Consider the following 61,090-nt stretch of genomic DNA (forward strand, 5'->3'; position numbering starts at 1 on the left):
ACTTCATGAAGAGGAAGTGTTGATACCAGGGATGAATTCTGAAAGCTTATGAGAAAGTCATTTTTTATGACTTGTACCACAACGAAAAATCTCGTGTTATTCACTGCTCCGATGAAAATAAAATGTCAAGATAAAATTTCAATCCCATATTTACACACTGTGAATTTTAAGTTTAATGTTCACTGATATTCCGTCATGTTGTCGTATTTGTTCTCGCCATGCACTGTGGCATGCTCTAAATGGCAAAACCACCTGGAAAAGGTCCTCTGACAAAACGAGTGATTTTTACAATGGAAGAACACACAATTTATCTTGCATCGACATTGTCTTCATGATGCTTTGCATGCATCATTGAAATTGGGTTGGTTCAAGTAAAAGAAAAAATTTGAATTTTAAAAGCAACTTAGAGTTATCCTGATTGAAATTTCCGAACATATAATCTTGCGATGTTAGGGTTCTCTCCCCCCGGCCCCCTTTTGACGAGACCCAGTGCGAAAGGTGGTACCATGAGCAGTGTCTTGAGAAGAATTTGCATGAATTGAGCGGCCGAAGACTGGTATTGCTGCTGTGAGTGCACATCACAATGTTGGAAGTCATGTAGACCTATATCTAATTTTGTGAGTGTTGTTCTGGAAAAAAATTAATTCTCACAAGAAAATGACAGACATGTCAGCTGCTCAACCCGTATTGTTTTGTGTTTTTTGTTATTGTAAAGTGTCCTTGGGTGTCTTGAAAGGCGCTTATCAATAAAATGTATTATTAGTATTATTATTATTATTAAGTTGCCTACACTGGTAAAGTTTTTTAAAATTTGAGTTTTTATTGCTTTAAATGCATTTTCAGCCCGAGTTGAGCACGTTTTGTGAGTTTGAATGTATCTTCATAGGAATGAGTTGTGTGGTCAAATTAATTCTCATATGGGCTTCAGGAGGTCATCCTGAACAAAATACATGTTGAAGTGTGTGCATAAGTCCTTTGGTTTAGGCCTTACACTCAATTTGAGTTTTGATTGCTTTAAATGCATTTTCAGCCCGAGCTGAGCACGTTTTGTGAGTTTGAATGTATCTTCATAGGAATGAGTTGTGTGGTCAAATTAATGCTCATTTAGGCTTCAGGTGGTCATCCTGAACAAAATACATGTTGAAGTGTGTGCATAAGTCCTTTGGTTTAGGCGTGACACTCAATTTGAGTTTTTATTGCTTTAAATGCATTTTCAGCCCGAGCTGAGCATGTTTTGTGAGTTTGAATGTATCTTCATAGGAATGAGTTGTGTGGTCAAATTAATGCTCATATAGGCTTCAGGAGGCCATCCTGAACAAAATACATGTTGAAGTGTGTGCATAATCCTTTGGTTTAGGTGTGACACTCAATTTGAGTTTTTATTGCTTTAAATGCATTTTCATTCCGAGCTGAGCGCGCTTTCTGACTTTGAATGTATCTTCATAGGAATGATTTGTTTAGTCAAATTAATGCTCTTTTAGGCTTCAGGAGGCCATCCTGAACAAAATACATGATGAAGTGTGTGCATAAGTCCTTTGGTTTAGGTGTGACACTCAATTTGAGTTTTTATTGCTTTAAATGCATTTTCAGCCCGAGCTGAGCACGTTTTGTGAGTTTGAATGCATCTTCATAGGCATGAATTGTGTGATCAAATTAATGCTCATTTAGGCTTCAGGTGGTCCTTCTGAACAAAATACATGTTAAAGTGTGTGCATAAATCCTTTGGTTTAGGCGTGACACTCAATTTGAGTTTTTATTGCTTTAAATGCATTTTCAGCCCGAGCTTGAGCGCGCTTTCTGACTTTGAATGTATCTTCATAGGAATGAGTTGTGTAGTCAAATTAATGCTCATTTAGGCTTCAGGAGGACATCCTGAACAAAATACATGTTGAAGTGTGTGCATAAATCCTCTGGTTTAGGCGTGACACTCAATTTGAGTTTTTATTGCTTTAAATGCATTTGTAGCCTGAGCTGAGCGCGCTTTCTGACTTTGAATGTATCTTCATAGGAATGAGTTGTGTGGTCAAATGAATGCTCATTTAGGCTTCAGGTGGTCATCCTGAACAAAATACATGTTGAAGTGTGTCCATAAGTCCTTTGGTTTAGGTGTGACACTCAATTTGAGTTTTTATTGCTTTAAATGCATTTTCAGCCCGAGCTGAGCACGTTTTGTGAGTTTGAATGTATCTTCATAGGCATGAGTTGTGTGATCAAATTAATGCTCATTTAGGCTTCAGGAGGTCATCCTGAACAAAATACAAGTTGAAGTGTGTGCATAAGTCCTTTGGTAATCAAACAGCACGAAGGTCCGGGACCGAACGGATGCCACCCGCTTGGCCCCGCCGGAGCAGAAGTAAGATCGGGCGGCCCGAGCCCGAGCCCGAGCCCTACCCCTACCCGAACCCGACCGCCCTAAAATGTCCCTCATTGCTTCGGGTTCGGGGCGCACGGCACCCGTACGGCGGAGAGTATCCAGGGTTACCAGTGAAGCGGAGGAACATCTCACGCCCACCCGCGCGAAATGTCGTACCGAGTTGTTTATGCCCACGGCACCGCCGATGCTGCACCGTTTCGGCGCGAGGGACGCTCCAAACGAGGAGTTTGGGTCGAATGTGAATTAAAGTGTTAGGTTTCGTGAGAGATCAATACAAGAACCACACACAGACACCAAAAACGAAGAGGGGTTTTATTGCCAGAAAGTTGGTCAGGTCGAGGTGTAAACAACTGAAAGCTAGTCAAAATGATCACGTTGAGGAGTGCAGAAATGCTGGAGCGTAACGGCGTGGCAGCAGCTAGCTCGGCAGGAAGGATCGCTGACGAACTGGCAACGGGTGGCTGTTCACGCTGTCTTTTATGGTGCAAGTGGCAGATGAGATGAAGACTCGCACGTGTGTAGGGGAGGCAGGTGCACTGATTCGAGAGGCGCCCAGCCCACACTGAAAAAGAGACAAAAAAAGGGAGGGGCGGCACCGTGGACACACAATGGTTTCGAACGCAAAGGGCAGAAAACGTCGGCTTCCAGCCGCGCGACGTTCCGCGAACGAATACTGAATCGTATTGAGACACGTTATCCGTGGCATCATAAACTCCGCGAATTTAAGTCAACATCTCTCTGCTCCCAAATAAAACAATCATCCCTATTCAGTCAACTGTAAACGAAGAAGTCAAGTCTGGGATTTTTTTTATGACCCTCTAAAAATAAGCAACAACATAAAATGTCCGCCCTGTGAACATGAGCTGAAATCGAATCTCAAACCAAATACATGTGAAAGCAAAAAAAATCGAAATATATCAATTTAGAATTCAAAGAACGTCGTGTCCCCATCACACTTTTTAATTGTCTTTTTTCTTTTTTCTTTTTTTTATGCATCGACACGCCTCAAAATCCTTCTGATGTGAGCGTTTTTAAAAAATCTTGGCTCTTTTGACTTTTTTGGGGGGTTCTTGGGACGGAAAAAATTGACGATGAATTGACAATATTTGCTGCTCAGAGCTGATGCCACGTTGTGTCACTCTTGTGCTTTCTGAAATGCGAGAGCCCTATTTGTCCATGCACGGCCAGCACTTTACGATAGCCTCTGCTGGTGAGAGTTGGCCATTGCAGCCTTCCATATGATTTCCTGTGACCCTCTAAAAATAATGAGATAAAATGTGCGTTGTGTGAACATGAGCTGCGCTTGAAACTACACCCAAATACAAGGAAAAGCAAAAAACAAAAATCTAAACGCACCAATTCAAAAGATAAATGAATGCCACGCCACCATCACACTTTTTCATGATTATTATTACAATTATTATTAATATCACTGCATAGGCAAGGCTCAAAATCCGCCTCATGTGAGCGTTTTTTCAAAAGATTTTCTTAATCTTGCTACTTCGGACTGGGCTTTTTTTTTTGGATATTGGGACAGAGAAACTTTATTATGTATTGACAGTGTTTGCTCTTCATCTCTTTTTCAACCTGGTGGACGCCCTCTCTTTGGCCGAGCATGACCTGATTTGTAGTCAGACGCCTCATGCATTGCGCCACGAACTCCACGAAATCAAACCACTATTTCTCTGTTCTCCTGTGGGGGAATTTGCCGCTCCCAAAAAGTTATTGTTACCTTTTTCAGTGTGGGATGGGCGCTTCTCTAATCAGTGCACCTGCCTCCCCGACACACCTGCGAGTCATTATCTCATCTGCCACTTGCAGCATAAAAGCCAGCCTGAAGAGCCACCCATTGTCACTTCGTCAGAGATCCTTCCTGCCGTGTCGACGACGCCGTACCGCTCCAGGATTCCTGCACTCCTCGAATTGATCATTTTGACTACCTTTCAGTTGTGACCACCTCGGCCTGTCTCGCTTACTGGCAATAAAACCCTTATGTGCTTTTTGTGTCTACGCGTGGTTCCTCTCTTCATCTCTCACGAAGCCGAACACTTTGCTTAACACCCGCGGTTCTCCCAGCGCTCCGCCCCAACATCCTCGTCGGAACAGCCTGAGCGCCGCAGCGGAGCAACTCCGGCTCGGCCGTGGGCAAAAACGGCTCTGTCCGAAATTTCTCACGGGCGGGCGTGAGCTGTTCCTCCGCTTCGCTTATCACACACACCACTCTCGGCCCTACCTGCCCCGCGCAACTCCGGCAGGGCCAAGCGGGTGGCATCGGTTCGGTCCCGGACCTTCGCGCGGTTTGATTCCCAAATTTTTCTTCCCTTTGATTGCACACCGCGCCCCCTGTCCCTCAAAGCGAGGTGCATCTCTGGCGGAGCCGAGCGGGCAGCAGCTTTGCTCCCGGCAGGTCGTGTTGGTGTGCGCGAGGTCTTCCACCTCTTCGCTTGCAACACTCGCCTTTGCCGGCCCGCCAGGCACGGCGCAGCTCTGGCGGGGCCAAGCGACAGCGTCGGTTAGGTCCCGGGCGCAAAATCAAAAGGGAGGGTCGACACTGTGGACAAACAATGGACCCTAACACAAAGGGCAGAAAACTTCGACGCACACCCGCGCGACATTCTGTGAAGGAAAATACGCCACCCGCCTGACCTCGCCGGAGTTCCGCCGCGCCCGTCGGTCCAACGTGGCCCGGGTTGCAAGCGAAGTGGGTGAAAAGCTCACGGCCATCCTCGCGAAATATCGTACAATGCCGCTGCAAAACACGGCCCGGGCGCGGCTGCTCCTAGCGGATCGCAATGCAGCTCTGATCAGGGGGATCTTGCGGGAAGCCGGGAGGGGCGCGGGTGTCAAGCAACGGGCTAATAAACCTCGTCGAATACGCCCGCGACGGGCCGGTATAGAAGCGATGCCGCCAGTTTGTCCCCGCCGGAGCTCCTCCAAGCCAGGCAGGCCGAAAGTGGCGCGGGTTGACAACACAGGGTCCAAAACTTCAACGCACAACCAAGCGATCGTCCAGCTTTATGCAGCCTTGTACAAATTGTGTTTTCAAATTGTTCGCCCGAAACAGTTTTGTCACTCCCACAAGACAAACAAGCTATTTTTTTTCAGATGGCAGTGGAACTGATGAAGGCCTTCCCCAGACATTCCGTGCATCAATTTTAGAACATTATGTGGCGATGGAAAATAAGAGAACAAGACAATCGTCAGAAATACTGACCACAGCAGGTTTATTGGATGATGATCACCCATGCAAAAAATGTTTAATTGTGGCATCCAGAAATGATGCCAAAGATATATTTTGTTTCAAACTACTTCATGAAGAGGAAGTGTTGATACCAGGGATGAATTCTGAAAGCTTATGAGAAAGTCATTTTTTATGACTTGTACCACAACGAAAAATCTCGTGTTATTCACTGCTCCGATGAAAATAAAATGTCAAGATAAAATTTCAATCCCATATTTACACACTGTGAATTTTAAGTTTAATGTTCACTGATATTCCGTCATGTTGTCGTATTTGTTCTCGCCATGCACTGTGGCATGCTCTAAATGGCAAAACCACCTGGAAAAGGTCCTCTGACAAAACGAGTGATTTTTACAATGGAAGAACACACAATTTATCTTGCATCGACATTGTCTTCATGATGCTTTGCATGCATCATTGAAATTGGGTTGGTTCAAGTAAAAGAAAAAATTTGAATTTTAAAAGCAACTTAGAGTTATCCTGATTGAAATTTCCGAACATATAATCTTGCGATGTTAGGGTTCTCTCCCCCCGGCCCCCTTTTGACGAGACCCAGTGCGAAAGGTGGTACCATGAGCAGTGTCTTGAGAAGAATTTGCATGAATTGAGCGGCCGAAGACTGGTATTGCTGCTGTGAGTGCACATCACAATGTTGGAAGTCATGTAGACCTATATCTAATTTTGTGAGTGTTGTTCTGGAAAAAAATTAATTCTCACAAGAAAATGACAGACATGTCAGCTGCTCAACCCGTATTGTTTTGTGTTTTTTGTTATTGTAAAGTGTCCTTGGGTGTCTTGAAAGGCGCTTATCAATAAAATGTATTATTAGTATTATTATTATTATTAAGTTGCCTACACTGGTAAAGTTTTTTAAAATTTGAGTTTTTATTGCTTTAAATGCATTTTCAGCCCGAGTTGAGCACGTTTTGTGAGTTTGAATGTATCTTCATAGGAATGAGTTGTGTGGTCAAATTAATTCTCATATGGGCTTCAGGAGGTCATCCTGAACAAAATACATGTTGAAGTGTGTGCATAAGTCCTTTGGTTTAGGCCTTACACTCAATTTGAGTTTTGATTGCTTTAAATGCATTTTCAGCCCGAGCTGAGCACGTTTTGTGAGTTTGAATGTATCTTCATAGGAATGAGTTGTGTGGTCAAATTAATGCTCATTTAGGCTTCAGGTGGTCATCCTGAACTAAATAAATATTGAAGTGTGTGCATAAGTTCTTTGGTTTGGGCGTGACACTCAATTTGAGTTTTTATTGCTTTAAATGCATTTTCAGCCCGAGCTGAGCATGTTTTGTGAGTTTGAATGTATCTTCATAAGAATGAGTTGTGTGGTCAAATTAATGCTCATTTCGGCTTCAGGTGGTCATCCTGAACTAAATACATGTTGAAGTGTGTGCATAAGTCCTTTGGTTTAGGCGTGACACTCCATTTGAGTTTTTATTGCTTTAAATGCATTTTCAGTCCGAGCTGAGCGCGCTTTCTGACTTTGAATGTATCTTCATAGGAATGAGTTGTGTGGTCAAATTATTGCTCATTTAGGCTTCAGGAGGTCATCCTGAACAAAATACATCTTGAAGTGTGTGCATAAGTCCTTCGGTTTAGGCGTGACACTCAATTTGAGTTTTTATTGCTTTAAATGCATTTTCAGCCCGAGCTGAGCGCGCTTTCTGACTTTGAATGTATCTTCATAGGAATGATTTGTTTAGTCAAATTAATGCTCTTTTAGGCTTCAGGAGGCCATCCTGAACAAAATACATGATGAAGTGTGTGCATAAGTCCTTTGGTTTAGGTGTGACACTCAATTTGAGTTTTTATTGCTTTAAATGCATTTTCAGCCCGAGCTGAGCACGTTTTGTGAGTTTGAATGCATCTTCATAGGCATGAATTGTGTGATCAAATTAATGCTCATTTAGGCTTCAGGTGGTCCTTCTGAACAAAATACATGTTAAAGTGTGTGCATAAATCCTTTGGTTTAGGCGTGACACTCAATTTGAGTTTTTATTGCTTTAAATGCATTTTCAGCCCGAGCTTGAGCGCGCTTTCTGACTTTGAATGTATCTTCATAGGAATGAGTTGTGTAGTCAAATTAATGCTCATTTAGGCTTCAGGAGGACATCCTGAACAAAATACATGTTGAAGTGTGTGCATAAATCCTCTGGTTTAGGCGTGACACTCAATTTGAGTTTTTATTGCTTTAAATGCATTTGTAGCCTGAGCTGAGCGCGCTTTCTGACTTTGAATGTATCTTCATAGGAATGAGTTGTGTGGTCAAATGAATGCTCATTTAGGCTTCAGGTGGTCATCCTGAACAAAATACATGTTGAAGTGTGTCCATAAGTCCTTTGGTTTAGGTGTGACACTCAATTTGAGTTTTTATTGCTTTAAATGCATTTTCAGCCCGAGCTGAGCACGTTTTGTGAGTTTGAATGTATCTTCATAGGCATGAGTTGTGTGATCAAATTAATGCTCATTTAGGCTTCAGGAGGTCATCCTGAACAAAATACAAGTTGAAGTGTGTGCATAAGTCCTTTGGTAATCAAACAGCACGAAGGTCCGGGACCGAACGGATGCCACCCGCTTGGCCCCGCCGGAGCAGAAGTAAGATCGGGCGGCCCGAGCCCGAGCCCGAGCCCTACCCCTACCCGAACCCGACCGCCCTAAAATGTCCCTCATTGCTTCGGGTTCGGGGCGCACGGCACCCGTACGGCGGAGAGTATCCAGGGTTACCAGTGAAGCGGAGGAACATCTCACGCCCACCCGCGCGAAATGTCGTACCGAGTTGTTTATGCCCACGGCACCGCCGATGCTGCACCGTTTCGGCGCGAGGGACGCTCCAAACGAGGAGTTTGGGTCGAATGTGAATTAAAGTGTTAGGTTTCGTGAGAGATCAATACAAGAACCACACACAGACACCAAAAACGAAGAGGGGTTTTATTGCCAGAAAGTTGGTCAGGTCGAGGTGTAAACAACTGAAAGCTAGTCAAAATGATCACGTTGAGGAGTGCAGAAATGCTGGAGCGTAACGGCGTGGCAGCAGCTAGCTCGGCAGGAAGGATCGCTGACGAACTGGCAACGGGTGGCTGTTCACGCTGTCTTTTATGGTGCAAGTGGCAGATGAGATGAAGACTCGCACGTGTGTAGGGGAGGCAGGTGCACTGATTCGAGAGGCGCCCAGCCCACACTGAAAAAGAGACAAAAAAAGGGAGGGGCGGCACCGTGGACACACAATGGTTTCGAACGCAAAGGGCAGAAAACGTCGGCTTCCAGCCGCGCGACGTTCCGCGAACGAATACTGAATCGTATTGAGACACGTTATCCGTGGCATCATAAACTCCGCGAATTTAAGTCAACATCTCTCTGCTCCCAAATAAAACAATCATCCCTATTCAGTCAACTGTAAACGAAGAAGTCAAGTCTGGGATTTTTTTTATGACCCTCTAAAAATAAGCAACAACATAAAATGTCCGCCCTGTGAACATGAGCTGAAATCGAATCTCAAACCAAATACATGTGAAAGCAAAAAAAATCGAAATATATCAATTTAGAATTCAAAGAACGTCGTGTCCCCATCACACTTTTTAATTGTCTTTTTTCTTTTTTCTTTTTTTTTTGCATCGACGCGCCTCAAAATCCTTCTGATGTGAGCGTTTTTAAAAAATCTTGGCTCTTTTGACTTTTTTGGGGGGTTCTTGGGACGGAAAAAATTGACGATGAATTGACAATATTTGCTGCTCAGAGCTGATGCCACGTTGTGTCACTCTTGTGCTTTCTGAAATGCGAGAGCCCTATTTGTCCATGCACGGCCAGCACTTTACGATAGCCTCTGCTGGTGAGAGTTGGCCATTGCAGCCTTCCATATGATTTCCTGTGACCCTCTAAAAATAATGAGATAAAATGTGCGTTGTGTGAACATGAGCTGCGCTTGAAACTACACCCAAATACAAGGAAAAGCAAAAAACAAAAATCTAAACGCACCAATTCAAAAGATAAATGAATGCCACGCCACCATCACACTTTTTCATGATTATTATTACAATTATTATTAATATCACTGCATAGGCAAGGCTCAAAATCCGCCTCATGTGAGCGTTTTTTCAAAAGATTTTCTTAATCTTGCTACTTCGGACTGGGCTTTTTTTTTTGGATATTGGGACAGAGAAACTTTATTATGTATTGACAGTGTTTGCTCTTCATCTCTTTTTCAACCTGGTGGACGCCCTCTCTTTGGCCGAGCATGACCTGATTTGTAGTCAGACGCCTCATGCATTGCGCCACGAACTCCACGAAATCAAACCACTATTTCTCTGTTCTCCTGTGGGGGAATTTGCCGCTCCCAAAAAGTTATTGTTACCTTTTTCAGTGTGGGATGGGCGCTTCTCTAATCAGTGCACCTGCCTCCCCGACACACCTGCGAGTCATTATCTCATCTGCCACTTGCAGCATAAAAGCCAGCCTGAAGAGCCACCCATTGTCACTTCGTCAGAGATCCTTCCTGCCGTGTCGACGACGCCGTACCGCTCCAGGATTCCTGCACTCCTCGAATTGATCATTTTGACTACCTTTCAGTTGTGACCACCTCGGCCTGTCTCGCTTACTGGCAATAAAACCCTTCTGTGCTTTTTGTGTCTGCGCGTGGTTCCTCTCTTCATCTCTCACGAAGCCGAACACTTTGCTTAACACCCGCGGTTCTCCCAGCGCTCCGCCCCAACATCCTCGTCGGAACAGCCTGAGCGCCGCAGCGGAGCAACTCCGGCTCGGCCGTGGGCAAAAACGGCTCTGTCCGAAATTTCTCACGGGCGGGCGTGAGCTGTTCCTCCGCTTCGCTTATCACACACACCACTCTCGGCCCTACCTGCCCCGCGCAACTCCGGCAGGGCCAAGCGGGTGGCATCGGTTCGGTCCCGGACCTTCGCGCGGTTTGATTCCCAAATTTTTCTTCCCTTTGATTGCACACCGCGCCCCCTGTCCCTCAAAGCGAGGTGCATCTCTGGCGGAGCCGAGCGGGCAGCAGCTTTGCTCCCGGCAGGTCGTGTTGGTGTGCGCGAGGTCTTCCACCTCTTCGCTTGCAACACTCGCCTTTGCCGGCCCGCCAGGCACGGCGCAGCTCTGGCGGGGCCAAGCGACAGCGTCGGTTAGGTCCCGGGCGCAAAATCAAAAGGGAGGGTCGACACTGTGGACAAACAATGGACCCTAACACAAAGGGCAGAAAACTTCGACGCACACCCGCGCGACATTCTGTGAAGGAAAATACGCCACCCGCCTGACCTCGCCGGAGTTCCGCCGCGCCCGTCGGTCCAACGTGGCCCGGGTTGCAAGCGAAGTGGGTGAAAAGCTCACGGCCATCCTCGCGAAATATCGTACAATGCCGCTGCAAAACACGGCCCGGGCGCGGCTGCTCCTAGCGGATCGCAATGCAGCTCTGATCAGGGGGATCTTGCGGGAAGCCGGGAGGGGCGCGGGTGTCAAGCAACGGGCTAATAAACCTCGTCGAATACGCCCGCGACGGGCCGGTATAGAAGCGATGCCGCCAGTTTGTCCCCGCCGGAGCTCCTCCAAGCCAGGCAGGCCGAAAGTGGCGCGGGTTGACAACACAGGGTCCAAAACTTCAACGCACAACCAAGCGATCGTCCAGCTTTATGCAGCCTTGTACAAATTGTGTTTTCAAATTGTTCGCCCGAAACAGTTTTGTCACTCCCACAAGACAAACAAGCTATTTTTTTTCAGATGGCAGTGGAACTGATGAAGGCCTTCCCCAGACATTCCGTGCATCAATTTTAGAACATTATGTGGCGATGGAAAATAAGAGAACAAGACAATCGTCAGAAATACTGACCACAGCAGGTTTATTGGATGATGATCACCCATGCAAAAAATGTTTAATTGTGGCATCCAGAAATGATGCCAAAGATATATTTTGTTTCAAACTACTTCATGAAGAGGAAGTGTTGATACCAGGGATGAATTCTGAAAGCTTATGAGAAAGTCATTTTTTATGACTTGTACCACAACGAAAAATCTCGTGTTATTCACTGCTCCGATGAAAATAAAATGTCAAGATAAAATTTCAATCCCATATTTACACACTGTGAATTTTAAGTTTAATGTTCACTGATATTCCGTCATGTTGTCGTATTTGTTCTCGCCATGCACTGTGGCATGCTCTAAATGGCAAAACCACCTGGAAAAGGTCCTCTGACAAAACGAGTGATTTTTACAATGGAAGAACACACAATTTATCTTGCATCGACATTGTCTTCATGATGCTTTGCATGCATCATTGAAATTGGGTTGGTTCAAGTAAAAGAAAAAATTTGAATTTTAAAAGCAACTTAGAGTTATCCTGATTGAAATTTCCGAACATATAATCTTGCGATGTTAGGGTTCTCTCCCCCCGGCCCCCTTTTGACGAGACCCAGTGCGAAAGGTGGTACCATGAGCAGTGTCTTGAGAAGAATTTGCATGAATTGAGCGGCCGAAGACTGGTATTGCTGCTGTGAGTGCACATCACAATGTTGGAAGTCATGTAGACCTATATCTAATTTTGTGAGTGTTGTTCTGGAAAAAAATTAATTCTCACAAGAAAATGACAGACATGTCAGCTGCTCAACCCGTATTGTTTTGTGTTTTTTGTTATTGTAAAGTGTCCTTGGGTGTCTTGAAAGGCGCTTATCAATAAAATGTATTATTAGTATTATTAGTATTATTAAGTTGCCTACACTGGTAAAGTTTTTTAAAATTTGAGTTTTTATTGCTTTAAATGCATTTTCAGCCCGAGTTGAGCACGTTTTGTGAGTTTGAATGTATCTTCATAGGAATGAGTTGTGTGGTCAAATTAATGCTCATTTAGGCTTCAGGTGGTCATCCTGAACTAAATAAATATTGAAGTGTGTGCATAAGTTCTTTGGTTTGGGCGTGACACTCAATTTGAGTTTTTATTGCTTTAAATGCATTTTCAGCCCGAGCTGAGCATGTTTTGTGAGTTTGAATGTATCTTCATAAGAATGAGTTGTGTGGTCAAATTAATGCTCATTTCGGCTTCAGGTGGTCATCCTGAACTAAATACATGTTGAAGTGTGTGCATAAGTCCTTTGGTTTAGGCGTGACACTCCATTTGAGTTTTTATTGCTTTAAATGCATTTTCAGTCCGAGCTGAGCGCGCTTTCTGACTTTGAATGTATCTTCATAGGAATGAGTTGTGTGGTCAAATTATTGCTCATTTAGGCTTCAGGAGGTCATCCTGAACAAAATACATCTTGAAGTGTGTGCATAAGTCCTTCGGTTTAGGCGTGACACTCAATTTGAGTTTTTATTGCTTTAAATGCATTTTCAGCCCGAGCTGAGCGCGCTTTCTGACTTTGAATGTATCTTCATAGGAATGATTTGTTTAGTCAAATTAATGCTCTTTTAGGCTTCAGGAGGCCATCCTGAACAAAATACATGATGAAGTGTGTGCATAAGTCCTTTGGTTTAGGTGTGACACTCAATTTGAGTTTTTATTGCTTTAAATGCATTTTCAGCCCGAGCTGAGCACGTTTTGTGAGTTTGAATGCATCTTCATAGGCATGAATTGTGTGATCAAATTAATGCTCATTTAGGCTTCAGGTGGTCCTTCTGAACAAAATACATGTTAAAGTGTGTGCATAAATCCTTTGGTTTAGGCGTGACACTCAATTTGAGTTTTTATTGCTTTAAATGCATTTTCAGCCCGAGCTTGAGCGCGCTTTCTGACTTTGAATGTATCTTCATAGGAATGAGTTGTGTAGTCAAATTAATGCTCATTTAGGCTTCAGGAGGACATCCTGAACAAAATACATGTTGAAGTGTGTGCATAAATCCTCTGGTTTAGGCGTGACACTCAATTTGAGTTTTTATTGCTTTAAATGCATTTGTAGCCTGAGCTGAGCGCGCTTTCTGACTTTGAATGTATCTTCATAGGAATGAGTTGTGTGGTCAAATGAATGCTCATTTAGGCTTCAGGTGGTCATCCTGAACAAAATACATGTTGAAGTGTGTCCATAAGTCCTTTGGTTTAGGTGTGACACTCAATTTGAGTTTTTATTGCTTTAAATGCATTTTCAGCCCGAGCTGAGCACGTTTTGTGAGTTTGAATGTATCTTCATAGGCATGAGTTGTGTGATCAAATTAATGCTCATTTAGGCTTCAGGAGGTCATCCTGAACAAAATACAAGTTGAAGTGTGTGCATAAGTCCTTTGGTAATCAAACAGCACGAAGGTCCGGGACCGAACGGATGCCACCCGCTTGGCCCCGCCGGAGCAGAAGTAAGATCGGGCGGCCCGAGCCCGAGCCCGAGCCCTACCCCTACCCGAACCCGACCGCCCTAAAATGTCCCTCATTGCTTCGGGTTCGGGGCGCACGGCACCCGTACGGCGGAGAGTATCCAGGGTTACCAGTGAAGCGGAGGAACATCTCACGCCCACCCGCGCGAAATGTCGTACCGAGTTGTTTATGCCCACGGCACCGCCGATGCTGCACCGTTTCGGCGCGAGGGACGCTCCAAACGAGGAGTTTGGGTCGAATGTGAATTAAAGTGTTAGGTTTCGTGAGAGATCAATACAAGAACCACACACAGACACCAAAAACGAAGAGGGGTTTTATTGCCAGAAAGTTGGTCAGGTCGAGGTGTAAACAACTGAAAGCTAGTCAAAATGATCACGTTGAGGAGTGCAGAAATGCTGGAGCGTAACGGCGTGGCAGCAGCAGCTAGCTCGGCAGGAAGGATCGCTGACGAACTGGCAACGGGTGGCTGTTCACGCTGTCTTTTATGGTGCAAGTGGCAGATGAGATGAAGACTCGCACGTGTGTAGGGGAGGCAGGTGCACTGATTCGAGAGGCGCCCAGCCCACACTGAAAAAGAGACAAAAAAAGGGAGGGGCGGCACCGTGGACACACAATGGTTTCGAACGCAAAGGGCAGAAAACGTCGGCTTCCAGCCGCGCGACGTTCCGCGAACGAATACTGAATCGTATTGAGACACGTTATCCGTGGCATCATAAACTCCGCGAATTTAAGTCAACATCTCTCTGCTCCCAAATAAAACAATCATCCCTATTCAGTCAACTGTAAACGAAGAAGTCAAGTCTGGGATTTTTTTTATGACCCTCTAAAAATAAGCAACAACATAAAATGTCCGCCCTGTGAACATGAGCTGAAATCGAATCTCAAACCAAATACATGTGAAAGCAAAAAAAATCGAAATATATCAATTTAGAATTCAAAGAACGTCGTGTCCCCATCACACTTTTTAATTGTCTTTTTTCTTTTTTCTTTTTTTTTTGCATCGACACGCCTCAAAATCCTTCTGATGTGAGCGTTTTTAAAAAATCTTGGCTCTTTTGACTTTTTTGGGGGGTTCTTGGGACGGAAAAAATTGACGATGAATTGACAATATTTGCTGCTCAGAGCTGATGCCACGTTGTGTCACTCTTGTGCTTTCTGAAATGCGAGAGCCCTATTTGTCCATGCACGGCCAGCACTTTACGATAGCCTCTGCTGGTGAGAGTTGGCCATTGCAGCCTTCCATATGATTTCCTGTGACCCTCTAAAAATAATGAGATAAAATGTGCGTTGTGTGAACATGAGCTGCGCTTGAAACTACACCCAAATACAAGGAAAAGCAAAAAACAAAAATCTAAACGCACCAATTCAAAAGATAAATGAATGCCACGCCACCATCACACTTTTTCATGATTATTATTACAATTATTATTAATATCACTGCATAGGCAAGGCTCAAAATCCGCCTCATGTGAGCGTTTTTTCAAAAGATTTTCTTAATCTTGCTACTTCGGACTGGGCTTTTTTTTTTGGATATTGGGACAGAGAAACTTTATTATGTATTGACAGTGTTTGCTCTTCATCTCTTTTTCAACCTGGTGGACGCCCTCTCTTTGGCCGAGCATGACCTGATTTGTAGTCAGACGCCTCATGCATTGCGCCACGAACTCCACGAAATCAAACCACTATTTCTCTGTTCTCCTGTGGGGGAATTTGCCGCTCCCAAAAAGTTATTGTTACCTTTTTCAGTGTGGGATGGGCGCTTCTCTAATCAGTGCACCTGCCTCCCCGACACACCTGCGAGTCATTATCTCATCTGCCACTTGCAGCATAAAAGCCAGCCTGAAGAGCCACCCATTGTCACTTCGTCAGAGATCCTTCCTGCCGTGTCGACGACGCCGTACCGCTCCAGGATTCCTGCACTCCTCGAATTGATCATTTTGACTACCTTTCAGTTGTGACCACCTCGGCCTGTCTCGCTTACTGGCAATAAAACCCTTCTGTGCTTTTTGTGTCTGCGCGTGGTTCCTCTCTTCATCTCTCACGAAGCCGAACACTTTGCTTAACACCCGCGGTTCTCCCAGCGCTCCGCCCCAACATCCTCGTCGGAACAGCCTGAGCGCCGCAGCGGAGCAACTCCGGCTCGGCCGTGGGCAAAAACGGCTCTGTCCGAAATTTCTCACGGGCGGGCGTGAGCTGTTCCTCCGCTTCGCTTATCACACACACCACTCTCGGCCCTACCTGCCCCGCGCAACTCCGGCAGGGCCAAGCGGGTGGCATCGGTTCGGTCCCGGACCTTCGCGCGGTTTGATTCCCAAATTTTTCTTCCCTTTGATTGCACACCGCGCCCCCTGTCCCTCAAAGCGAGGTGCATCTCTGGCGGAGCCGAGCGGGCAGCAGCTTTGCTCCCGGCAGGTCGTGTTGGTGTGCGCGAGGTCTTCCACCTCTTCGCTTGCAACACTCGCCTTTGCCGGCCCGCCAGGCACGGCGCAGCTCTGGCGGGGCCAAGCGACAGCGTCGGTTAGGTCCCGGGCGCAAAATCAAAAGGGAGGGTCGACACTGTGGACAAACAATGGACCCTAACACAAAGGGCAGAAAACTTCGACGCACACCCGCGCGACATTCTGTGAAGGAAAATACGCCACCCGCCTGACCTCGCCGGAGTTCCGCCGCGCCCGTCGGTCCAACGTGGCCCGGGTTGCAAGCGAAGTGGGTGAAAAGCTCACGGCCATCCTCGCGAAATATCGTACAATGCCGCTGCAAAACACGGCCCGGGCGCGGCTGCTCCTAGCGGATCGCAATGCAGCTCTGATCAGGGGGATCTTGCGGGAAGCCGGGAGGGGCGCGGGTGTCAAGCAACGGGCTAATAAACCTCGTCGAATACGCCCGCGACGGGCCGGTATAGAAGCGATGCCGCCAGTTTGTCCCCGCCGGAGCTCCTCCAAGCCAGGCAGGCCGAAAGTGGCGCGGGTTGACAACACAGGGTCCAAAACTTCAACGCACAACCAAGCGATCGTCCAGCTTTATGCAGCCTTGTACAAATTGTGTTTTCAAATTGTTCGCCCGAAACAGTTTTGTCACTCCCACAAGACAAACAAGCTATTTTTTTTCAGATGGCAGTGGAACTGATGAAGGCCTTCCCCAGACATTCCGTGCATCAATTTTAGAACATTATGTGGCGATGGAAAATAAGAGAACAAGACAATCGTCAGAAATACTGACCACAGCAGGTTTATTGGATGATGATCACCCATGCAAAAAATGTTTAATTGTGGCATCCAGAAATGATGCCAAAGATATATTTTGTTTCAAACTACTTCATGAAGAGGAAGTGTTGATACCAGGGATGAATTCTGAAAGCTTATGAGAAAGTCATTTTTTATGACTTGTACCACAACGAAAAATCTCGTGTTATTCACTGCTCCGATGAAAATAAAATGTCAAGATAAAATTTCAATCCCATATTTACACACTGTGAATTTTAAGTTTAATGTTCACTGATATTCCGTCATGTTGTCGTATTTGTTCTCGCCATGCACTGTGGCATGCTCTAAATGGCAAAACCACCTGGAAAAGGTCCTCTGACAAAACGAGTGATTTTTACAATGGAAGAACACACAATTTATCTTGCATCGACATTGTCTTCATGATGCTTTGCATGCATCATTGAAATTGGGTTGGTTCAAGTAAAAGAAAAAATTTGAATTTTAAAAGCAACTTAGAGTTATCCTGATTGAAATTTCCGAACATATAATCTTGCGATGTTAGGGTTCTCTCCCCCCGGCCCCCTTTTGACGAGACCCAGTGCGAAAGGTGGTACCATGAGCAGTGTCTTGAGAAGAATTTGCATGAATTGAGCGGCCGAAGACTGGTATTGCTGCTGTGAGTGCACATCACAATGTTGGAAGTCATGTAGACCTATATCTAATTTTGTGAGTGTTGTTCTGGAAAAAAATTAATTCTCACAAGAAAATGACAGACATGTCAGCTGCTCAACCCGTATTGTTTTGTGTTTTTTGTTATTGTAAAGTGTCCTTGGGTGTCTTGAAAGGCGCTTATCAATAAAATGTATTATTAGTATTATTAGTATTATTAAGTTGCCTACACTGGTAAAGTTTTTTAAAATTTGAGTTTTTATTGCTTTAAATGCATTTTCAGCCCGAGTTGAGCACGTTTTGTGAGTTTGAATGTATCTTCATAGGAATGAGTTGTGTGGTCAAATTAATGCTCATTTAGGCTTCAGGTGGTCATCCTGAACTAAATAAATATTGAAGTGTGTGCATAAGTTCTTTGGTTTGGGCGTGACACTCAATTTGAGTTTTTATTGCTTTAAATGCATTTTCAGCCCGAGCTGAGCATGTTTTGTGAGTTTGAATGTATCTTCATAAGAATGAGTTGTGTGGTCAAATTAATGCTCATTTCGGCTTCAGGTGGTCATCCTGAACTAAATACATGTTGAAGTGTGTGCATAAGTCCTTTGGTTTAGGCGTGACACTCCATTTGAGTTTTTATTGCTTTAAATGCATTTTCAGTCCGAGCTGAGCGCGCTTTCTGACTTTGAATGTATCTTCATAGGAATGAGTTGTGTGGTCAAATTATTGCTCATTTAGGCTTCAGGAGGTCATCCTGAACAAAATACATCTTGAAGTGTGTGCATAAGTCCTTCGGTTTAGGCGTGACACTCAATTTGAGTTTTTATTGCTTTAAATGCATTTTCAGCCCGAGCTGAGCGCGCTTTCTGACTTTGAATGTATCTTCATAGGAATGATTTGTTTAGTCAAATTAATGCTCTTTTAGGCTTCAGGAGGCCATCCTGAACAAAATACATGATGAAGTGTGTGCATAAGTCCTTTGGTTTAGGTGTGACACTCAATTTGAGTTTTTATTGCTTTAAATGCATTTTCAGCCCGAGCTGAGCACGTTTTGTGAGTTTGAATGCATCTTCATAGGCATGAATTGTGTGATCAAATTAATGCTCATTTAGGCTTCAGGTGGTCCTTCTGAACAAAATACATGTTAAAGTGTGTGCATAAATCCTTTGGTTTAGGCGTGACACTCAATTTGAGTTTTTATTGCTTTAAATGCATTTTCAGCCCGAGCTTGAGCGCGCTTTCTGACTTTGAATGTATCTTCATAGGAATGAGTTGTGTAGTCAAATTAATGCTCATTTAGGCTTCAGGAGGACATCCTGAACAAAATACATGTTGAAGTGTGTGCATAAATCCTCTGGTTTAGGCGTGACACTCAATTTGAGTTTTTATTGCTTTAAATGCATTTGTAGCCTGAGCTGAGCGCGCTTTCTGACTTTGAATGTATCTTCATAGGAATGAGTTGTGTGGTCAAATGAATGCTCATTTAGGCTTCAGGTGGTCATCCTGAACAAAATACATGTTGAAGTGTGTCCATAAGTCCTTTGGTTTAGGTGTGACACTCAATTTGAGTTTTTATTGCTTTAAATGCATTTTCAGCCCGAGCTGAGCACGTTTTGTGAGTTTGAATGTATCTTCATAGGCATGAGTTGTGTGATCAAATTAATGCTCATTTAGGCTTCAGGAGGTCATCCTGAACAAAATACAAGTTGAAGTGTGTGCATAAGTCCTTTGGTAATCAAACAGCACGAAGGTCCGGGACCGAACGGATGCCACCCGCTTGGCCCCGCCGGAGCAGAAGTAAGATCGGGCGGCCCGAGCCCGAGCCCGAGCCCTACCCCTACCCGAACCCGACCGCCCTAAAATGTCCCTCATTGCTTCGGGTTCGGGGCGCACGGCACCCGTACGGCGGAGAGTATCCAGGGTTACCAGTGAAGCGGAGGAACATCTCACGCCCACCCGCGCGAAATGTCGTACCGAGTTGTTTATGCCCACGGCACCGCCGATGCTGCACCGTTTCGGCGCGAGGGACGCTCCAAACGAGGAGTTTGGGTCGAATGTGAATTAAAGTGTTAGGTTTCGTGAGAGATCAATACAAGAACCACACACAGACACCAAAAACGAAGAGGGGTTTTATTGCCAGAAAGTTGGTCAGGTCGAGGTGTAAACAACTGAAAGCTAGTCAAAATGATCACGTTGAGGAGTGCAGAAATGCTGGAGCGTAACGGCGTGGCAGCAGCAGCTAGCTCGGCAGGAAGGATCGCTGACGAACTGGCAACGGGTGGCTGTTCACGCTGTCTTTTATGGTGCAAGTGGCAGATGAGATGAAGACTCGCACGTGTGTAGGGGAGGCAGGTGCACTGATTCGAGAGGCGCCCAGCCCACACTGAAAAAGAGACAAAAAAAGGGAGGGGCGGCACCGTGGACACACAATGGTTTCGAACGCAAAGGGCAGAAAACGTCGGCTTCCAGCCGCGCGACGTTCCGCGAACGAATACTGAATCGTATTGAGACACGTTATCCGTGGCATCATAAACTCCGCGAATTTAAGTCAACATCTCTCTGCTCCCAAATAAAACAATCATCCCTATTCAGTCAACTGTAAACGAAGAAGTCAAGTCTGGGATTTTTTTTATGACCCTCTAAAAATAAGCAACAACATAAAATGTCCGCCCTGTGAACATGAGCTGAAATCGAATCTCAAACCAAATACATGTGAAAGCAAAAAAAATCGAAATATATCAATTTAGAATTCAAAGAACGTCGTGTCCCCATCACACTTTTTAATTGTCTTTTTTCTTTTTTCTTTTTTTTTTGCATCGACACGCCTCAAAATCCTTCTGATGTGAGCGTTTTTAAAAAATCTTGGCTCTTTTGACTTTTTTGGGGGGTTCTTGGGACGGAAAAAATTGACGATGAATTGACAATATTTGCTGCTCAGAGCTGATGCCACGTTGTGTCACTCTTGTGCTTTCTGAAATGCGAGAGCCCTATTTGTCCATGCACGGCCAGCACTTTACGATAGCCTCTGCTGGTGAGAGTTGGCCATTGCAGCCTTCCATATGATTTCCTGTGACCCTCTAAAAATAATGAGATAAAATGTGCGTTGTGTGAACATGAGCTGCGCTTGAAACTACACCCAAATACAAGGAAAAGCAAAAAACAAAAATCTAAACGCACCAATTCAAAAGATAAATGAATGCCACGCCACCATCACACTTTTTCATGATTATTATTACAATTATTATTAATATCACTGCATAGGCAAGGCTCAAAATCCGCCTCATGTGAGCGTTTTTTCAAAAGATTTTCTTAATCTTGCTACTTCGGACTGGGCTTTTTTTTTTGGATATTGGGACAGAGAAACTTTATTATGTATTGACAGTGTTTGCTCTTCATCTCTTTTTCAACCTGGTGGACGCCCTCTCTTTGGCCGAGCATGACCTGATTTGTAGTCAGACGCCTCATGCATTGCGCCACGAACTCCACGAAATCAAACCACTATTTCTCTGTTCTCCTGTGGGGGAATTTGCCGCTCCCAAAAAGTTATTGTTACCTTTTTCAGTGTGGGATGGGCGCTTCTCTAATCAGTGCACCTGCCTCCCCGACACACCTGCGAGTCATTATCTCATCTGCCACTTGCAGCATAAAAGCCAGCCTGAAGAGCCACCCATTGTCACTTCGTCAGAGATCCTTCCTGCCGTGTCGACGACGCCGTACCGCTCCAGGATTCCTGCACTCCTCGAATTGATCATTTTGACTACCTTTCAGTTGTGACCACCTCGGCCTGTCTCGCTTACTGGCAATAAAACCCTTCTGTGCTTTTTGTGTCTGCGCGTGGTTCCTCTCTTCATCTCTCACGAAGCCGAACACTTTGCTTAACACCCGCGGTTCTCCCAGCGCTCCGCCCCAACATCCTCGTCGGAACAGCCTGAGCGCCGCAGCGGAGCAACTCCGGCTCGGCCGTGGGCAAAAACGGCTCTGTCCGAAATTTCTCACGGGCGGGCGTGAGCTGTTCCTCCGCTTCGCTTATCACACACACCACTCTCGGCCCTACCTGCCCCGCGCAACTCCGGCAGGGCCAAGCGGGTGGCATCGGTTCGGTCCCGGACCTTCGCGCGGTTTGATTCCCAAGTTTTTCTTCCCTTTGATTGCACACCGCGCCCCCTGTCCCTCAAAGCGAGGTGCATCTCTGGCGGAGCCGAGCGGGCAGCAGCTTTGCTCCCGGCAGGTCGTGTTGGTGTGCGCGAGGTCTTCCACCTCTTCGCTTGCAACACTCGCCTTTGCCGGCCCGCCAGGCACGGCGCAGCTCTGGCGGGGCCAAGCGACAGCGTCGGTTAGGTCCCGGGCGCAAAATCAAAAGGGAGGGTCGACACTGTGGACAAACAATGGACCCTAACACAAAGGGCAGAAAACTTCGACGCACACCCGCGCGACATTCTGTGAAGGAAAATACGCCACCCGCCTGACCTCGCCGGAGTTCCGCCGCGCCCGTCGGTCCAACGTGGCCCGGGTTGCAAGCGAAGTGGGTGAAAAGCTCACGGCCATCCTCGCGAAATATCGTACAATGCCGCTGCAAAACACGGCCCGGGCGCGGCTGCTCCTAGCGGATCGCAATGCAGCTCTGATCAGGGGGATCTTGCGGGAAGCCGGGAGGGGCGCGGGTGTCAAGCAACGGGCTAATAAACCTCGTCGAATACGCCCGCGACGGGCCGGTATAGAAGCGATGCCGCCAGTTTGTCCCCGCCGGAGCTCCTCCAAGCCAGGCAGGCCGAAAGTGGCGCGGGTTGACAACACAGGGTCCAAAACTTCAACGCACAACCAAGCGATCGTCCAGCTTTATGCAGCCTTGTACAAATTGTGTTTTCAAATTGTTCGCCCGAAACAGTTTTGTCACTCCCACAAGACAAACAAGCTATTTTTTTTCAGATGGCAGTGGAACTGATGAAGGCCTTCCCCAGACATTCCGTGCATCAATTTTAGAACATTATGTGGCGATGGAAAATAAGAGAACAAGACAATCGTCAGAAATACTGACCACAGCAGGTTTATTGGATGATGATCACCCATGCAAAAAATGTTTAATTGTGGCATCCAGAAATGATGCCAAAGATATATTTTGTTTCAAACTACTTCATGAAGAGGAAGTGTTGATACCAGGGATGAATTCTGAAAGCTTATGAGAAAGTCATTTTTTATGACTTGTACCACAACGAAAAATCTCGTGTTATTCACTGCTCCGATGAAAATAAAATGTCAAGATAAAATTTCAATCCCATATTTACACACTGTGAATTTTAAGTTTAATGTTCACTGATATTCCGTCATGTTGTCGTATTTGTTCTCGCCATGCACTGTGGCATGCTCTAAATGGCAAAACCACCTGGAAAAGGTCCTCTGACAAAACGAGTGATTTTTACAATGGAAGAACACACAATTTATCTTGCATCGACATTGTCTTCATGATGCTTTGCATGCATCATTGAAATTGGGTTGGTTCAAGTAAAAGAAAAAATTTGAATTTTAAAAGCAACTTAGAGTTATCCTGATTGAAATTTCCGAACATATAATCTTGCGATGTTAGGGTTCTCTCCCCCCGGCCCCCTTTTGACGAGACCCAGTGCGAAAGGTGGTACCATGAGCAGTGTCTTGAGAAGAATTTGCATGAATTGAGCGGCCGAAGACTGGTATTGCTGCTGTGAGTGCACATCACAATGTTGGAAGTCATGTAGACCTATATCTAATTTTGTGAGTGTTGTTCTGGAAAAAAATTAATTCTCACAAGAAAATGACAGACATGTCAGCTGCTCAACCCGTATTGTTTTGTGTTTTTTGTTATTGTAAAGTGTCCTTGGGTGTCTTGAAAGGCGCTTATCAATAAAATGTATTATTAGTATTATTAAGTTGCCTACACTGGTAAAGTTTTTTAAAATTTGAGTTTTTATTGCTTTAAATGCATTTTCAGCCCGAGTTGAGCACGTTTTGTGAGTTTGAATGTATCTTCATAGGAATGAGTTGTGTGGTCAAATTAATGCTCATTTAGGCTTCAGGTGGTCATCCTGAACAAAATACATGTTGAAGTGTGTGCATAAGTCCTTTGGTTTAGGCGTGACACTCAATTTGAGTTTTTATTGCTTTAAATGCATTTTCAGCCCGAGCTGAGCACGTTTTGTGAGTTTGAATGTAGCTTCATAGGAATTAGTTGTGTGGTCAAATTAATGCTCATTTAGGCTTCAGGTGGTCATCCTGAACAAAATACATGTTGAAGTGTGTGCATAAGTCCTTTGGTTTAGGCGTGACACTCAATTTGAGTTTTTATTGCTTTAAATGCATTTTCAGCCCGAGCTGAGCATGTTTTGTGAGTTTGAATGTATCTTCATAAGAATGAGTTGTGTGGTCAAATTAATGCTCATTTCGGCTTCAGGTGGTCATCCTGAACTAAATACATGTTGAAGTGTGTGCATAAGTCCTTTGGTTTAGGCGTGACACTCCATTTGAGTTTTTATTGCTTTAAATGCATTTTCAGTCCGAGCTGAGCGCGCTTTCTGACTTTGAATGTATCTTCATAGGAATGAATTGTGTGGTCAAATTATTGCTCATTTAGGCTTCAGGAGGTCATCCTGAACAAAATACATCTTGAAGTGTGTGCATAAGTCCTTCGGTTTAGGCGTGACACTCAATTTGAGTTTTTATTGCTTTAAATGCATTTTCAGCCCGAGTTGAGCACGTTTTGTGAGTTTGAATGTATCTTCATAGGAATGAGTTGTGTGGTCAAATTAATGCTCATTTAGGCTTCAGGTGGTCATCCTGAACAAAATACATGTTGAAGTGTGTGCATAAGTCCTTTGGTTTAGGCGTGACACTCAATTTGAGTTTTTATTGCTTTAAATGCATTTTCAGCCCGAGCTGAGCATGTTTTGTGAGTTTGAATGTATCTTCATAAGAATGAGTTGTGTGGTCAAATTAATGCTCATTTCGGCTTCAGGTGGTCATCCTGAACTAAATACATGTTGAAGTGTGTGCATAAGTCCTTTGGTTTAGGCGTGACACTCCATTTGAGTTTTTATTGCTTTAAATGCATTTTCAGTCCGAGCTGAGTGCGCTTTCTGACTTTGAATGTATCTTCATAGGAATGAGTTGTGTGGTCAAATTATTGCTCATTTAGGCTTCAGGAGGTCATCCTGAACAAAATACATCTTGAAGTGTGTGCATAAGTCCTTCGGTTTAGGCGTGACACTCAATTTGAGTTTTGATTGCTTTAAATGCATTTTCAGCCCGAGCTGAGCACGTTTTGTGAGTTTGAATGTATCTTCATAGGAATGAGTTGTGTGGTCAAATTAATGCTCATTTAGGCTTCAGGTGGTCATCCTGAACAAAATACATGTTGAAGTGTATGCATAAGTCCTTTGGTTTAGGCGTGACACTCAATTTGAGTTTTTATTGCTTTAAATGCATTTTCAGCCCGAGTTGAGCACGTTTTGTGAGTTTGAATGTATCTTCATAGGAATGAGTTGTGTGGTCAAATTAATGCTCATTTAGGCTTCAGGTGGTCATCCTGAACAAAATACATGTTGAAGTGTGTGCATAAGTCCTTTGGTTTAGGCGTGACACTCAATTTGAGTTTTTATTGCTTTAAATGCATTTTCAGCCCGAGCTGAGCATGTTTTGTGAGTTTGAATGTATCTTCATAGGAATGAGTTGTGTGGTCAAATTAATGCTCATATAGGCTTCAGGAGGCCATCCTGAACAAAATACATGTTGAAGTGTGTGCATAATCCTTTGGTTTAGGTGTGACACTCAATTTGAGTTTTTATTGCTTTAAATGCATTTTCATTCCGAGCTGAGCGCGCTTTCTGACTTTGAATGTATCTTCATAGGAATGATTTGTTTAGTCAAATTAATGCTCTTTTAGGCTTCAGGAGGCCATCCTGAACAAAATACATGATGAAGTGTGTGCATAAGTCCTTTGGATTAGGTGTGACACTCAATTTGAGTTTTTATTGCTTTAAATGCATTTTCAGCCCGAGCTGAGCACGTTTTGTGAGTTTGAATGTATCTTCATAGGAATGAGTTGTGTGGTCAAATTAAAGCTCATATAGGCTTCAGGAGGTCATCCTGAACAAAATACATGTTGAATGTGTGCATAAGTCCTTTGGTTTAGGTGTGACACTCAATTTGAGTTTTTATTGCTTTAAATGCATTTTCAGCCCGAGCTTGAGCGCGCTTTCTGACTTTGAATGTATCTTCATAGGAATGAGTTGTGTAGTCAAATTAATGCTCATTTAGGCTTCAGGAGGTCATCCTGAACAAAATACATGTTGAAGTGTGTGCATAAGTCCTTTGGTTTAGGCCTTACACTCAATTTGAGTTTTGATTGCTTTAAATGCATTTTCAGCCCGAGCTTGAGCGCGCTTTCTGACTTTGAATGTATCTTCATAGGAATGAGTTGTGTAGTCAAATTAATGCTCATTTAGGCTTCAGGAGGACATCCTGAACAAAATACATGTTGAAGTGTGTGCATAAATCCTCTGGTTTAGGCGTGACACTCAATTTGAGTTTTTATTGCTTTAAATGCATTTGTCGCCTGAGCTGAGCGCGCTTTCTGACTTTGAATGTATCTTCATAGGAATGAGTTGTGTGGTCAAATGAATGCTCATTTAGGCTTCAGGTGGTCATCCTGAACAAAATACATGTTGAAGTGTGTGCATAAGTCCTTTGGTTTAGGTGTGACACTCAATTTGAGTTTTTATTGCTTTAAATGCATTTTCAGCCCGAGCTGAGCACGTTTTGTGAGTTTGAATGTATCTTCATAGGCATGAGTTGTGTGATCAAATTAATGCTCATTTAGGCTTCAGGAGGTCATCCTGAACAAAATACAAGTTGAAGTGTGTGCATAAGTCCTTTGGTAATCAAACAGCACGAAGGTCCGGGACCGAACGGATGCCACCCGCTTGGCCCCGCCGGAGCAGAAGTAAGATCGGGCGGCCCGAGCCCGAGCCCGAGCCCTACCCCTACCCGAACCCGACCGCCCTAAAATGTCCCTCATTGCTTCGGGTTCGGGGCGCACGGCACCCGTACGGCGGAGAGTATCCAGGGTTACCAGTGAAGCGGAGGAACATCTCACGCCCACCCGCGCGAAATGTCGTACCGAGTTGTTTATGCCCACGGCACCGCCGATGCTGCACCGTTTCGGCGCGAGGGACGCTCCAAACGAGGAGTTTGGGTCGAATGTGAATTAAAGTGTTAGGTTTCGTGAGAGATCAATACAAGAACCACACACAGACACCAAAAACGAAGAGGGGTTTTATTGCCAGAAAGTTGGTCAGGTCGAGGTGTAAACAACTGAAAGCTAGTCAAAATGATCACGTTGAGGAGTGCAGAAATGCTGGAGCGTAACGGCGTGGCAGCAGCTAGCTCGGCAGGAAGGATCGCTGACGAACTGGCAACGGGTGGCTGTTCACGCTGTCTTTTATGGTGCAAGTGGCAGATGAGATGAAGACTCGCACGTGTGTAGGGGAGGCAGGTGCACTGATTCGAGAGGCGCCCAGCCCACACTGAAAAAGAGACAAAAAAAGGGAGGGGCGGCACCGTGGACACACAATGGTTTCGAACGCAAAGGGCAGAAAACGTCGGCTTCCAGCCGCGCGACGTTCCGCGAACGAATACTGAATCGTATTGAGACACGTTATCCGTGGCATCATAAACTCCGCGAATTTAAGTCAACATCTCTCTGCTCCCAAATAAAACAATCATCCCTATTCAGTCAACTGTAAACGAAGAAGTCAAGTCTGGGATTTTTTTTATGACCCTCTAAAAATAAGCAACAACATAAAATGTCCGCCCTGTGAACATGAGCTGAAATCGAATCTCAAACCAAATACATGTGAAAGCAAAAAAAATCGAAATATATCAATTTAGAATTCAAAGAACGTCGTGTCCCCATCACACTTTTTAATTGTCTTTTTTCTTTTTTCTTTTTTTTTTTGCATCGACACGCCTCAAAATCCTTCTGATGTGAGCGTTTTTAAAAAATCTTGGCTCTTTTGACTTTTTTGGGGGGTTCTTGGGACGGAAAAAATTGACGATGAATTGACAATATTTGCTGCTCAGAGCTGATGCCACGTTGTGTCACTCTTGTGCTTTCTGAAATGCGAGAGCCCTATTTGTCCATGCACGGCCAGCACTTTACGATAGCCTCTGCTGGTGAGAGTTGGCCATTGCAGCCTTCCATATGATTTCCTGTGACCCTCTAAAAATAATGAGATAAAATGTGCGTTGTGTGAACATGAGCTGCGCTTGAAACTACACCCAAATACAAGGAAAAGCAAAAAACAAAAATCTAAACGCACCAATTCAAAAGATAAATGAATGCCACGCCACCATCACACTTTTTCATGATTATTATTACAATTATTATTCATATCACTGCATAGGCAAGGCTCAAAATCCGCCTCATGTGAGCGTTTTTTCAAAAGATTTTCTTAATCTTGCTACTTCGGACTGGGCTTTTTTTTTTGGATATTGGGACAGAGAAACTTTATTATGTATTGACAGTGTTTGCTCTTCATCTCTTTTTCAACCTGGTGGACGCCCTCTCTTTGGCCGAGCATGACCTGATTTGTAGTCAGACGCCTCATGCATTGCGCCACGAACTCCACGAAATCAAACCACTATTTCTCTGTTCTCCTGTGGGGGAATTTGCCGCTCCCAAAAAGTTATTGTTACCTTTTTCAGTGTGGGATGGGCGCTTCTCTAATCAGTGCACCTGCCTCCCCGACACACCTGCGAGTCATTATCTCATCTGCCACTTGCAGCATAAAAGCCAGCCTGAAGAGCCACCCATTGTCACTTCGTCAGAGATCCTTCCTGCCGTGTCGACGACGCCGTACCGCTCCAGGATTCCTGCACTCCTCGAATTGATCATTTTGACTACCTTTCAGTTGTGACCACCTCGGCCTGTCTCGCTTACTGGCAATAAAACCCTTCTGTGCTTTTTGTGTCTGCGCGTGGTTCCTCTCTTCATCTCTCACGAAGCCGAACACTTTGCTTAACACCCGCGGTTCTCCCAGCGCTCCGCCCCAACATCCTCGTCGGAACAGCCTGAGCGCCGCAGCGGAGCAACTCCGGCTCGGCCGTGGGCAAAAACGGCTCTGTCCGAAATTTCTCACGGGCGGGCGTGAGCTGTTCCTCCGCTTCGCTTATCACACACACCACTCTCGGCCCTACCTGCCCCGCGCAACTCCGGCAGGGCCAAGCGGGTGGCATCGGTTCGGTCCCGGACCTTCGCGCGGTTTGATTCCCAAGTTTTTCTTCCCTTTGATTGCACACCGCGCCCCCTGTCCCTCAAAGCGAGGTGCATCTCTGGCGGAGCCGAGCGGGCAGCAGCTTTGGTCCCGGCAGGTCGTGTTGGTGTGCGCGAGGTCTTCCACCTCTTCGCTTGCAACACTCGCCTTTGCCGGCCCGCCAGGCACGGCGCAGCTCTGGCGGGGCCAAGCGACAGCGTCGGTTAGGTCCCGGGCGCAAAATCAAAAGGGAGGGTCGACACTGTGGACAAACAATGGACCCTAACACAAAGGGCAGAAAACTTCGACGCACACCCGCGCGACATTCTGTGAACGAAAATATGCCACCCGCCTGACCTCGCCGGAGTTTCACCGCGCCCGTCGGTCGAACGTGGCCCGGGTTGCAAGCGAAGTGGGTGAAAAGCTCACGCCCATCCTCGCCAAATGTCGTACAATGCCGCTGCAAAACACGGCCCGGGCGCGGCTGCTCCGAGCGGATCGCAATGCAGCTCTGATCAAGGGGGATCTTGCGGGAAGCCGGGAGGGGCGCGGGTGTCAAGCAACGGACTAATAAACCTCGTCGAATACGCCCGCGACGGGCCGGTATAGAAGCGATGCCGCCAGTTTGTCCCCGCCGGAGCTCCTCCAAGCCAGGCAGGCCGAAAGTGGCGCGGGTTGACAACACAGGGTCCAAAACTTCAACGCACAACCAAGCGATCGTCCGGCTTTATGCAGCCTTGTACAAATTGTGTTTTCAAATTGTTCGCCCGAAACAGTTTTGTCACTCCCACAAGACAAACAAGCTATTTTTTTCAGATGGCAGTGGAACTGATGAAGGCCTTCCCCAGACATTCCGTGCATCAATTTTAGAACATTATGTGGCGATGGAAAATAAGAGAACAAGACAATCGTCAGAAATACTGACCACAGCAGGTTTATTGGATGATGATCACCCATGCAAAAAATGTTTAATTGTGGCATCCAGAAATGATGCCAAAGATATATTTTGTTTCAAACTACTTCATGAAAAGGAAGTGTTGATACCAGGGATGAATTCTGAAAGTCATTTTTTATGACTTGTACCACAACGAAAAATCTCGTGTTATTCACTGCTCTGATGAAAATAAAATGTCAAGATAAAATTTCAATCCCATGTTTACACACTGTGAATTTTAAGTTTAATGTTCCCTGATATTCCGTCATGTTGTCGTATTTTTTCTCGCCATGCACTGTGGCATGCTCTAAATGGCAAAACCACCTCGAAAAGGTCCTCTGACAAAACGAGTGATTTTTACAATGGAAGAACACACAATTTATCTTGCATCGACATTGTCTTCATGATGCTTTGCATGCATCATTGAAATTGGGTTGGTTCAAGTAAAAGAAGAAAATTGAATTTTAAAAGCAACTTAGAGTATTCCTGATTGAAATTTCCGAACATATAATCTTGCGATGTTAGGGTTCTCTCCCCCCGGCCCCCTTTTGACGAGACCCAGTGCGAAAGGTGGTACCATGAGCAGTGTCTTGAGAAGAATTTGCATGAATTGAGAGGCCGAAAACTGGTATTGCTGCTGTGAGTGCACATCACAATGTTGGAAGTCATGTAGACCTATATCTAATTTTGTGAGTGTTGTTCTGGAAAAAAATTAACTCTCACAAAAAAATGACAGCTGCTCAACCCGTATTGTTTTGTGTTTTTTGTTATTGTAAAGTGTCCTTGGGTGTCTTGAAAGGCGCTTATCAATAAAATGTATTATTATTATTAAGTTGCCTACACTGGTAAAGTTTTTTTTGGCCACTGGTTGTGTATTGGTGTCAGTGGCTATATGATGTACAAAAATCACACCCCAAAAAATTGGTTTCGAAACGGAGCTGCGCCGTGCCGACGTCCCCGCCAGAGATGGAAATCGCTTTGAGGACCAGGGGGCCGCGGTGTGCGATCAAAGGGAAGAAAAACTTGGTAATCAAACAGCACGAAGGTCCGGGGCCGAACGGATGCCACCCGCTTGGCCCCGCCGGAGCAGAGGTAAGATCGGGCGGCCCGAGCCCGAGCCCGAGCCCTACCCGAACCCGACCGCCCTAAAATGTCCCTCATTGCTTCGGGTTCGGGGCGCACGGCACCCGTACGGCGGAGAGTATCCAGGGTTACCAGTGAAGCGGAGGAACATCTCACGCCCACCCGCGCGAAATGTCGTACCGAGTTGTTTATGCCCACGGCACCGCCGATGCTGCACCGTTTCGGCGCGAGGGACGCTCCAAACGAGGAGTTTGGGTCGAATGTGAATTAAAGTGTTAGGTTTCGTGAGAGATCAATACAAGAACCACACACAGACACCAAAAACGAAGAGGGGTTTTATTGCCACAAGGTTGGTCAGGTCGAGGTGTAAACAACTGAAAGCTAGTCAAAATGATCACGTTGAGGAGTGCAGAAATGCTGGAGCGTAACGGCGTGGCAGCAGCTCGCTCGGTAGGAAGGATCGCTGACGAACTGGCAACGGGTGGCTGTTCACGCTGACTTTTATGGTGCAAGTGGCAGATGAGATGAAGACTCGCACGTGTGTAGGGGAGGCAGGTGCACTGATTCGAGAGGTGCCCAGCCCACACTGAAAAAGAGACAAAAAAAGGGAGGGGCGGCACCGTGGACACACAATGGTTTCGAACGCAAAGGGCAGAAAACGTCGACTTCCAGCCGCGCGACGTTCCGCGAACGAATACTGAATCGTATTGAGACACGTTATCCGTGGCATCATAAACTCCGCGAATTTAAGTCAACATCTCTCTGCTCCCAAATAAAACAATCATCCCTATTCGGTCAACTGTAAACGAAGAAGTCAAGTATGGGATTTTTTATGACCCTCTAAAAATAAGCAAAAACATAAAATGTCCGCCCTGTGAACATGAGCTGCAATCGAATCTCAAACCAAATACATGTGAAAGCAAAAAAAATCGAAACATATCAATTTAGAATTCAAAAAACGTCGTGTCCCCATCACACTTTTAATTGTCTCTTTTCTTTTTTCTTTTTTTTGCATTGACACGCCTCAAAATCCTTCTGATGTGAGCGTTTTTAAAAAATCTTGGCTCTTTTGACTTTTTTGGGGGGTTCTTGGGACGGAAAAAATTGACGATGAATTGACAATATTTGCTGCTCAGAGCTGATGCCACGTTGTGTCACTCTTGTGCTTTCTGAAATGCGAGAGCCCTATTTGTCCATGCACGGCCAGCACTTTACGATAGCCTCTGCTGGTGAGAGTTGGCCATTGCAGCCTTCCATATGATTTCATGTGACCCTCTAAAAATAATGAGATAAAATGTGCGTTGTGTGAACATGAGCTGTGCTTGAACCTACACCCAAATACAAGGAAAAGCAAAAAACAAAAATCTAAACGCACCAATTCAAAAGATAAATGAATGCCACGCCACCATCACACTTTTTCATGATTATTATTACAATTATTATTAATATCACTGCATAGTCAAGGCTCAAAATCCGCCTCATGTGAGCGTTTTTTTAAAAGATTTTCTTAATTTTGCTACTTTGGACTGGGCTTTTTTTTTGGATATTGGGACAGAGAAACTTTATTATGTATTGACAGTGTTTGCTCTTCATCTCTTTTTCAACCTGGTGGACGCCCTCTCTTTGGCCGAGCATGACCTGATTTGTAGTCAGACGCCTCATGCATTGCGCCACGAACTCCATGAAATCAAACCACTATTTCTCTGTTCTCCTGTGGGGGAATTTGCCGCTCCCAAAAAGTTATTGTTACCTTTTTCAGTGTGGGATGGGCGCTTCTCTAATCAGTGCACCTGCCTCCCCGACACACCTGCGAGTCGTTATCTCATCTGCCACTTGCAGCATAAAAGCCAGCCTGAAGAGCCACCCATTGTCACTTCGTCAGAGATCCTTCCTGCCGTGTCGACGACGCCGTACCGCTCCAGGATTCCTGCACTCCTCGAATTGATCATTTTGACTACCTTTCAGTTGTGACCACCTCGGCCTGTCTCGCTTACTGGCAATAAAACCCTTCTGTGCTTTTTGTGTCTGCGCGTGGTTCCTCTCTTCATCTCTCACGAAGCCGAACACTTTGCTTAACACCCGCGGTTCTCCCAGCGCTCCGCCCCAACATCCTCGTCGGAACAGCCTGAGCGCCGCAGCGGAGCAACGTCGTGGGCAAAAACGGCTCGGTCCGAAATTTCTCACGGGCGGGCGTGAGCTGTTCCTCCGCTTCGCTTGTCACACACACCACTCTCGGCCCTACCTGCCCCGCGCAACTCCGGCAGGGCCAAGCGGGTGGCATCTGTTCGGTCCCGGACCTTCGCGCGATTTGATCCCGAAGTTTTTCTTCCCTTTGATTGCACACCGCGCCCCCTGTCCCTCAAAGCGAGGTGCATCTCTGGCGGAGCCGAGCGGGCAGCAGCTTTGGTCCCGGCAGGTCGTGTTGGTGTGCGCGAGGTCTTCCACCTCTTCGCTTGCAACACTCGCCTTTGCCGGCCCGCCAGGCACGGCGCAGCTCTGGCGGGGCCAAGCGACAGCGTCGGTTAGGTCCCGGGCGCAAAATCAAAAGGGAGGGTCGACACTGTGGACAAACAATGGACCCTAACACAAAGGGCAGAAAACTTCGACGCACACCCGCGCGACATTCTGTGAACGAAAATATGCCACCCGCCTGACCTCGCCGGAGTTTCGCCGCGCCCGTCGGTCGAACGTGGCCCGGGTTGCAAGCGAAGTGGGTGAAAAGCTCACGCCCATCCTCGCCAAATGTCGTACAATGCCGCTGCAAAACACGGCCCGGGCGCGGCTGCTCCGAGCGGATCGCAATGCAGCTCTGATCAAGGGGGATCTTGCGGGAAGCCGGGAGGGGCGCGGGTGTCAAGCAACGGACTAATAAACCTCGTCGAATACGCCCGCGACGGGCCGGTATAGAAGCGATGCCGCCAGTTTGTCCCCGCCGGAGCTCCTCCAAGCCAGGCAGGCCGAAAGTGGTGCGGGTTGACAACACAGGGTCCAAAACTTCAACGCACAACCAAGCGATCGTCCGGCTTTATGCAGCCTTGTAAAAATTGTGTTTTCAAATTGTTCGCCCGAAACAGTTTTGTCACTCCCACAAGACAAACAAGCTATTTTTTTCAGATGGCAGTGGAACTGATGAAGGCCTTCCCCAGACATTCCGTGCATCAATTTTAGAACATTATGTGGCGATGGAAAATAAGAGAACAAGACAATCGTCAGAAATACTGACCACAGCAGGTTTATTGGATGATGATCACCCATGCAAAAAATGTTTAATTGTGGCATCCAGAAATGATGACAAAGAAATATTTTGTTTCAAACGACTTCATGAAAATGAAGTGCTGATACCAGGGAGGAATTCTGAAAGCTTTTAGAAAATCATTTTTTATGATTTGTACCACAACCAAAAATCTCGTGTTATTCACTGCTCTGATGAAAACAAAATGTCAAGATAAAATTCCAAACCCATATTTACACACTGTGAATTTTAAGTTTAATGTTGACTGATATTCCGTCACGTTGTAGTATTTGTTCTCGCCATGCACTGTGGCATGCTCTCAATGGCAAAACCACCTGGAAAAGGTCCTCTGACAAAACGAGTGATTTTTACAATGGAAGAACACACAATTTATCTTGCATCGACATTGTCTTCATGATGGTTTGCATGCATCATTGAAATTGGGTTGGTTCAAGTAAGAAAAAAAAATGAATTTTAAAAGCAACTTAGGAAATATCAATCAGGATAACTCTAACATATAATCTTGCGATGTTAGGGTTCTCTCTCCCCGCCCCCCTTTTGACGAGACCCAGTGCGAAAGGTGGTACCATGAGCAGTGTCTTGAGAAGCATTTGCATGAATTGAGAGGCCGAAAACTGGTATTGCTGCTGTGAGTGCACATCACAATGTTGGAAGTCATGTAGACCTATATCTAATGTTGTGAGTGTTGTTCTGGAAAAAATTTAATTCTCACTAAAAAAATGACAGACATATCAGATTAAGTTGCCTACACTGGTAAAGTTTTTTTTTGGCCACTGGTTGTGTGTTGGTCTCAGTGGCTATATGATGTGCAAAAAGTACACCCCAAAAAATTGGTTTCGAACCAGAGCTGCGCCGTGCCGACGTCCCCGCCAGAGATGGAAATCGCTTTGAGGACCAGGGGGTCGCGGTGTGCGATCAAAGGGAAGAAAAACTTGGTCATCAAACAGCACGAAGGTCCGGGACCGAACGGATGCCACCCGCTTGGCCCTGCCGGAGCAGAGGTAAGATCGGGCGGCCCGAGCCCGAGCCCAAGCCCGAGCCCTACCCGAACCCGACCGCCCTAAAATGTCCCTCATTGCTTCGGGTTCGGGGAGCACGGCACCCGTACGGCGGAGAGTATCCAGGCTTACCAGTGAAGCGGAGGAACATCTCACACCCACCCGCGCGAAATGTCGTACCGAGTTGTTTATGCCCACGGCACCGCCGATGGTGCCCCGTTTCGGCGCGAGGGACGCTCCAAACGAGGAGTTTGGGTCGAATGTGAATTAAAGTCTTATGTTTCGTGAGAGATCAGCACAAGAACCACACACAGACACCAAAAATGAAGAGGGGGTTTATTGCCAGAAAGTTGGACAGGTCGAGGTGTAAACAACTGAAAGCTAGTCAAAATGATCGCGTTGAGGAGTGCAGAAATGCTGGAGCGGAACGGCGTGGCAGCAGCTAGCTCGGCTGGAAGGATTGCTGACGAACTGGCAACGGGTGGGTGTTCACGCTGTCTTTTATGGTGCAAGTGGCAGATGAGATGAAGACTCGCACGTGTGTAGGGGAGGCAGGTGCACTGATTCGAGAGGCGCCCAGCCCACACTGAAAAAGACACAAAAAAAGGGAGGGGGCAGCACCGTGGACACACAATGGTTTCGAACGCAAAGGGCAGAAAACGTCGGCTTCCAGCCACGCGACGTTCCGCGAACGAATACTGAATCGTATTGAGACACGTTATCCGTGGCATCATAAACTCCACGAATTTAAGTCAACATCTCTCTGCTCCCAAATAAAACAATCATCCCTATTCAGTCAACTGTAAACGAAGAGGTCAAGTATGTGATTTTGTTTATGACCCTCTAAAAATAAGCAACAACATAAAATGTCCACTCTGTGAACATGCGCTGCAATCGAATCTAAAACCAAATACATGTGAAAGCAAAAAAAATCGAAATATATCAATTTAGAATTCAAAAAAACGTCGTGTCCGCATCATACTTTTTAATTGTCTTTTTTTTTCTTTTTTTTTTTTGCATCGACACGCCTCAAAATCCGTCTGATGTGAGCGTTTTTAAAAAATCTTGTCTCTTTTGACTTTTTTTGGGGGTTCTTGGGACGGAAAAAATTGACAATGAATTGACAACATTTGCTGCTCAGAGCTGATGCCACGTTGTGTCACTCTTGTGCTTTCTGAAATGCGAGAGCCCTATTTGTCCATGCACGGCCAGCACTTTACGATAGCTTCTGCTGGTGAGAGTTGGCCATTGCAGCTTTCCATATGATTTCCTGTGATCCTCTAAAAATAAGAAGATAAAATGTGCATTGTGTGAACATGAGCTGCGCTTGAAACTAAACCCAAATACAAGGAAAAGCAAAAAACAAAAATCTAAACGCAGCAATTCAAAAGATAAATGAATGCCACGCCACCATCACACTTTTTCATGAAATAAATAAAAACTCAAATTGAGTGTCACACCTAAACCAAAGGACTTATGCACACACTTCATCATGTATTTTGTTCAGGATGACCTCCTGAAGCCTATATGAGCATTAATTTGACCACACAACTCATTCCTATGAAGATACATTCAAACTCACAAAATGTGCTCAGCTCCGGCTGAAAATGCATTTAAAGCAATAAAAACTCAAATTGAGTGTCACGCCTAAACCAAAGGACTTATGCACACACTTTAACATGTATTTAGTTCAAGATAACCTCCTGAAGCCTGAATCAGTATTAAATTGACCACACAACTCATTCCTATGAAGATACATTCAAACTCAGAAAACGTGTTCAGCTCGGCCTGAAAATGCATTTAAAGCAATGAAAACTCAAATTGAGTGTCACGCCTAAACCAAAAATTTATGCACACACTTCAACATGTATTTAGTTACGGATATCCTCTGAAAGCAGAAGGAAAATGATCGGCCACGTACTCCGGCTGCCAAGAGAGAGACCGGCAAGTGTGGCCATGGACTGGATGCCAGAGGGTGGAAAGAGGAAGAGAGGTAGGCCAAAGAAGACGTGGAGACAGACTGCCAAAGAAGACCTCAGTGAGATGGGTGTCAGCTGGCATGGAGCAAGAAGGGTCGCCAGTGACCGGAACAAATGGAGGAGGCTCGTCGCCCAATGTTCCAAATAGGAGCGGGCGGAACTAACTAACTAACTAACTATCCTCCTGAAGCCTAAATGAGCATTAATTTGACTACACAACTCATTCCTATGAAGATACATTCAAAGTCAGAAAACGTGCTCAGCTCGGGCTGAAAATGCATTTAAAGCAATAAAAACTCAAATTGAGTGTCACGCCTAAACCAAACGACTTATGCACACACTTCAACATGTATTTGAGGATGTCCTCCTGAAGCCTAAATGAGTTTTAATTTGACTACACAACTCATTCCTATGAAGATACATTCAAAGTCAGAACACGTGCTCAGCTCGGGCTGAAAATGCATTTAAAGCAATAAAAACTCAAATTGAGTTTCACGCCTAAACCAAAGGACCTCTGCACACACTTCAACATGTATTTAGTTCAGGATGTCCTCCTGAAGCCTAAATGAGCATTAATTTGATCACACAACTCATTCCTCTGAAGATACATTCAAAGTCAGAAAACGCGCTCAGCTCGGGTTGAAAAAGCATTTAAAGCAATAAAAACTCAAATTGAGTGTCACGCCTAAACCAAAGGACTAATGACACACTTCAACATGTATTTAGTTCAGGATGACCTCCTGAAGCCGAAATGAGCATTAATTTCATCACACAAGTCATTCCTATGAAGATACATTCAAACTCAGAAAACGTGCTCAGCTCGGCCTGAAAATGCATTTAAAGCAATATAAATTCAAATTGAGTGTCACGCCTAAACCAAAGGACTTATGCACACACTTCAACATGTATTTAGTTCAGGATGTCCTCCCGAAGCCTAAATGAGCAATAATTTGATCACACAACTCATTCCTATGAAGATACATTCAAACTCAGAAAACGTGCTCAGCTCGGCGTGAAAATACATTTAAAGCAATAAAAACTCAAATTGAGTGTCACACCCAAACCAAAGGACTTATTCAACACTTCAACATGTATTTTGTTCAGGTTGACTTCCTGAAGCCTAAGTGACCATTAATTTGATCACACAACTCATTCCTCTGAGGTTACAATCAAAGTCAGAAAACGAGCTCAGCTCGGCCCTGAAAATGCATTTAAAGCAATTAAAACTCAAAATGAGTGTCACGCCTACATCAAAGAACTTATGCACACATTTCAACATGTATTTAGTTCAGGTTGACCTCCTGAAGCCTAAATGACCAATAATTTGATCACCCAACTCATTCCTATGAAGATACATTCAAACTCAGAAAACGTGCTCAGCTCGGCCTGAAAATGCATTTAAAGCAATAAAAACTCAAATTGCGTGTCACGCCTAAACCAAATTACTTAAGCAAACATTTCAACATGTATTTACTGTAGTTCAGGATGACCTCCTGAAGCCTAAATCACCATTCGTTTGGTCACCAACTCATTCCTATGAAGATACATTCAAACTCAGAAAACGTGCTCAGCTTGGCCTGAAAATGCATTTAAAGCAATAAAAACTCAAATTGAGTGTCACGCCTAAACCTTAGGATTTATGCACACATTTCAACATGTATTTAGTTCAGGATGACCTCCTGAAGCCTAAATGACCATTAATTTGATAACACAACTCATTCCTATGAAGATACATTCAAACTCAGAAAACGTGCTCAGCTCGGCCTGAAAATGCATGTAAAGCAATAAAAACTGAAACTTAGTGTCAGACCCAAACAAAAGGACGTATGCATACATTCCAACGTCTAATTGTCGTTTCTGATGCGTGCAAGTGTGTGTTTGTGTGTGTGTGTGTGTGTGTGTGTGTGTGTGGCACCCACCCTTTTACAGTACTTTGGTGGGTAAAGTACTGTATACGGAAAAAATTGCCGAATGACTCAGAGGTTTTGTGCATGGCTGTAACTTTTTTGGTTCTTAACACCAACGTCCACCAATCACAGCACGAGTGGATCTAGCCCACGTTTTGTGAGGGCCGTGGAGGCTGAGAAGGTGAAAAGCCATGCCGAATGGCTGTGCATCTTCTTTCAGTCTTCCACGTGGGTTAGTCTTTGATCTTCAATCAGTGTCTAAGTGTTGTTTACATGCGTGCTAGTGTGTCCGTTCGTGACTCAGACGTTTTGTGCATGGCTGTAACTGTATTGGTTCCGAACGCCGACGTCCACCAAAGACAGCACGAGTGGAACTAGCACACGTGGGGTGAGGGGCGAGGCTGAGAAGATGCAAAGCCATGTAGATTGGCTGTGCATCTTCTTTCAGTCTAGCACGTGGTTTACTCTAGTATCTTTAATCAGTGTCTAAGTGTTGTTTACGATGCGTAGTGTGTGCGAATATATGTGCGCTCTCATGTGTTTGTGTGTGTTTGCGTGTGTGTGTGCGTGTGTGTGTGTGCGTGTTTGTGTGTGTGTGTGTGTTTGTTTGCGTGTGTTTATGTGTGTGCGCGCACGGACGCGTGTATATGTGTGTGCCACAGAGAAAGAGAGAGGGAGCGAGATCGCTGGCCTGTAACTCTATGTGAAACACACAGCACATTTGTAATTTCGTCCCTTTCACATTTTTTGGCTGTACAGTTTTACAAACAAAAAAAGAAAAGGAAAAAGAAACTAAACCTCCATCTCAACATTGTGGATTCTTGGTCTTTTTTCGTTGTTCGCTATCTGTCTATCTGTTCACGTCTCGGACACGGACAAGTCGGACAGAATGGTAAAAAGACGACTTCACGGCGGGCAATACAACTACAAAACAGTTAACAATGACAGACAACGGCTCAGTATTCAACAACTATGGAGTCACGGGACAAGAGCAGGCCCTCGAAACTCTGATGCCTGTACTCGATACTGCGTCACTCCAATCTGCATCTACTGGATCAAACTCATCTTCTGCCAGCAGAGCAGCTGCCAGGGCCCACGCCAAAGTTGAATCGGCGCGTACGAGAGCTCTCTACGCACAGTGCGAGGCAGAACTAAAGATGAAGAAGCCCAGTTAGTAGTTGAGCTCACAAAATTGGGACACGGAAAGGAGGTAGCGGCAGCCACCGCAGAGGCTAGAGTCGTAGAAGAAGCGGCTGAACTTGACAGTTGCGAAGGAAGTAGGAGGCCTCGACACTCTGAAGTGAGCCTCAGCCCACAACGTATACGTGACTATGTCACCCAGCTCCAAACAGACTTTGAGGAGCCGCCAGAACTTTCTCTGTATCCACCGCAAACCCCCCATCCATCTGATGACAACTTAATACCTGCCAGGCCAACGTCTGAAGCTCCGGCACCACGACCTAAAATACCAGCACCCACAGCTACAGTGCAGCACTGCGCACGGTCAATGCCAGCAGCTCCAATACGTCAGCCAACGAGTTCAAAGCCAGTCGTATGGAACTACCGCCCCGCTCAACTCTCCCCATCTGAGCTGTCCTTTGCAAGACAGACTTCTCCACTACAAGCCCCACCGCAAGCACATCCTGTGAGACACCACGGGCATAAGCGACATTGCGAGGTACTTAATGCGCCAAGGACTTGTGAACTCTGGTCTCCACCAATTCGACGATCGCCCAGAAAGCTATTGGTCGTGGAAGTCCTCTTTTCTCAATGCAATTGTAGAACTGAACCTTACTGCCAGCGAGGAGCTCGACCTGTTCACAAAATGGCTAGGAAAAGAGTCCTCCGAGCATGTTAGAAGGATCCGTTCTGTGCACATCGCCAGTCCCACAATAGGTCTACAGCAAGCATGGACGCGGATACAAGAGTGCTACGGCACACCCGAAATGATAGAGGCTGCCCTCTTTGAAAGGTTAGAGCGTTTTCCGAAGATTTCCCACAAAGACGTCTCGAAGCTAAGAGCACGCTGCCAAGGCTGACGGCTACTTGTCTGGGCTCTCGTACCTGGACACTGCCAGAGGCGTCAACCCTATTGTTCAGAAACTCCCGCACGGCCTCCAAGAAAGGTTATCCATAGGCTCCATGTACAAAGAGCAGCACGGTGTTTCCTTTCCTCCTTTCGCGTACTTCACGGAGTTTATCTGCAACGAGGCCCGCAGAAGAAACAATCCCAGCTTCTCACTCCAGCCTGTTCCTGAGAAATCTCTGAAGCTCGAGCCACCCGAAAGAGGACAAAGATTCGTCAAAAAACATGTCGCTAATCACAAGACAGACATCCCACCCAACAGCCCAGTTTTACAGTCAAACAGTTCAAAAGGTAAAATTGACATAGGTAATGCCCCATTCATCAGAAACCCCATCCACTCAAGAAATGCAGGGGGTTTAGGAGCAAACCACTCGAAGAACGCAAAGCCTACCTGAAGGAGAATGGTGTCAGCTTCAAGTGTTGCTCCTCCACAACCCACCAGGCCAAGAACTGTAACGCAACGCTGAAATGTACTGAGTGTGAAAGTGAGAACCACGTGACGGCGCTCCATCCTGGCCCTCCACCTTGGGACACCGAGAACAAGGAACCCTCCCCACAGCATGGCGGGGAGAGAGATGAGAAAACGCCTGAAGCTGATGTCACCTCGAAGTGCACAGGGGTCTGCGGCAAAGGGCAAAGCCTCCGGTCCTGTTCCAAGATCTGCCTGGCGACCCAAGGCACACCCCGATAGAGCTACCAATGTCTACATCATCTTGGACAAGCAGAGTAACAGATCTCTAGCCAGATCGGAGTTCTTCAACCTCTTCCAAGTCAACGGTACTGACTCCCCATACACACTCCGTACATGTGCAGGAATTACGGAAACGTCCGGGAGAAGAGCAACAGGTTTCCTCGCTGAGTCTCTGGACGGACAGACAAAGGTGATGCTTCCAACGCTAATTGAGTGTAATCATATGCCAGACGACCGCTCCGAAATTCCCACTCCTGAGGTCGCTCAACACCACTGCCATTTGAAGTCCATCGCTCGCATGATCCCTCGGCTGGATCCTAATGCCCAGATACTGATCCTTCTGGGACGCGATGTTCTCCAGGTCCATAAAGTTAGGGAGCAGCGCAACGGTCCCCTCAATGCCCCCTTCGCCCAACAGCTTGACCTGGGATGGGTCGTCGTTGGGGATGTGTCTCGGGTCCGCACCAACATACTGGGGAATGGTAGACCGTCTCTTCTCACTCCATGCCCCAACCAGCTCCAAGTAAAGGAAAGGTTCGGCCCCGAACGCCAGCAATCTACCTCGCAGCTCAACCTTCGTCAAGACACCCAAGTCTTCAATGACTGCAGTCTCGGAAGGACAATCTTCCAAACCACCAAGGATGATGACAAAGTAGGGCTCTCCATCGAAATTCGAATGTTTCCACAGTTCATGGACAAGGAGATGGTAATGGATGAAACTAACAGCTGGGTCGCGCCCCTCCCCTTCCGGTCCCCTCATCGGCAACTCCCAAACAATAGAGAACAAGCTCTCAGCAGACTCAACTCCCTCCGCCGGACTCTGGTCAGAAATCCAAAGATGCAAGCAGACTTCGTCTCATTCAGGCAAAACATCTTTGATCATGACCACGCTGAGTTAGCTCCACCGCTTCAAGAGTACAGGGAGTGCTGGTATTTGCCAATTTTCGGCATCTACCACCCGCAGAAACCGGACAAGATCAGGGTCGTCTTTGACTCCAGCTCTCAACATCAAGGCGTCTCCCTGAATGACATGCTTCTCACCGGTCCTGATCTGAATAACAGCTTGTTGGGAGTCTTGCTGCGCTTCAGGCAAGAGGAAGTTGCCATCGAAGCCGACATCGAACAGATGTTTCACAGTTTTGTCGTTCGTGAAGACAACCGAGACTTCTTGCGGTTCCTGTGGTTTAAGGAGAACGACCCCAACCAGGAGATTGTCGAGTATCGCATGAAGGTTCATGTCTTCGGCAACTCACCCTCTCCAGCCGTAGCCATTTACGGACTTCATCAAGCAGCCAAACATGGAGCAGATGAATACTGGAAGGAGGCCAAAGACTTTGTGGAACGCAATTTTATGTCGACGATGGTTTGACATCACTCCCATTAGCTGCAGCAGCAGTCAACCTACTGCCAAAGGCACAGGCAATGCTGGCTGCTTCCAACCTCAGACTCCATAAAATAGCGTCGAACTGCCCAGAGGTGCTAGAAGCTTTTCCTCCCGAAGACCATGCTAAGGGACTAGATCAGGGGTGGGCAAACTTTTTGGCTCGGGGGCCACATTGATTTCTAAATTTGACAGGTGGGCCGGGTCAGCACAAGATACGGTTCATATAAAAAACTGTACATGTTGATGGTCCATACCAGGGGTGGGCAAACTTTTTGGCTCGGGGGCCACATTGATTTCTAAATTTGACAGGTGGGCCGGGTCAGCACAAGATACGGTTCATATAAAAAACTGTACATGTTGAAAGTCCATACCAAACATCAACAGAATAAAAGCATTAAAGTATTACCTTTATTTTTTTATTCTTTTAATGAGAACGGTGAAACAACTGTGGTATATGTCCTGTATGAACGTCCAAGTATGTTAACAACATACATGTGTGACAACACAAGCAACAAAGTGCAACAATATATTGCCCCAAAACTGCAGCATACAGTACAGGTAGGTGACAAAGTATAACAAAGTTAGGACTATTTGCTACAAAATGACACGAGTAAAAGACCTGGTGGTTTCTTTCCACTCACTCACTGTCTCGAACTTGACCTCTCCTCGATCACCACACAAGACAGCGTTGCTCAGTTGATGTCGTGCAATGAATTTTGATGCCAGCCACGGGACGCTTCGAAGTCTTCGATGACCATAGTTAGTGTTATGGAATTTGCTTTCTCTCTTATTAGCGGTCCAGTTTGTGGAAAGTTTTTAGCACGATAACAGTCAACCAGGAAACAGCCATACCAGGAAACGTGTATTTACTCGACTGTCCGTCGAGCCGCAAGCAATTCACTCTGAGCATGGAAATAGCCAGAATCGGACTGAGCAAGAATCGCTTCCTCGTTTTTCAAAGTCTCGTAGATTTGAGACTTTCCGACTCCAAACGTCTCCTGAATGTTTCGTATTTTGTAACCTACTTCGTTTAATCAGATACACTTCACTTTCTCTTCCGAGGCCATTACTGTTCCTCTTCGTTTGGATGCCATGATCTACAGGATGTAAAAGTTTTTCGCAATTCCAGTAAAACTCACTGCAATAAAGCGTCTCTTGCATGTCGCTGTTTTGGATCCAATGATAGAAATAGCGGCGCGGACAGCCACACACTTATTCCGTCGTATCGAGCGGGAGTTGCTTGAGTTGGCGCTACTGCGGGCTTCCGTGTCGTCTCCACCTCCCTCCCTGTGCTCTGCAACTTCAAGTAACTGCGCCACCTGCCGTTGAAATGCCTGTCATTACAAGTCCAAATTAAATGAATGCAATCATTTACATCGAACCTTAATTGTGTACCAACCTTCGGCGGGCCAGATTAAAAAGACCAACGGGCCGTAGTTTGCCCACCCCTGGACTGGATCTTTGAAGTCAAGATGGCGCCCGAGTAGGCAGCCGTCAGCAAGTGCTCTAAAGAGCCTTGCTTTTTTTGTTGTTTTTGTGTTTGTTTTGTCACTTTGTGTTTGTTGTTACGTCGTGTGGACCTGATGTGGACTTTTTCAGCATTTTTTGGCCACGACATTCATCAAGGAGGAGACTCTGTGCTTGGTGGTTGTGCCTTCTTGGCAGCATGGGTATACCAGTATTGTTTTTGACTGGGAGGAATGTCGGCGCCATTTGACTGTCGTTGCTGGACAGTCACCCCAGGGCGCCCCGGGGCGCTTGTGTCTTGCACCTGTAATGGGCAGCATTTTTCACAGCCCTGCTTTGTTCAGCAGAGAGATCGGTGCTGTTGAACGGTCTGTGGCTGGATGGATGTAAGTCTTGAGGAGCCGACGATGAGAAGAAAGGAGCGTTAGCGCGGAGCGCCGATGCGGATTTGGAACTGGGAGTCGCGGCTTGGAGTTTGAAGCGGATTACGTGGGACAGGAGAAGAGAATTAATCTCTTTTCGTCAATGGACGCTACAGCTTTGTGTTTGCTTTCAAAACTTAGCTTGTAGCAGACGTGTGCACATTTTCAGCATGACGTCTCTGATCCACTGGTGAAAGGACACTTTGATCCTCTCCTCTTTCATCTATAACTGCTTCAGACAACAAAGTGTATGCAGAAAATTGGTGAAGATTGCACGACTGTCTGTGTCCTATGTGTTGTGTTGTGTTATTTTTGTTATTTTGACTTCAAAATGGCGCCGCGAGAGTGGCTGCCTTTCCAGCAGCTCCTATATTTTGTTGTTCTACTTCTTCCTTTCATAACTTTGCTGCTGTGAATTGGGAATTTCTCCATTGCGAGACTAATAAAGGTTTTTCTTATCTTATCTTATCTTAGACAACTTAGATTTCGATGACAGCTCCGACCTTATCCAGCGCAGCCTCGGTCTCAGCTGGGAGCTCAAACAGGACGTCTTCACCTTCAAAACGACGGCTACAGAGAAGCCCTACACCCGCAAGGTGCATTAGCCACGGTGAACAGTTTGTTTGACCCCCTTGGCCTTGTTGCGCCAGTCGTCATTCAGGGGAAGTTCCTGCTGAGAGAACTCACCTGTAATGAAACTCACGACTGGGATACCCCTCTACCGGATGAGAAGGAAGCGAAATGGAAGATGTGGAAAGAAACACTCCAGCACCTACAAGATATCAAGATGCCGAGAGCATACGCTACGTCTCTGTCAACCGCTCAGAGGAAAGAGCTTCTCATTTTCTCCGACGCTTCAGTGAAAGCTATCGCTGCTGTGGTCCACCTCAGGATCATCGACAGCAATGGAGAATGTCATGTCGGGTTTGTACTCGGGAAAGCTAAGTTGGCCCCTCCTACTGCCCACACTATACCCAGACTTGAACTTTGTGCTGTCGTTCTACCTGTGGAAATGGCAGAGCGAGTGAAAAACGAGCTGGACGTTAACATCGACTCTATGCAGTTCTACACTGATAGTAGAGTCGTATTAGGGTACATAAACAACCAGACCAGATGGTTCTACGTGTACGTCTTGTTGAGGAATGTGAGCGGTCAAATTGCTCTTAGCCCTCCTTGGACACAGGTTCTTTTATCTCTCTATAAGGTGGAAGAAGACCCAACACCACGTCGTCTTTTCTTCGGTTTATCACAACGCAATACGAATCGATTCGGGCTCCTGTGAGTCTCAGATTTCATCAGGAAGCGTCAAAGAAACACATTCATGAGATTATATAGAGACAATATGATAATGAGAGGCGGGGAGGTACGCCTCTCATGCAAATCCCCGAAACAAAGAAAGTAACATGTCATCTGACCCGGTGTGGCTGGAAGAAGTTGGGAGCGGTGAGGTGAGACCAGACCACCACTACCCACCATTTGGTGTGATGGCAGGAACACAGATACTTGAGATAACAGTTTCTCTTTTGATGTTAAACATGTCCTGTGGAGGGGGGGCCCTAAAAGTGGTGGGGGTCGAGGGCACTAAAGGTGATTGTAAAAACAGTGAGCAGGAAATGCCTTCAACAGCATTCTACATTGTTTCTTTCAAGTGTCTGAACATACACTAACAGAGAGGAATAACACCATAACCATTAAACCTAACTAAGTAAAAAGTAGAGACAAAGAAGGTCAAGCAAAGTTCGATCTTGATATGATGACAAAGTATAGACCACTGCTGCTGGTCACAGATCTTGAGATTAGGGTTCCTCTTTGATGGCACTTGACAGCCTTCAGGGACTTTTAAGAGGTGGTGGAGGCAAGAAAACCCTTGGGGGGCTGTTAATTAACCAAGTGAAAATGGGACCTAAACTTCACACTACATTCTTTGTTTTAAGTACTTCAGCAGATGTTCAGGACAGAGACTAGTGTCAATAGTTCTCATAGCAAGATGAAATTCCTCAACAATATTCTACTACTACTTCTAGCGGAATATTTCCTTAACAGTCTGCAACCGGGTGCAGCGAATCAGGAAGTTCACCAAACCGGAACAGTGGCGCTACGTCCACACAGATCAAAATCCAGCCGATCTTGGCACACGATCAGTACCTGCTGCTGAACTCAAGCACACAACATGGCTCAGAGGACCCACCTTTCTGTCCATGCCGGATGGAATTCCCAATCATGAAGAAGAATCCTCCGAACTAGTTGACCCAGACTCCGACAGTGAGGTTCGTTCCCATGCGACAGCTATCACAAACTCTCCTCCACAGCTGGGATCTTTTCGCTTTGAACGGTTCTCGTCATGGAAGTCCCTTGTGAGAGCTATAGCATCCTTGTCCAACCTTGTGAAGAGGAAAATGGCTGCAATCATACTCGACTGCAAGGCCAAAGGTCCTGGACCTTGCTCGGTTGAAGAACTGTCAGAGGCTAAGACTCTGATCATTCGCTGTGTTCAAAGGGAGACCTACAAGAAAGAGTTTGACTGCTTAGCCGCTGCAAAGAACATCCCGAGAACAGTTCCCTACGAAAACTGGTCCCTACGTGGATAAGGACGGTCTTCTACGGATAGGAGGAAGACTCAAGCACGCAGCTCTCGACACAAATGAACAGTTTCCAATCATCGTTCCAACTCGCAGTCACATCGCGACGCTCCTTGTGAGGCACTACCACGAGAAGGTCAAGCACCAGGGCCGAGTCTCCACTGAGGGATCCATCCGAGCAGCGGGATACTGGATCGTGGGAGCCAAACGGTGCATCAACAACATCCTCCACAAATGTGTGACCTGCAATAAGCTTCGCGGGAAGATATGTATTCAGAAGATGGCAGATCCCCCTCGACCGTTTGAGCTCGGAACCACCTTTTACGTACGTGGGACTTGATGTGTTCGGGCCCTGGGCTGTCACCACGAGACGTACCCGCGGTGGCCAGGCAAATAGCAAACGATCGCCCATCGTTTGCTATTTGTCCTCTTCACCTGCATGAGCACATGCGCTGTACACATCGAGCTCATTGAGGCGATGGACACATCCTCTTTCATCAACGCCTTGCGACGGTTTTTGGCAATGAGAGGACCAGTGAAACTGATTCGGTCGGATTGCGGGACACATTTTAAAGGCGCTTGCAAAGAACTACACATGTTGGTCACAGACCCCGAAGAACCTAATGTCAACAAGTACTTGGGGGAACAAGGATGCACGTGGATCTTTAACCCTCCACACTCCTCCCACATGGGAGGAACGTGGGGACGCATGATCGGAGTCTCCAGATGGATCCTTGACTCCATGCTACAGGAAAATCCCCAGTCACGCTTCACACACGAGGTATTGTCAACCTTGATGGCTGAGGTAACTGCAATCATCAATGCCAGACCCCTCGCACCGATATCCTCTGATCCAGAGTCTCCTTTCCTATTGACCCCTGCATCGTTGCTGACACAGAAGGTGCACCGTCTCCCTGCTCCTCCTGGAGCCTTTGACAAGAAAGACCTCCATCGCCAACAATGTAGACAAGTCCAACATCTTGCTAACGTCTGTAAGTGGCAGGATGTCAGACCTAACGTCAAGGAAGGTGACCTAGTGTTGCTCAAAGACAATCAAACCAAAAGAAATGAATGGCCACTTGCAGTTGTGACAAAGACCTTTCCCGACCAGGACGGTATGGTTAGGAAGATCAAGCTGAAGGTCACCCGATCTGGATCTCCAAAGACATTCTTGAGACCTGTTTCTGAAGCTGTTCTACTCATGGCAGCTGAAAACTGAACTTTCATATTTTTACTTCTTGTTAATTGACAATAGTGGTATAAAATATATAACAGACGGGGAGTGTCATGTTCCGTTTGTAGTGAGATTCGAGGGGACTTTAATTTTGGCAAAACAAACCGGAAGTACCTTGTCATGTTCCGTTTTTAGTTAGATTCTACAGCACTTTAATTTTGGCAACACAAACCGGAAGTACCTAGTCCAGTGAAGACCGCATGGTTTCGTGCTAGCTGTTGTCGTCATTTCTCATTTTCTTCTTGAGTATATGCCTTGGAAAGCATCGTCTGTAAGTTGAACCCTGTTTAGACTGGACTTTCATGATGTCTACCAAACCGTTGCTTCAGTTCTAGTATTGGAAATATGCAATATTAACTCATTGAATACCACCCCTTTTCACTGGAACAACCCCCTCAATCCCTCACATTTTACTGAATTTTGACTGATTTGCAAGGCCCACAGAATTTTCTGTTCTATGGCTATATATACATGCAACCTGTCAAAGGAAAGGTGAGACTCTCTTCTTTCAGCAGAAAAAAGTTTGTTTCTATCTTTCTCCGTTCGTTGGCAATCAGCATTAGAAAACTGCTAAGTTTTATGGGAAAGGCCGATTTTCTGCAGAAATCCAGAGAAAATGAGCTTTTTGTAAAAGTATGCATTGCAAGCATCATTTCAAGTTTTACACTATTTTTTGCTTTTATGGCAGCTCAAATACCTCAATAATGTGTTCCTCCTACAAAAGAACATTACAAATAATGTTTTTGTAGCAAAATAATTTATTTGCACACAACAAAACTATTGAACTATGAACAAAGGTGCAGCTGTGGAGAAGATGGTTTTGGGCTTGCATCCAGTTTGTCACCACATCGATTCACCCCACCACGTCCAGATGCACGACCTATAAATTATAGAAACATAAAAAGTTGCAAATATATCTTGCTGCAGAGTGAGGTACAATAATTTTATTTACCTTTCTTTCCACCACCAAAGCGAGGAGTCGTCATCTTTTGGCTTCTGGTTGGACAATCTGTAATATATAGAAGTATGTACAATTACCACACTTTTATTTTTCAATTTTTTTTATTGTTGCTTTCCACTTACATTTCAACATCTCTCACACACACCATTTACACCATTCATTCCACGTTGCTCAGCATCCAATTTGAAATGAAATGGAATATGAATTTAACACGAGTGGTTTTAGCAGAGCTGAGCGGACCAAATGTGTCCTGTTTTTTTTTTTGTTTGTTTTTTGAAAACCTATGGCGACATGCAAGTCAGCGCATATTTTCATCCACATCTACGAGACGCATCAACCGTACATAAATGATGAGTGTTACTGACAACTTCATAGTATAGCAGGGAATGTAGCGGTGCATAAAAGTGACTGAGGAGGCATAAGAAGTGATGAAGTTTTGAATGGGAACTTGCAAGCTAGTCAGCAGTTACCTCCTCGTTCCAGCGGCTCTGGCGAGGACTCTCAGCTGCTTTCCGTTATGTCCGAAGGCACATATTCGTCCGACATCGGGATCCAAATCGCTCTCCAATTCATCGTTTTCGCCGTCGTCTTTACGAGACGATTCCAACGAATCGCTGACGTGTGCCCGGCGTCGGCCATGCGAAGCAATACAGCCTCTTTGCCGTCATCGCTGAAAGTCGCCGGGGAGACGATTTGTGGGCGACGTGGGGCATCGGGAGGCACAAAATGCTCTGCCAAGCGATGATCGCTGACGTGGAGCAAGTTCATCTTCATCAGATGAACTCGAAACTCGGCGTGAGCTATACGGGCTGCGTGTGGCACGCCATGTTTGTGCAGGCCGACGTTCGTTTGACGGGTGCCGCTTTCGATTAGTGACCGAAGCGTCATTTTCTCTTCCACACAAACACCATCTCCTTTGTTGTTTTGTTTTGAAAAAAAAAAATCATTTTTAGTTTGTTATTTCCTTTTCTCCATCGTTGCTAGTTGCTAATGTTCCAATCCACTATCCACATACGCCCCTCCCTCACTGTACACCCTTTCACTCCTTCTGCGGCGTGATCCTGGTTGATTTTTGCACCACTGCCACCCAATGGCCATTTTTTTGCTATTCAAGCCTAATCCTGTGGTGAGAAGTTGCATCGGACTCTCTTGCACCCTCCCCCATGAAAACACGTGATTGACGTATTAATACGTCTTGGGGAGGGAACGGCTATGCGCAAATTGACGTATTTATACGTCAAAGGGTGTAAATGAGTTAAGAACGATTTTCCGTCCGTTTTTGCTATGCTACATTAGCGCTTGGGCTATCCATATTAGCATATGGACTACTGCATGCTAGTTGCGGCTATTTTCAATGCTAACCGTGCATATTTTGGTTATTTCGGTTCCAAGCTTATATTGCGTTTTGACAACAAGTTAACATTACAATGTACAGTGATGACACAGAGACATTTAATTTGAACGGTGTGAAACATCCCCCTTTTGGTGTTTCTATTTCTCTGTACAGTTTTACAAACATAAGGAAAAAGAAACTAAAGCTCCATCTCAACATTGTGGATTCTTGGTCTTTTTTCGTTGTCCGCTATCTGTCAATCTGTTCACGACTCGGACACGGACAAGTAGGACAGAATATTTATACAGTCTTGTTTAACTTAGATTTCGTTATAAAAGGCAGGCTTTGTTATCAGAAATCACCCCTCCTCCTCCCGAGTCCTCACAAATAAAATATGAAATGTCGGGTTTAAATACCCTCGGGCCAGTTCGAGTCGGGCTCAATATTTTAGGACCGATCTTACCTCTACTCTCGGCAAGCATTTTACCTGTGGATTTGTGTCATATCGGCTGTCCACGCCTCACCTTTATTTAAATAGTAAACACATAATTTTCTGCCATTGTCTTGTCCAGGGAAACCAAGACAACAAGTATTATTTTATATTAGTAGATTGATTTGGAAAAAATACATGGAGGGACACCGTTCACAGATCTGTCAAGGGAGCCTTCTCCCCCTCCGTGTCTTCTGCTCTCATTTTATCTTGTTGGGAGGTGGTGAAGTTCAGCGCAATCAGCATTTTCAGCAGCTACACAGAGTACAGAATAGTGCATGGGCAGGAAACTTTGCTTATCCGCAAAATACCTCGTCAGCATTCAGTCGTACGAACGGATACTTCCATTTAGCGCTGTTATATGTCAAATTCCCATTACAATTCCTCTCTCTTGATCCTGAGGATCAACCAGGATGAAAAAAAACATACACACACACACACACAAACAAACAAACCCAAAAACAAAGGCACAATCCAAGATGTAGAGAGAGAGAGAGATTCCCAAAATTAGCATCAGACTGAAGAGGTGATGTGGTTTGAAAACAGTCATCATTAAGGGGTGGGAACCGAAATCTATACTTAAGGGAGAATGCAAAGCAGTTTTTACAGGAGGCAGAGTCCCTTTAGTGAGTTGGCAAACCACCAGAAGGAAGAGTGATAGCATTGTTGTATTTACATAAAAGACTCTATATCCTTGGGGTTAGTTAGTGGGTCGTCAGTACGGGGATCGGTACTTGTTATGGATGGGGCAATCCGTGAAAGCAGGGTATAGTTCATGGTAGAAATGGTATGCACAATCATGTGACGAACACACGGAACAATACAACTTTGTTTATCCGCAAAATAACTCGTCAGCATTCAATCGTATGAACAGTTACTTAGATTTAGCGCTGTTATATGTGAAATTCCCATTACACCATTTTTATGATAAAAATGGTTCAAAATACATTAAGAATCACACCAAAATCACAGTCTAGAAGACAAATATTAATGGTGTTATTTTATTATATTTATTATTGTTTGTGCATGAGCGGGGACGCAAAGGTCAAAATGCAATTTTCATCTGACTGGTTGCCCTGTATGTCAATCAAGTAGCGGGATTGATGTTAATTACTTCTACATGCATGTATACCATTAAAATTGGCCTTATAAATATTATGTACTGTACATGTATCTATATGGAGGGGGGGGGGGGCGGTCGCTACTTCGCGGATTTTCATTTATCGCGGGTGGTTTTGGTCCCCATTAACCGCGATAAATGAGGGATTATTGTATTTACGATATCTCCTTGCAGTGAAGGAAAGCAAGGACCTGTTGCTCTCCAGCTCTAGCTTCCTCCTCACTCTGCTCTTCTACGTATCTTCCCGTCACTGACCTGGCGTATGACCGGGATTTAGTCGACAGCCCAGTCATAACAACGTCATTTATCCTCTTATACAAAAGATCTCCAGCAGTGATAAAATAAAGAAAATACTCACAAACAAGGATCTAGGAAAAACGAGAGCGATTATGAATAGTATAGAGAGGTCTAGAAAATAATACAAAGCAAAACAGCGAGCAAGGTCAATCAAGCGACAATAAGCAGCATCAGTAAATACAAGACTAATGATGATTGGGTACAGTTCGAGGGAAATACCCGCCGCCGACTCGCATTTGTCTTTTATGTCGCTGAAATTACTTTGAAAATAATATAACAATATAGTCACAGCTCGCAGCTGTTCATATAACATTTTTTTTTTCCCCTCTCCCGACCCAGTGTTTTTTCCTTTCTGAATTCTGATTGTAATTTCCCCATTGCGGGACAAATAAAGGATATCTTATCTTATCTTATAACAACATGATTCTCAATCACAAAACCATCTTTAGACCGGTGGTTGGGGATCATTGCACTCATAAACTAGATGAGCTTTATTGACCGACAGTTTAACAGTTTAATTTATTGCTCATTAGCTGACTAATAAAGCTTCACACAACGCATGTGCACTCCCCACACATACTGAGGATTGCCGATTAAATATTCCTGTGACATTATTCATTCATGTGACAATATATTATGAGTCGATTCATGCCCGCTCAAATCCTAAAATTCGGATTTGGCATTCATTTTTAATGGCCAATTTAAATTGCCACCAATTTGTGCACAGCCCTGGCTGTATGTACAGTATCTACAGCAAATATGTAATTTGGGAGAACGGTTTCGAGGTTGCAGTGGTTAAAATAATAAAATGGGAGCAATACTGCAGCTCATGGTGGGGACCAGTGAACTATGACCTCACAAATGTTCTTCTGGATGAATGGACATACATTTCCACAGACACACTCAAACATTGATTGGAAGCTCTTACAGCTGTACAGGGCACCCTATCAATTGTCTTCCATTTTCACTTCCCGTAGGTGCAGTGCTCACATGGCCAAATGCTATAAAAACAGGTTGAAGAAAACAGCTCAGACAAAAGACAGAGAGCAAAAGCCATTAAGATCAAGTGTTCAAGTTGAGATGCTTGGAAAGTGAGGCTCCAGCCATCTCGGTACCTCTGCGTCCCGCGTCCTAGACGCATAATTTTCCCACGGGACGCACAGTTCCAAATAATGTGCGTTTTTTGGACGCAAGGAAATTTCTCAGTCAAAACAAACAAACAAACAAAAAAAAACTACGGCAAGCCTGAGGATTTCACGTAACAATTGTTACCGGTCGCGTGTCGTCATTTTAACGGTACCGAAAAATAGTTTAACCACAAAAGTCACCGCACACGAGTTGACTGTGTGATCAACGCGATTTCACTGTGCCTGTATGTGTGTTTGTGGTGTGGTGTGGTGTGTGAGTGTCTTTCTTCTAATTTACTTTCATTTTGTTTTGTTTTCAGTGTTGGGGGGGCGGAACATATAACGTGATGTGCGCCTGCGGTTGCTATTTTAGTCCGCAAACTGTGGAACCTCATGGATGAAAGTTTGAGATGGCGGCGAAAAAAAACCTCACAAAAGTCTACTAATTACGACATTTAAGAAATGGGAATGCCAGTCTGATTTTTCGTATGAATCGTCCGAAGGGCGTATCACAAAACTTACCTGTGACGTATGCACAGAACACGAGAGCGAGATACGACGCGAGGCAAGATTACGAGGCAAATTGGTCAGATCTATAAACTAATCGCTATGAAAAATATGATGAAACAGTATTGGTTATTCTATAATTTACTGGTTGTAGCATGGCAACTTTATGAATAAAACATTCGTCACAAGGTGTCGTAATGCTAATGTTAACTGTTGGTAGAACTCATGATGACGTGTGTTAAATTATTTTGTCAAATTGATAGTAGATTACACATGCATCGTCTTGGGAAGAGGATGTCAAGCCACATCAATACTTATCTGTATTAATGATTACCAGTAAATTAATCTTTGTAGTGTGAGGTTGGAAAAAACACTCTACAACATATTTTGATCCACTTATTTAGTTGAATAAACCTGGAGTACACAGCTGCTGATGTAATGTTTGTTGTTAATGCATAGTTTTCAAACACTTACAATTGAAATATTATACTTTTGAGGATCAGAATTCTTGATTATGAATATCAGTCAAAATAGAAAAATGGGTTCCCATGATGAACGTTTACGGAACCCAAAATTAGTTGCCGTGGTTTCCCATTGGGTAATCCGAAGGAACCGAAAAACGGTTACCGTGAATTTCCGAAATCCTCAGGCCTGCTAATGAATTATTTAAATTTTTGCAGCTATGTATATGTTGTTGTTTGTGTTATTATCATATGCAATTGAATAAGTAGACCATTTCAGAATTTAAAATTTGGGACTGTCTAAATGCATAATGGGACTCATACTTTTCTGGTCAGCGAGTCCCTGGGACTCACTGGCGGTAAACTGTGAAATTATCACTGAGGCTCACTGTCTTTCTGTGGAATTGAAGTGCCTCTAAATTGAAGTGTGCTAATAGATCTGACCACAACATGGCCATAATATTTCCTCTACAGTCGGGGGGCCGAGTCTCATCAGGGTGTTGAGTGCATTTTTGAAAGCCTCCATGTTGAGACATGCACAATTAGCAAAAAGGCCTCTGGATGTTGTCCAAATCACTCCTAATGTATATTTGGTAATGGTGTAGGGCTAACGGTTGGTGGTTGTGGAGTTTCATCTTTGATATCTGATGGCAGATAATGGATACTTTTATGTATTATTTAATCCATATGAAGTTTTCGCTCAGTGTTATTTGATTATACTGTATTTTACACTGAGCATGTAATGGTGCCCACATTACCCGATACAGTTTTGCATATTATATCCTGCAAACAAGAGAAAAACGTAAACAAAAAATAGATGTACTCACTGGCAATATTTAATGTTTCTTTTCGGTACAGTTGATACTCACACTGAATATAACACTATATTTATTTTAAGTAAAATTTGAAATTGCAATCTATATTTTGAAGTAAAAATGTAACTTTGGGCTCTGGTGCACACTGGTGGATATTCCCCTGTAAAATCTATTATTTTATTGATTTGGTGTCCTCAACTTCTAGTAATACTGATATTTTGAACGTCTGTGGGGTGACCCTACGAGGGCTATGCGCTGAACAAGCAATGCTCCATCAATTTATCCCATTTTTGGGGGGCTTGGGGGGGAATTATATGAATAAAGAAGGCACATAACAAACATTAGAACATGGTGACAAACATTAGAACATGACATCCTCCAGATCTTTGTTTTATTAATTGAGTCCAGTGACTGGAGTGCCTTTGTCCACCGAGAAAATTTTGGACCATTGGTAAGAGTTTGTTCCTCTTCAGCAAAGTCCACCTTTCTTGAGTCAGTCAAGTTCCACCCACCCAAACTCTGTGATGGAGCATTCGGGTGGAGATCTCCTTGTCATTCACAGATAGGCCTGATCATTCTTTTTAAAATCAAAAGTCAGAAATATGTACAGAACATGGCGTTGTATGTCTAACGCTGCTGTCAAAAAATAAAGTGAACCACCAGTGATTAAAATTCAAATTAGAGGCCTGAGATCAAATAAAGTCTGCTCTCTTGGGGGTGATGAATGTATTCGCACTGTTTAATCTGACAGAATTTGTCTCTCTGAAGTCGAAACTGGTATTATCAATTTTTACAATAAATACTGTATCTCTGAAACAATTCCAATCCAGTCGTCTAGTCGAGGCTGTTTTGAGCTGAGTAGTCTCCTCATAATTAATGTTTTAATTGCCACCAAGAGTAGTTGCAGCAACTTTATTTCTCTTCTGCGTGACAAAAAAGGAACATGACCCAAGTATAAAACTTCAAAACTCAAAGGTATTTATATGTTGAATACAGCATCTCATTGTGACTGGATGGCCATCCAGAACTCATTCAGTTTTGGGCAATCCCCAAAAACATGATAATGGTTCGCAACAACCGAGACACAATTTTTCAGTTCACAGCTGTGGCCCTGTCTTCACTTGAATGTCCAAAACATGCGGCTGCAAATCTGATGACATGAATACAAATTCGATCATCAAACTGCGACCCAGGGTGTCCTAGGGCCAAGCGCAAAGGAAAGCAGAGTGGAATTTAGGTGGTCTAGTATTCTCCCCACTGACTCACAACATCGCAAATCAGCTTTAGCAGCACCTCCTCTCAACTGTTTGAATGGTGCACAGCTTCCCCTGAGATGCCGGATGGTGGATTTTAATTTCATTCCTCAAACTCAGTGCTCTCCATCTGCCCCGGGACATGGGCCAAGCTCTTTCAGTGGTCGGAGGTGAAACTCTTTCTGATAGGAGGTTCTGCCAGACATTCCCAGCAGAACCTCACAATACATGTTGGGTCTACCAGGTTGGACCGGCATCTTCCCTCACTATTGGAGTCAACACACCACATAGGTGGTGATCATTTGACAGCTCTGACCTGGTACCAAGAGCATGGAGGGGACACCCTTAAGTTTGAACACGGTGTTGTGGACAATCCATTATGAGCACAGAGTCAATAAGAGAACACCACGCGGGTTCTAAACGTTTTGGGGGAGTCGGCCAGTCACGCCCTGTTAGGTCTCATTGTAAGTACCCACATGAGCATTGAAGTCCCCCTGCAGAACGATTGAGTCCCCAGCGGGACCACCCTCGAGCATAACCTCCAAGCACTCCAAAAAGGGTGGGTACTTTGAATTGCTGTTTGGTGCATCAGCACCAACAAACAGTCAGGACCCGTTTCTCCACCCGAAGGTGGAGGAGGCTACCTTCTCCTCCACGAGGTAAACCCCAATGATCGGGGAGCAATAAGTATCCCCACCTGTTTGGCAAATCCAGAGTAGAAGAGTGTCCAACCTCTCATGAGAGAACTGGTACCAGAGCCCAAGCCGTGTGTGGAGGCGAGCTATTTGGAACTTCTGTGCTGTGCACACTGGCATGGGTTCCTTCTCTGCTCGACAGGTGACATTCCAGGTCTCTGGAGCTAATTTCTGTTGCCAGGGATTGGACCGCCAAGGCCGCCGCCCAGCTCACACGGCAACCGACCCCTTTCACTCTTCTCACAGGTGATGAACCCATGAGAAGAGGGACCCATGTTATATTTTTGGGGTGTGCCTGGTGGGGCCCCATGGGCCTAGCCACTAGGCGGTGATCAGCGAGCCCGACCGACAGGCCTGTCTCCAAAATGGGTCGCCATTGACCCGCGTCTAGGCAAGGGAAAACTTGGTCCAAATGTTTACCTGTCAAAAGGTGTCGATGTGTGTTTGTCTTTGTATTTTTGTTGGGTCTTTCACCTCTGACTTTTTTCCATGGGTGACCCGGCCAGGGGTATAAAGCTCCAGACAACTTAGTTCCAAGGATTATTGGGACATGCAAACCCCACACCACGGTAAGATGATGGCTCATGGTGGGGGCCTAAACACTCTTCTGAGAAAATCTGAGGTAAATCTGGTCAAACTGCGAGGAGAAAAACACCAGAGTCAAATATTGTTTCTTCACCCAGTCAGTTGTGCTGCCACTATGACAAAAATAAGTTTATTCATGAATTCAGGCCTCGACTCATCAAACATGTCAAATATTGACAAGATATGATCATGCAGGTCAAGTTACAGCAGATTTTGTAATTGTAGTTTTGTAGTTGTTGTTTTCTTTGTGAACTACACGTTGCCACGTCAATGGTTCAGGTAAACTCATAGTAATAATAATAATAATAATAATAATAATAAAAATAATAATAATACATTTCATTTATAAGCGCCTTTCAAAACACTCAAGGACACTTTACAATCAAAACAAGAACAATAAAACCACAGATAAAATTATAAATAATAAAAGGAGAGATGAATTTAAACTGAATATGCAATTTTAAATGGCGATTCTAAATAGTTGACGCCGGCAACATCGCCATCGCGAGGAGCACTTGCTGATCCAGTCGGCCCAGCCAACACACCGTGGTCTGCGGATCGGCGGATCGGCCGTTGTCTCTGCGTGGCCGGCGGGAGGACGACCAAAAGGAGGTGATGCCCCTGGAGCCATCGAGGTGGAAGCCCCGACGAGAACCGTGGCAGATGCACCCCCAGGAAGGACGAGGAGCGACGCCCGGGAAGCAGTGCAGCGCAGGTGGGGAGCCCGACCACCAGAAGCGGAGCCCAAGAAGCCTCGCCAACAAGCACCGCAGCAGTCCCCCCACAGGCAGACGGAGGAGCGACAGGACGGTCCACAGCAGCGTAGCCCAGACACAGGCCCCGTCGACCTCCACCACGGAGCGTAGAGGAATGGAGAAGGCACGGGGCCCCGTCCGACAGCCGAACAGGCAGGACGCCGCAACAGAGTTTAAATACACGCAACGCCCACCCGATGCGACATAAAGACAGACGGGAGACATGTTTCACTCTGCGTTTTTCGATCATCAGATTCGAAACGACGACGTGTGAGTTTTTATTGGCGTGCGTTTTACTGTAATTGTGAATGATTTTAACTTTATTCACTTACGTCCTGTAGAACGCGGCACTAGTTTAAAAGCAGCACCCACTCGACACGACAGAAGAAACGTGTTCGCTTCGCCGTTTTCATTCATTAGATTCGAAACGATGATGTGTAAGTGACTTTTTATTGGCGTGCGTTTTCCTGTAATTGCGAAAGATTTTAACTTTATTCACTTACGTCGTGTAGATCATGGCATCGAAACGTAGAAGAACTGTAATGACTGTAGCAGAGCGAGTGAAATGCATCCGTTTGAGCGAGGCTGCACACAAAGTAAAAAACATCCAGGAGACACTTGGAGTCGGAAAGACGCAAATCTCCGAAACTTTAAAAAACAAGGCATCGATTCAACTCCTGATGACAAGCCACCATCCAGCAAGGAAGCAATGCAAATGGCAACAAAAATTCTTCAGTATGCACAAGAATCACCAGACATCGGTGATCAACGGGACAGTTAATTGCAACTAGCAAGAAAACTGTATGACACGCAGGCAAACATTGTCAGAAACCAAAGAATGCATCCAACAAAACAATCCAAAATAGACACTTTTTTTTCCCAAGACAGAAGATAATAAACATTAAAATACTGTACGTATTTTACTGTTGTGATTTTTTTTTTGGATACAGCTGTATTGCAGTTTTTGTCATATAAACAGTTTTTGGACAGTATATTTTTGTATTTTATTGATTGTGTTGTTACACGTGCATTTTGTCAACATACTTGCAGGTTCATAAAGGACATGTACCATGCTAATTTCCCAAATGAGGAATTGGACAGCGCAAACACGAGTCCATACGACAGAATGTTTACTGTATACATTGTATTCACTATGTTCGTGCTTCGCCTCTGTTTCAACCTCTTCGTTGTCGAATGCAAAGTTCGCTGTTGGCTATGTACCCTGAGAACGCTGTCCTCTGCTGGTCAGAGTTAGTCATTGCACCACCACAATTTTACTCATTTCCCCCAACAATTCAAGGGCATGTATTATGCTTTTAAGATTTTCAGTTATCTGCAGACATGTATATGTTTATATACAGTAAGTATTCCCACCTACGGACCTCTGTCAAACGGATAGGATAGGATTTTATTCCGGAAGAGTTCACTCTTCTGGAATAAAATCCTATGCCTTAAAATTTAGACTATGATATTACATTAACAATCAATTCATAACAATGGAAGTTCCGGGAGCCGGAAGCCAGAATCCCTACGGAAGCCCGCAGTCACGCAAAATCAAGCCAGTCCCGCTCGATACTACGGAATAACTGTGTCTGTGCCAGGC

General features: G+C 45.2%; 1 long non-coding RNA gene across 1 annotated transcript; it reads right to left on the reverse strand.

Annotated features, from left to right (window-relative positions):
- Window positions 1–49,943: 49,943 nt before the first annotated feature.
- On the reverse strand, window positions 49,944–50,847 carry LOC147203265 (uncharacterized). Its single transcript, XR_015101243.1, has 3 exons — window positions 50,520–50,847; window positions 50,041–50,097; window positions 49,944–49,968 (listed from the first exon to the last, which is right to left on the reverse strand). It is a non-coding gene; the product is annotated as an uncharacterized LOC147203265 (long non-coding RNA).
- Between the last annotated feature and the right edge of the window lie 10,243 nt (window positions 50,848–61,090).

This window comes from Hippocampus guttulatus, chromosome 6, assembly GCF_054856545.1.
Source record: "Hippocampus guttulatus isolate MCC_2025c chromosome 6, RoL_Hgut_1.0, whole genome shotgun sequence".
NCBI lineage: Eukaryota > Metazoa > Chordata > Actinopteri > Syngnathiformes > Syngnathidae > Hippocampus > Hippocampus guttulatus.